The sequence below is a fragment of the Gopherus flavomarginatus genome, chromosome 3 (genome assembly GCF_025201925.1).
Source record: "Gopherus flavomarginatus isolate rGopFla2 chromosome 3, rGopFla2.mat.asm, whole genome shotgun sequence".
Lineage (NCBI taxonomy): Eukaryota > Metazoa > Chordata > Testudines > Testudinidae > Gopherus > Gopherus flavomarginatus.
In genome coordinates, this window is record NC_066619.1 from 224,693,169 (window position 1) to 224,754,116 (window position 60,948).

Here is a 60,948-nt window from a genome sequence, read left to right on the forward strand (position 1 = left end):
TACTGGCAACATTTGAAAAGATTAGCTCTAAGAATCTCTCTACAGGTTTTAACTAGTGAAAGTAATTGTATATTCACTGATCACTTCCTCAAAGAATTAACTGTTTCTTTTTTGGTGAGGTTATGTATACTTAATTTCCAACTCTTTATTTTGTAGCACTGGAGATAAGTGGCGTTCCAGAAGGAAAATGATAACTCCCACGTTCCACTTCACAATCTTAGCTGATTTTCTAGAAGTTATGAACGAACAAGCCAATATTTTAGTTGATAAACTTGAAAAGCATGTTGACAAAGAGCCCTTTGATTGCTTTCTAGACATCGCGCTCTGTGCCCTGGATATAATCTGTGGTAAGTCCTGGTGATGATTCAACAGTTGCTATAGAAGTGCTGTAAATGAGGAGGAGACTACTGCTGTCCATAATGCTACAGTTTCAGAGATAACTGTTGAGATAATTGACAAAAAAGCCCTGCTGGTCTTTCACCACTACTTTTGTATTATCAGCACAGAACACATCTTTTCTGTTTTATTTATGGTTGTGTCTATATGAACAATCAAACATTGTGTTATGGGCTGTAACAGGGATATGGAATCTAACTTGAGGGAGAGATAAAGGAACAGGAATATTAGGACTAGACTCAGAAAGAGAGTACACATTCTAAAAAAAGAGAAACACCATGAGATGAGGATGTAAATGGCTGCAATGCTTTCATGCAACACCTGGCTGTATGTCCTCAATGTACTTCTGGCTTTCCACCCAGCTAATGTATTCTTAATACATTTCTCTTTTCTCTTTATAGAAACTGCGATGGGCAAGAATGTTGGTGCGCAGAACAACAGGGATTCTAAATATGTCTGTGCTGTTTATAAGTAAGTGTAAATCTTTCAAGTCTGTCTTATAGTTTTGTTGGTATAGGATTGAGAATGCCAGTGTCAGCTATATCACCTCAAATCTTTCTAAAGCAAAATCAGGTAGGACAACAAGGCCTGCAGAAGAACAACAATTCACCCACGCACAAGACCCGCTGTGCAAGTTAGGTCTTTCATTGCCCATGTGTGGGGATGGGGGAGGGTATATGGAGGTAGAGTGACAGGATGATGATAGAACCTATGCAAGCTGTACGTGCACAGAAGAGACCTCCATAATGGCTCCACAAGGCCAGCTGCTGTAATGTGTGAACATGTTGCAGTTGCTATTCGGCCTTTTCATAGCTAATATTGGCTGGACTAGTCACCACAGCTCCTTTGAGCCTTCTTTGGGGTAGACGCAGAGGAGGGGGGACACTGAATCTACATAGCACATTGAGCCCAATTTGATTGCACCTTATATAAACATTTACACAGTGCAAAGTGAGTGTGAAATAATGTCAGGTTAGAATGGTAATGTTTTTCACTCATCGTGCGTTAGTGTAAAAGACTACAGGAGGTGTAACACAGCAGTGAAGTGAGAATAAATTAGAGCCACACCGTAGCACTGTAAAGTGACCTTACATTGGGTGTACGTGTAATTTATTCTAATTCCAAGGCCCCTTTTTATTGCCACAGCAGTATAAAAGCGCCTTAGTGACCATAAGAATCAGACCATACGGGTCTGCATCAGATTATATTAGGCCAAGCATTGCATTGGTAAGACAATGATTTGTTTTGTGACTGATCCTATTGCAAACGCAGATTAATGTTGTGGACTTCAGTAGAGTTATTCCAGATTTACATTAGTGTGACCAAGAGAAAAAGTTGGACTTTTTTTTCCTCAGGGCAAACTTGTTGGATTAATACTGATTTGTATGGGAAAATAGATTCCACTGGACAGAATTATTTATATAAATAAAAATGTGAAAAGTATTATAGCTGGTACTGAGCATTATAATTAATTAAAAGTGGATTGAGGGCATCCCTAAAGATTAGACAAAATGGTTTGTGTCAGCTACATCAAGTGGTACTTGCATCATCCTGTCCAGGACCAGGAAATTTAGACTCTATTTGTCTCTTGTGGACATTTGTGAATATGTTTTTAGAAATAAATATTATAATGCTATTTTTGTTACTCTAGGATGAGTGACCTCATTCATCATAGACAGAAGTCTCCTTGGCTTTGGTCTAACTTGATGTACCCTATATTCCAAGAAGGAAGGGAGCATAACAGAAGCCTCAAGATCCTTCACAGTTTTACTGACAACGTAACCAGTTATTCTTTTTCTATTGTGTTCCCATCAATGAAGAGAAATAACGTAGTAAATATAGAGATTCCAGATTGTGAATGTGGTGACAGAGAATCAGCCATTGGGAACAACGCCTTATCTGTAGTACAGATATAATAGGAGAACTGAATGTTTATGATATTCAGTCCCTAAAGAAATCCTCTGAAGAGGCGAGATAATGTGACTTAGAACTTGTTGCTTGAGTGTTGGTTTTAGCCAATGGGTCACCCTCACATAGTAATAGTATAACTTAGTTGTAACTGGTGGTAAAAATAAAAAAATCACATAGAATCATCCTAATTCCTTTAACATGCAGTTTTCTAAACATTTTACAATAATCAGATCACTACACCCTAAGGCCTGTAACAGCTAAAATATTTTAAAATAGCATTCTGCTTTGTTCTGGTGCTTTGTCCAGTACTTAAATATTTCAGTTCAGATCTGAATTTTGAGAAAATGATAGAAATTTGGACTGCATGGAAAACTTAAATATAAAAACCCCAATGAATACACTTCAGCAAGGAAAAAATACATGGAGATGACCCATTTTTTAATAAAAGTCCACTAGTTTCTCTTAATTTTAAATCCATAGAAGTAACATCTGATTTTAATTCATTTGCTCCAGCTACCATGGTGTGCTTAACCTGGGTTACCAGTCAAATCCTGTCTTTCTTTTTATAACAGCTTGATGCTGATATGCATTTTGTGTGATGCACTGTCACAGTACAGTATTATAAAATTGCTTACTACAGACATGGTGTTGAAGACTCAGAAATGAAGGACAATCAAAGCAAAGAGCCAGCCTGGACTTAAAAACTCAGATTCCACATGATTCACAACCCTGACCTGTGCAAAGTCAGTGTACAATAAGAAAACAAATACTAAGAGAAATACTAAGGGGGTGGGTGTAGATGTCGCTTAATATCACCAAACAGTGCGTAGTATGGAGTCAGCGGTAGAGTCAGTCTTTAAATATCTGAGATAAAAGTTATTTTAAAGTACATATATTTTAAAGCAGCGACCAAACACTTAGATTGTGGAATCGAAACTGTGGAAAAAATAATGTATTGATTTATATCTAAGGTTATTGCAGAAAAAGCCCATGAAATAGAGAAGCACACACAACAGAAAGATGACTTTGATGACAACTGCGAACAAAGTGGGCCCAAAAGGAGAAGGGCTTTTCTTGATATGCTTCTCAGTACAACTGATGATGAAGGGAACAAACTGAGCTACATGGATATTCGAGAGGAAGTGGATACTTTCATGTTTGAGGTACTCCAACTAAACTGAATGGTCCCAATCTCTTCCCACAGTGAATCTTTGTATATATCTAATCGCTTTTGTCAGCTGTCTTTGGACCCTTTCCATTACATTTATATCGTTTGTGACACAGGATGAGTGGAAATGATCACACTGCATCTGGTTCCCTGCTGTACTGCCCCAGTTTTCTGCTGGTGTAAATCTGTACTCCTGGAGGCAATGGAATTAATTGTATTGTGGTTGCTATTACTGTATGTCATAATTAGAGTACGTTTGATTAAAATTAAACTAATTGTACTAAAATCAGTTGCTAATGAACATTCTCTTGTTTTTTTTAGCATGTAGTACCTGAATGGCTGAGTTTTACGTTTGTAATATATAATCTTAGCAAAATTAAATTGCTTTGCCCTCTTCTGGTAATTGATGGTAATACTGTATATTTTATCATTGGATAGGAAAGATAGTGAGTAACTAAAAAGTCAGGTATACTTACATTTCATTGTAAAGTGGTGAAGAAGGGTAAATGCCCTTGCAAGAGTTGACTAAGGAAAAAATAGTGACTTTAAGATTGCTATATAGTGTTTAAATTATTGTGACTGTCAAGAGAGGTTTAGTGGGTCAACAAGTTTATGTCTACAAGGAAGCAACAGCAAACCTCTTCCTCATAGAGACTGAACACGGAGGAAGACCCTTCACCCAGTCAACATAGAAAAGCTAAGCAATAGAAAAGGGCTGGCAAATGGACTTCTGCTTATTAATTATTATTAGCTTCAGTTTTTTTTCTTATCTTGGTCTCCATCCATCCTATTACATAACTGGTTATTTCATGTTCAGTCTTGGGTACCAAATTATTACATGATTCATATAGTCTTATCTTTTCTTCTGTATCTGTACAGTTAGGCCACACCACAATAATATCCCTTAGTCTTTGTATATATTTATCTTCATATGCATGAGGACAATGCAGATCTGAACATCTGAGTAAATCTATATCTGTAGGGGCATGATACAACAGCTGCTGCTATGAACTGGGCCATCTACTTACTTGGATGCCATCCTGAAGCCCAGAAGAAAGTTCACAGAGAACTGGATGAAGTGTTTGGTAAGTTTCTACTCTTTCCTTGCATGTGGGTGTGAGTTTGCATGATACAGGATATGGTTTACATATTCATTTCTGTGTAGAGGTTTAAAAAGGCAAATAAACCACAGAACTGCCACTGCATGAGCTGTAACTCTTCTGTGGAGAACTCGATGTCACTAAGAGTTGGTTGGATGCTAAGGGAGCGGTGTCAGATTTCAGTACTCAGATTGTAAGCTTTTTGGGGCAAGAACCATCTCTTCTATATTTGTACAGTGCCTAGCACAATGGGGTCCTAGTCCATGACTGGGGCTCTTCAATGCTATCTCAGTACAAACAATACATAATAATAGTTTAAGGGCATCACAAGAATGAAAATTGAGATAAATGATTCAAACCCATAAGTACAGTGCAAGACAAACCCAAGAAAGAAACCAACAGGACTCCACTGGCCATCACATACAGCCCCCAGCTAAAACCCCTCCAACGCATCATCAAGGATCTACAACCCATCCTGGACAATGGTCCCACACTTTCACAGGCCTTGGGTGGCAGGCCAGTCCTTGCCCACAGACAACTTGCCAACCTGAAACATATTCTCACCAGTAACTGCACACCGCACCATAATAACTCTAGCTCAGGAACCAATCCATGCAACAAACCTCGATGCCAACTCTGCCCACATATCTACACCAGTGACACCATCACAGGACCTAACCAGATCAGCCCCATACCATAACTGGTTCATTCACCTGCACATCCACCAATATAATATACGCCATCATATGCCAGCAATGCCCCTCTGCTATGTACATCGGCCAAACTGGACAGTCTCTACGGAAAAGGATAAATGGACACAAATCAGACATTAGGAATGGCAATATACAAAAACCTGTAGGAGAGCACTTCAACCTCCCTGGCCACACTATAGTAGACCTTAAGGTGGCCATCCTGCAGCAAAAAAACTTCAGGACCAGACTTCAAAGAGAAACTGCTGAGCTTCAGTTCATCTGCAAATTTGACACCATCAGCTCAGGATTGAACAAAGACTGTGAATGGCTTGCCAACTACAGAACCAGTTTCTCCTCTCTTGGTTTTCACACCTCAACTGCTAGAACAGGGCCTCATCCTCCCTGATTGAACTGACCTTGTTATCTCTAGCTTGCTTGCTAGCATATATATACCTGCCCCTGGATATTTCCACCACATGCATCTGTAGAAGTGGGTATTCACCCACGAAAGCTCATGCTCCAAAACATCTGTTAGTCTATAAGGTGCCATAGGATTCTTTGCTGCATTTACAGATCCAGACTAACACGGCTACCCCTCTGATATAAGTACAGTGGGGCAGCTGTAGTGTGGTCATTGTTTAAGATAGCTGTGAGCCTCTTAAAATAGCTTGTGTGTTTAATCTGATTAGGACAGATGTTTCTCACACCCTTGTGGTGATTCTGATCAGGGAACTCTGAGCGGCCTGTCACAATGGATGACCTGAAGAAGCTCCGATATCTTGAGTGTGTTCTTAAAGAAGCCCTTCGTCTCTTCCCTTCCGTTCCATTCTTTGCCCGCACCACAAGTGATGATTGCCATATTAGTAAGTAGTTCTCAGCCTTTTGTGTGTATTCATCATTTTAGGTATGATAAATATCTGCTCCGTCAAGGTGGTGCCCATGTCAAGAATTGGTTTTGAGCTTTGTCTCCATTTAGAGAAAGCCACTTACTTCACTGGCATGTTGATACTGTTTTTGCAGGAGGATTTAAGATACCAAAAGCAACAGAGGTAGTTGTGGTTCCTTATGTACTGCACAGAGAACCGGAGATTTTCCCAGACCCAGAAGAATTTAGGCCTGAGCGATTCTTCCCTGAGAATTCTAAGAGAAGGCACCCATATGCATATGTGCCCTTCTCTGCTGGACCCAGAAACTGTATTGGTACGTGGTAAAGTGTAATAGGTCCCATATATGTTTATTTTCTTACCACTTAGATGAAGATGCCTTTGCTGTAGTACACACAACAGAGCCTATGAATTTGAATGGAGATTTCAGGTCTCTGTGGCTGATAACTGCAGCAGAGCAATTTTTACCGGTATCTCACATTATCATTGTCACTACATTTTCTTTCTTCCCGTGGGGTTCTTCAGAGTCCACATTACGCCCACTTTATTGTTTTCCTCCTTACTGGGATGTGCTCCATATGTAGCACTGTATCATGCTAACTTCAGTTCTGCTCAAGAGGCCTGGACACATCCTCAAGACTCCAGAACCCATCAAAGACACGCTGACAACTCACTAGGGAACAACATGAGCCACTGTCTTTCTCTCCTTTACCTTGGGATATGTTTGCTGGCTATACAATGATCTCTACCAACAGGCTGGAGGGGAAAATTTAAGAACCCTCCTCTGTCTTCTGTGCTTATTGCTGTGGTGTTCACTGAATTCCTAAACTTGTAAGCTGTTCGGGTAGAGATTGTGTCTACAATTGTTTGTCTGAAGCATCTAACAGAGCTATGGGGATTTAAAAAATACACAATACTCCAAAAGTTGTTTATATTATATAGTTGGTGTGACATCAGAAAAGCTGTTCCTCTATTGAGCCTTCATCTAGAAGCACTATTCTACCTCAGATGGGTCAAAATACTGAAAGGAAGGTAAATTTCCATTGGTCTGATCTCATTTCATTTTCAGGATTTCATTCCATTTTGTATTCGTCAGTCGCAATGACAGAAGCATCACAATTGACAATGCTCTCAGCAACAGGTGTTGAGATTCTTCTGTCAGCAGTGTGAAGTTATAGTAGACATTCTCAGGAGTCCAAATATCTAGTGAATCTAAAATTAACCCACTCCCTCAAAGATTACTCTTTTGTTCTTGATCAGATCTTCGTGTGTTGAAAGATGATCTAATTTATTATACCCAGGCTAATTAATTATTGTTTCTAGAGCACCCAAAGAAGTTTGCATGGTTTGCAGACATAAAAATTCCTGCATAGATAGTTGGTAGTCTGAATAGACAATGTACAGAGAAGGGGTTGAGGGAAGGGTGAGATACAGCACAAGACAACTTTTTTAAATCCACACCTCTTTTGAGTTAAATCTTTGGCTACGGGCTTGTCTGCACTTGAAACACTGTCGACCTAGCACTGTCTATCCCGGGGGTTAGGTTGGTATAGCTGCATCTCTCAGGGGAGTGGATTTTTCATGCCCCTGAGAGATGAAGCTATACTGGTGTAAATTTCTAGTGTAATTAGGGCGAATTGTTTGGTCCGTGACCCTTATCAATTTGCTTAGTTCTTTTTTTTATTTCTATTTTTTGCCTCTCCTCTTTTCTTGTAATCCTTTGATCATCTGCTTAATTCCTCCCCCTCCCTTCCACACCAGCACACTCCACTTTTAGGATAAAAAATAGACATAATTCTGTCCTTCCTCTTGTGTGTGCACATCCATTCAACCTTGAATTTGGCCCATATTGGTTTATAATCTGTGACACCAGATGCACACTTATTCCCATGCTGGATTTTGTGGGAAATCTTTGACGTGTAATTACGAGTACTAAACTACTACTGTTTTTGTTCCAATTTAACCTGAAGGCCAGCGCTTTGCACAGATGGAAGAAAAAGCTGTTCTAGCCATCATCCTACGACACTTTTGGGTGGAAACAAGTCAAGAACGAGAAGGGCTTGGCCTTGTGGGAGAACTAATACTTCGCCCAAATAAGGGTATCTGGATCCAACTGAAGAGAAGAGAGTGTGTGTCAGAAGAAGAAATCTCACAAGGATTTTAGATCCTAAAACATGTGCTCAGCAGTATAATGTAGTGTACTCTGATCACAAAATCTTTTTACAGAATTGTAAATATATCAAAATATTTCAGAATCTCTAGGTCTTTTGTACTGTAAAAATTTAACTCAGGATATGATCTTTCCCTCCCATTCAGATGGCAGGATGTCTCAGAAAGTAGCTTTGACAGTTGATACATCTTGTATCCTTACTATCCATTGTCTTGGCACATTCCATCGTCTTCTCTGAGATGATCATTCATGTCGCTCCATGAAATGGTCAATTGGCTGACTTTTCAAGGACAAGTTAATAAGGTTTAGGACATGCCCAGTTTCCACTCTCCAAGAGTAGGGTTATGCAGGTTGCCTTCTAACCATAGTCTATAACAGCACTTTGTGTTGGCAGTTAAGAGTCTCCATTAGAATATTTTTGGTGGATGAGTTCCCTTATGTGAGGGAAATTAGACAATTGTAGTTCTTGCCTGGAACTGTGGCAGGTTAAATGTAGATGGCTTTAAGTGAATTTGGAGCTATGTGCAAACAATGAACGAGATCCTTGGCTGGTATGAATCAGCTTATCTCTGGGGACTTAAATAATAATTGACCTCAATGGAGCTGGGTGAGTTTACACCAGCTGAGGATCTAGACCAGTATATTTTTAGTTATTATGTTTGGGAGTTTCTGGTGAATTCATTCAGTAATTTGTCATGTGATAAATAAACTCCACTCTCACTTATAGCACTGCAGCCCTTCTAGCTTCAGTAGGGTTGCACTACAATGAGAGGAGAATTTGAAATATTTTCCAACATGTATGTGTTCTTCACAGTTATCTTTGAATGTTATTGTATCCTTGAATGTTGGATTAATTTGTCATGTAATTTATAGTATGATATGCTCAGCTAGCAGTTGATTCTCATTGAGATTTATATAAATCTCTGCATTTTAAAGGATTGTAACCATTTATAAAGGAACTAAGTATCAAATTATTAGAAGGGGTTTTTCTTGTTGTTCAGTTACTGTTTCTGGCACTTTGTTCACACAACAATCCTCACCACATGAGCTTCTTTCCTTAGGATACAATAAAAACGTAGGTAGTGTCGAGCGTAACCACCCTCCCTTAACAGAACAGGTACTAGAGGACAAGGTGGGGATTCTGTATCTGCCTAGTCTGTGCAGAAAAATGAGAAGTTTGGTTGCCAGCACAAATAACTAACAATTTAGCACGCAGAGCCAACATCTGTTGTGATACCCAGGTCCTGTGGAAAAACAAGTATGTTGATCATGTAATTAAATACTGTATCATACTTAGAGCTGCATGAATAATGGATTTGTAAGTTTGGCAATTCAAAAAAATGACAAAAACCTTTTTTGTTTGGATGAACCATTAATGAAATTATTCAGAGTATTGAACGATCAACAAATTTTAAATTGGGTCTGTCATAAACAGATAAGTAAGAGTTAATAGAACAAAAATGCTTCATATCTCTTTGCCTGGAAAGGGTTAACAAGAACAGTGAGCCTGCCTGTCACCTGACCAGAGGACCAATCAGAGGACAGGATACTTTCAAATGTTGAGGGAGGGAAGTTTTTGTGTGTGCAGTTAGTGTTTGGTTGTTGTTCACTCTGGGGGCTCAGAGGGACCAGATGTGCAACCAGGTTTCTCTCCAATCTCCCTGGTACAGGTTCTTATAGATTCAGAATAGTGAGTGAGATAAAGCGAGTTAGGCTTATGTTTGTTTTCTTTATTTGCAAATGTGTATTTGGTTGGAAGAAGTTCAAATGTGTATTTGGCTGAAAGGAGTTCAAATTGGTATTTTGCTGGAAAGATTTTAATTTGTACTTGTATACTTAGGCTGGGAGGATGTTCCCAGTGTCTATAGCTGAAAGACCCTGTACCTATTCCATTTTAAATTTACAAAGATAATTTTTACTATGTTTTCTTTCTTTAATTAAAAGCTTTTCTTGTTTAAGAACCTGACTGATTTTTTTATTCTGGTGAGATCCCAGGGGACTGGGTCTGGATTCACCAGGGAATTGGTGGGGAGAAAGGAGGGAAGAGGGAGAGAGAGGCTGATTTCTCTCTGTGCCAGGATTACTTTCTCTCAGGAAGAGTCTGGGAGGGGGAAAGAGAAGGAGGGAGGAAGGTGAATTGTCCTCTCTGTTTTGTGATTCAAGGAGTTTGAATCACACAGTGATCTTCCAGAGTAACCCAGGGAGGGAAAGCCTGGGAGAGGCAACGGTGAGGGAAAGGGTTTTCTTTCCTTGTGTTAAGATCCAGAGGGTCTGGGTCTTGGGGTTCCCTGGGCAAGGTTTTGGGGGGGACCAGAGTGTACCAGGCACTCGAATTCCTGGTTGGTGGCAGCGCTACAGGTCCTAAGCTGGTAATTGAGCTTAGAGGAATTCATGCTGGTACCCCATCTGTGGGACGCTAAGGTTCAGAGTGGGGAATTGTACCATGACAGGGTCAAAACAATGTTTTGAGCTGAAATTTTCCATTCTAGTTTTGGGCATTTTTATAAAAACAAAGCCTGGATTCACGAGAGGGGGTTGGGGAAAGAGCTTCCTAGTAACCTTTAGCCGAGGGGTTTGGGTACTTTTCTAGGATGTAGGAGACTCAGATGCATTTTTCTCCCTTGCTGATATAGACAGTGTATTTGAACTTCACAAATACTCTCCACATTCAAGAAAGTGTCCTAGCTTCTGAGTTATGGCATATTTTGTGCAGGGTTTGGGCTATGGAGTCATTGTCTGGCTTTTCTCTAGCCCATGATTATCCAATGACTAGGAATTGAAACCTCTTGTCTTGACACGGTGGAGCAGCTGGACATCTAAACCCCAGCAGGAGCCTCAGTCTAGGAGGTCTCCCTCCTATTTTATCTGATCTGGTAGGCATGCTTACTAGTTCTTTACCAGATTATACCCCACACAAAACACAGCTGAGGGAGGTGCTGCTGCCCCCACCTCATACCCTAAGAGTTAGAGCACTCACTTGGGATGGGGAAGATATGGATTCATATCCCCACTTTGCCTGCTTCAAAGCAGAGATCTGAAACTCCTCCCTCCCTTCCCCATTTTCTCATCTTGTAGGTGAGTGCCCAAAGCACCAGGCTACAGGGTAGGGTATTCTGGTGAGGTTGTCTTTCATTGTCTCCTGATGAAGCTGTTCCACTTGTATAACATACTTAAATTTTCATTGGCGCTGGGACTGTATCTGGGGTCACCCAGGTGAGTGCTCTAGTCCCTGGGCTATAGAATCATTCTCACTGTCTTTCAGGCCCAACATCCCTTTAAAGGCTGGGGGCGTAGGCATTTCCCACTGGCTTGCTTATATGGCTCCCTGCTCAACTTGCTGAATTTTATGAATCCCCTTCTTAGCCTCTTAACTCTCCCCAGGCATGAAGTCGCAGAGGACCTAAACCTCAGGCATTCTAACACTCAATGTAGATGATCTGGTAGTCCCTTCTGACCTTAAATTCTATATTGGCCAAGATTTTCCAAATCAACTTATGATTTTGGTTGCCTCAGTTTTTGGGGCATGATTTTCAGAGTGCTCAGCAGTCTATGAAAGTCAAGCCCCATTTAAAGTGTCTCCAGCTGAGCACCAATAAGTTGAGGCTATCATGACTTTGCTTCAGTGGGACCTAGGGAATGAAACTTGCTCTCCTTGGCATGGGTCTCAGCCCATCCCTTCCCACTTTATAATAAATACAAAGAAGGCAAGTTTCTTTGGAAAGGTGCTTTTCTTATGATTCTGATCTTTTTGGCCCCAAATTTAGGACTTTCTCTTCCCCCAGCTCTCGTTGCCCCATTCTTTTTGTAGTTGGACCCCTGATTTTTTTGAAGTTACTATTCTGGTCTCTTTACCGTTGTGTGTATGCTTTTACGTTTGGCTTGCACTAACAATTTCCTTCTATGGAGAGCTATAAGAAGTATGCTTTGATGAGGATCCCATTAGGCATTTGTATCTTCTGGGCTCAGCTGTGCAGTGAAAGCAAGTCACTAACTTAATCATTAGCTTCACCTAAGCACCCTAGTCTCTCCTCTGCCTGTTGGTAGTACATGTGGTACATCAAAGTGTATTGTTGAAAGAAACCCCACCAAAATGAATCTGGTAAGGGTAATGCTAATTACCCATGTAGTTTTTCAGGCTAGTGTCACCATGCACATTGTTTATTTACAGAGGAGGAATGCAGAGAAGAGCTTGGATCAGATTTCCAGATGTACTGAGCTCTGGGAGCAAGTGGCTGCCACCAAAAGGTCAAGAGTGGGTGTTAACAAAGTTTAAGGGATTTTGAATGGCCCTGACACACACGAAGTTTAATTTTTTTGGTTAACATAATAATAGGTTTCAACAAGGTGGGAAAACTATGGCCAGGTTTGAGCACTTCAGTTCTCACAATAGGGTCCAAAATTCTGATGACAATTCAGGCATATTTTATAACATGTTGTTTTACATTACGCTCTTTTAGTAGGTTTAATTGTTAATATCCATTGAGACGAAGCTCACTATCATGTGAGGAAGCACGTTCCCTGTGCAAGAGGCTGATTCCATTTTTGACACCATCTCCCCCTGTGACCCTGATGGAGTTCCCTAGACAAAACTTTTCAAACTGGGTGACCTAGAGTTAGGCACCTAGTTCTATAAGGGCTTGATCCTGTGCAGATTGAAGTCAATGGCAAACCTTTCACTGACTTTAATGGTGCAGGATCAGGCCTTAAGTGCTGAGGACCTGCAGCTTTCACTGATTTCTGCTTAATGCCAGTTGCAGGATTTGGTGAGTATAGGGAATCCACAAAACTGAGAACATCCATAGCAGTTTAAAATGCATTTTTTGTCACTAATCTTTTATTGAGCTCACTAACTTGCAATGGTTTCTTTATCCAATGGTAAGGAGTGTGCAATAGTAAAGAGACAAAAACTGATGCATTTTTGAGTACAGATACTCTATAGTGATCCGCATACTTTATAGAGGTGCCTACAATCGTTAGTCTCTTCGAAATCTTGGTTGTCTATCTTACTCAAAAGCAATTGATACCACACCTCACAGAAGGGGGAAAAGAAAAATATATGTTTGGAATGCAAGTAGCCATAATCCCTTGGGTAATGCTGGGCCTACGTACTCCCATAGAAGGAGTATTATGCTGAAGCAGGCAAGGTTATGCAAAAAGGAAAATATTGTATAACTGGGTCACTAGCTTTGATGGTCTGTTGCACCATCTTTCCCTATAGAATGCTGCAGGCTGTCACATGTAGGGATCTGTAAAGTTAGCATGTCACAACACAAATGTCAGGATGACTTGGAATATGTCCCATGTATTCAATACTATGTATTAGCAGATCACATGGCTATAGAATGCAGACAACTAGACTGCAGTGTGTTAATGCCTTACCGTACTAGGATAAAGTAACCAGATAAAGCAATTTGCCGTGTTGATCCTTTATTGCTGTGTGTTTGTGCCTTTTATGGATGACTGAATAACCTTCGGAACAGCACTAAATTATGTACCTGAGTTGTAATATGGTCAAACTATTCTTATTATATAGTGATATCAGAACTATTCATATGTAACTGTAATATGGTCAAACTATTCTTATTATATAGTGATATCAGTGTCTTACAGGAGCCACTAAAAGTTGCTCTTATGTCAGAGTGATACTGTGTTTAATCAATGCTCCATGATCATCAGTCTGGTGGGAAATGTTTATAGGTTGGGAATTTTTGGGTATTTCATGATTAATGTGGTGTTCTTATGTTCAGGAACAAACAGAAAACTTAAGAAAAAAATTAAAGTTCGCTGAAACTAGTTTTTCAGCTTCTCACTTCAATAAGAAAAAAAAATGTGTTTGAGAAACACTGCCAGCTGGTGTTTCCAAAATGAAATGTGCTTCTCTGGACCAGCAGCTGCTGAGAAAAACTGACAGGTCTGCAACAAGATACAATTTATACACTGTCACTCAGATATTGTTCATAACTTTGCAGTGTGGTTATGACTATTACAGAGGTACACATAGCTTACAGTTGTTTAGAAATGTGATCAGAAAAAGCACAAAGATGCTAATTGTATACAATTACATCTTGTACCTGTGGAGCCTGCAAATTCACTGTCTGTGCTAGAGAAATACTTAGTGAACATCATTAGCTCTGTGCTGTCAGCATTATATGTATGACTGTTATAGCCTTCTCAGAATAATCAGACAAACTCTTCTCTTATTGTCATGCTTACTGAAGGTACTGAAATGCATGCAGAGTCAGGTTAAGGATCCTGGCATCCCTTTATCTCTGTCCTTTCAGTGGCAGAGTGGGTGCAGATTAGGACCTTACAACAGCAACACGTGGTGTCATGACCATCCCCAGGTTCCATCATTGTCATTCTCTCTTAGTAGGGCTTGTGACATGGGATCCCTGTTACTACTGCATTCTAGAAATTTGTTTGTTCACTGTTTTCAGCAACTGGGAGCATAATATGCCCTCTTTACGGTCTTTTTGTCCCCTTAAGAAGTAGTACATTGATTTAATAGATTGTAACGCCAGAGGGGACCTGTAGCATAGTGGCCTTTTTCTGCCTCACAAGCACCCCTTTGTGGGTGGAGTTGCCTCGGTGGCTATCAAACCTCTATTTTCCCTTCATGCAGACCCCTATAAGAACTCATTGTCCCCACTGATCTTCCAAACTCAATCCTTTAATTCACTCTTCACCAGCTCTACTCAGGCTGGTAACAGAGTTGATCAAAACTAGAACTCAAAAGTCCAAAACAACACAAAGTTTTCAGCTCATCTTCCCTCCTATTCAGAGGCTTTAGCTAGCTAGGGCCCTGCAGGAGCCACACTTGCTCCTCATAGCTGCCCTTTTCATCTGCCCCAGCTTACAAGACTGTCTACCTTTGGCAGACTTAATTATTCTCTCAGTCACACCCCAGCTGCAGCTCCCTGCTGCCTTTTATATTGGAAGCATCTGATTCATCTCAGGTGGGGCTCAACTTGTAATGAGGGTTGGCTTAGGCTCAGGCTCAGGCTCAGGCTCTCTTGGGCATATGCAAGCCACCTTGTTACAGGGCCATTATGATCATTTAGTTTTAACTTCCTGCATGATGCAGGCTATAAGAGTTTTTTGAATTACTTCCTGTTTGAACGAGAGCATATCTATATCCCCGCTATACAAATTGTTCCAGCAGTCCAACCTTTAACCTTATCTTTTATAAGCTAAATAGATTGAACTTCTTGAATTTTTCAAAATAAGGCAGATTTTTCGATCTGTTAAGCAATCTTGTGGCCCTTTTCCAATTTATCAGCATCTTTCCTGAACAGTGACACCAGAATTTGACACAGTAGCCATTGTACCAGTTCCAAATTCAAAGGTACTAGAACTTTTTCACTCCTACTCCATCTTCCCCTGTTTATGCATTTAAGGATTGCATTTGCCTTTTTGGCTGCAGCACTGCACTGACGGCTTGTGTTCAGCTGATTATCCACCATGACTTCAGTCTTTTTCAGAATTGCTGCTTCCCAGGATAAAGCCCCTCCCCCCTCATTGTGTACATCTGACCTGCATTCTTTGTTCCTAGATTTGATTTCCTATTTGCTGTATTGAAACACACATTGTTTGCTGACACCTAATTTACCATTTGAGTCATGTAGTTTGTCTCACATAGTTATCACTCCCTGTCACTTGGCCAGGCTTTGCCCCATGTCCAAAGTATGCACTGCTGCACCCAATCTTTTGCAAGGCAGTTTATTTTTCTAAAGAGAAGTTAGTGAACAGACAATCAGAAAAAACATCTTAACTCATTCTTTAGGTCCAGGCTGCCCCTCCCAAGCATCTCTGGGCTTGGCACTTCTGCTCCTGGTGGCTTCCCAGGGTTTGTCTACAATTACTGCACTGTAGAGCACTTAATGAAGATGGTACTTATGCCAACAGGAGGCCTGCTGAATCATTAGCGCACTTGTTAGGGCATTCACCTGGGCAGTAGGAGACCTGGCTTCAAATCCCTGCCCCAAATCAGGCAGAGTGGGGATTTGAACTTGTGTCTTCCATATGCCAGCCACGTATTCAAACTATTCATTATTTAGTATTAGTAGGGCCTTGTATACATCATGATTTTCATATTTTTTTTTAGAAAATTAATGACGGTAAATAGTCTGTTACAGCTATCACCCTATTCCATTTTGTTGCTTACAGCTGTCCCCATACTCCATTTTGTTTTTGTTCTCCTCCTGTGGCTGCCCTTCCCTGGCTGTTAAGTTGTTTACCAGGGCCACTGCCCTTCTCAAAGGGAGGGCCCCTTAAGTTGTTTACCAAGAGCCATTGCCCTTTTCAGAGGAATGGCCACTTGTGCTGCATGCTCAGTGGGACCACTGCCCTGTTCAAAGGGTTAGTCCTGTTATCACCTTCTTCAACTTGGGCTTGGTGTAGGGCAGGCAATGTCCAGAGCTGCAAGACCTATTGTGTTTTTAAGATCCTGGGCATGAGTCACAGGCCTCCCCATGTGCTTTTGAGTCACTTATTGCACAGGACTCTGCCCAGGCATGTCTCTGTGCTCACCTGCAGTTTTTTCCCTGTGCCTCCTCCCCTGTGACAGAGGGAGCCTATCAGGATTACTGGCAGGAAACTGCCTAAGTTTGTCTTTAAAAACAGACATTTTTGAAACAAACATCAGAAAGGTTCCTGCATTGCTGCCTGGTCTGATCAGCCAGGGTTTCTGTTTTTTGGGGGGATTCCTCCTCCGCTCTTGTTTTATTTTTGAGTGTACCCCCGGTTTTTAACCCCCCCCCCCAAGAACAAATTGCTGCCTGAGAGATCTCCTGATTATCAAGACCCTACCGAGCCCTCCTTGCTTCTTCTGATGTTGCTGCTGCTTCTGCCTTTGCTGCTGCCTTGGGGACTGGTAAGAATCCCTCGTGAAACTTTCCCTACTTTTATTTTATTACTTTAGCTGCTGACTCTGTTTCCCTAGCACACAGACTCAAGCTAAACCTTGGTCTATGTCTTAAAACCCCTCTTAAACTCCGCAGCGCTTTGCTGCTAAAAATAAGCTTGTGCCGCTGCTAAGCTCTGCTCCCTGCTTTCAGCTGTATCCACCGTTGCAGCCACCATCCCTTGACTTCCTTGGGGGCTGCCTTGGGAGCTGTATCCTGGGCACATAACACTCTTCCCTCTGGAACTTCCCCATAGCCTAAGGTGCACCGTCGGTTTTGCTTTTTAGTTTAATAAGTCATAGTTTGCTAAGATTGTAGAGCTTGTAAGTTTCACCTGCCTTGTTATAGTTTGCTGTTTTGTCGCTCTGTATAGTTACTTGTTATAGTTTGTTTAGAATTGTGATATTTGTTGTTTTGCCTAGTCATTGATTAAGATAGATTTAAAAAAGCCATTGCCTGGTTGTATTCTGTACCTGCTTTATTACTTTGTATAAGCTGCTTGTAATTTATATAAGTTTGATTAAGTTAGAGGATAGATAAGGTTTTTACTGCTTGAATTCGTCTTCCCGCTGTCCCAATCTCTCCCTGAACTTTCCCGTGTCTGTTTTTCCCCCGCTCCAATCTCCCCTCTGTGTACTTCTCCGTGTCTCCCTGTTGTAACCCCTTGCTGCTCCCCCCCAGTGTAACTTCCCAAACCCTTTACCGCTTCTTTCCTTTTTTTGGGGTGTCCCTCTAGCCCTTCTTTACACCTCTCTGCTGTGTCTCCCTGTATGCCCTGTGTTCGTGCACCCGCTCCTCCGCTGCCCCTTCCCTACCGAAGATCGCCATCACACTGCTCCGTTTGTCTTCACCCCGCTGCTCTGCAACTTCCCTGAAGTGCTCTCCGCTGCTGCAGCCTGTTTCTTCCCTCAGCCGTCTTCCCCCATTCTCCACGTGCCTTCCCATCGCTTACACGTTCAGCGCCCTCCCCTCTTGCTGCTCCCAGACTCCCCTTAAGTGCGCTCCAGCTGCTCTTGTCTCCCATACCTCCAGCCTGCAGGCTCCTGAAGACTGCTGCTCTGGGCTTCAGAGTCTCTCGCTGCTTGCAGCTACACTCGCCTCTCGTCAGATACCACTAATCACTCACTCCCCTCCCCCCTCCTGTTTCTTGACCCAGCTTTTAGGTACACTCTTGCTATCACAGCCTCACAAATTAAGTCAGTAATTTTCTACATTGCATAATTTCACTTATCGCCCATATTGTATTACTGCACCGTGACTCACATTTTACTTGTGGTTATAACACCCCATTAGTTGCCTCCATTTTTCTAATATACTTTGTATACCATTTTTATATAGAAGCTACCAGTTTATTTTGCATTTTCTTTTGGGTACATTTTGCATTCCACACTGTATCTAGAGTTGTTCCTATATAAAGTTAAGTTGCTTATTGACTGTACTGTATCCCATTGTGCTGAACCCCACTTACTGTACCCCACTGTTAAAACTCCCTACACTGTTCAATAAGAACCCCCATCATTGTCTATTGTAAACACCTTATACAGCCCATCCCATTGCATTTCATCATTAAATTCCCACCACCTCCATTTCCCTTTAATAAAGAAATTAATTGGCACCCCACCTATGTGGTAATTGCTCCCCAAGATCCCATATACCTGCAGGCAGGGACATAAATGATAAAGTATTGAATTTCACAGATTTTGTATGGAATTAATTTTACAAGTAATGCTGCTGAATTTCTAGGACAGAATTAAATTTAGAAGCAACCTTAGTCAATTTTGACTAGTTATTTGTAAAATTCATTCTATCCTTAAAATTAGCTAGCTAAAAGAATTATTGTATTAAAGACTAAGTAGCCACTTTTCTTAAAGGAGAAGGGAAAAAAATTCAGTTTGGGAGCATTTTCATAATTTCTATGCCTTCCAGGAAATTTAGACAGGACGCTGACTATAAGGGAAGTATCACACCCCTCCACCCCTTTTTGTGTGGTTGAGTGTACACAGAGCACACTTACTGGATCAGGCCAAGTTGAGGAAATCAGTGTGTAAATCCCACTAGGGCTTGGGTGTGAATTAGTTGCTGAGCAACTTGGTGGTGTCAGAACTTAGATTTGCCTATGCCCGCTGACAGAAATGTAGGGGATTTTACCAGCAGAAACGTAGGCACCTAGGGACTTCAGGGCACCTAGAGGGTCAAGCAGCAGCCAGGAAGTGGTTTCATGAATGCCAGTGGTGCCTAGATGTTAGACTCAGGCACCTAGGGGTATGCCTATACTGCAATTAAAAGCCTGAGGCTGGCCTGTGCCATCGGACAGGCTAAGGGTCTGTTTGATTGCCATGTAGATATTCAGGCTTGGGCTGGAGCCTGGACTCTAGGACTCTCTGAGGTGAGAGGGTCCCAGAGCAGGGGCACTGGAAAGGATATGGCTGCATTATTTAATTCAGGAAGATTTCTTTCCTCTCTCTGTCTGAGTTATCTGACTTTACACTGATGTCTCACAGGAGTTTGACTTGGCAAACCCTATGGGCAATCAGGAGCAACAAACACTCAGCAGCTCTCCCAGATGGTACAGTGGCAGACAGCTCTGAAACCTACTCAGGCAGCAGAGGCAGCAGCGCAAGTGAGTTATGTGGCAGCAGGTGTCATGATATAACTCCCCAATCTGAACCTTAGAGTCCAAAAGATGGGGTACCAGCATGAATTCCTCTAAGCTTAATTACCAGCTTAGATCTGATAGGCTGCCACCACCCAAAAATATATAGTGTTTTGGGGCACTCTGGTCCCCTCAAAAACCTTCCTTGGGGACCCCAAGACCCAAATTCCTTGAGTCTTACAACAAAGGGAAATAAACCATTTCCCCTCCTCCTCCTTTCTTCCTCCCAGATCTTCCCTCCCCCCCGGGTACGCTAGGAGATCACCGTGATTCAAACTCCTTGAATCACAACACCAGAGAAATCAGGTTTTTTTTCTCCCCCTTCTCTCCCCCTCCCAGGCTTTCCCTCCATGGGCTATGCTGGCGGGAGAGACAGATTCAAGCTCTGTGAATCTAAAACACAGAGGAAATTCACCTTTCCTCCCCTATTCCTCCTTCCCTTCTCCCACCAATTCCCTGGTGAGTACAGACTCAGTTCCTTTGAGCCTTAACAAGGGGAAAAAATTACTCAGGTCTTTTAAAAAGAAAAGCTTTTAATAAAAGAAAGAAAAAAGTAAGAAGTCTCGGTAAAATCAGGATGGAATATTACAGGGTCTTTCAGCTTATAAACATTAGAGAGAAGTCTTCCCCCCCCAGCACAAATACCAATCAAAATCCATCCAGCAAAATACACATTTGCAAATACAGAAAACAATCAAAAGACTATAGCCACCTTTTCTACTTAATACTCACTATTCTGAATGTATAAGAGACTGTAGCAGGGAGATTGGCAAGAAACCTGGTTGCACGTCTAGTCCCTTTCAGGACCCAGAGAGAACAAAGCAAAACCCCAAAAAACACAAACAAAGGCTTCCCTCCACTGAGATTTGAAAGTATCTTGTTTCCTGATTGGTCCTCTGGTCAGGTGTGTCAGGTTTACTGTTTGTTAACCCTTTACAGGTAAAAGAGACATTAACCCTTAACTATCTGTTTATGACAGCAGTTCACACCTGCTCTTCTCAGTCTGATCCAACAGCTGCCAACTGACTGACCGCTCCTTTCTCACAGAGCTGCCGTCAGTCACCAGAGCCTTCTTCCCCAATCTCTGTGACTTCACTCCCAACTGTTCCAGACAGGCAGTCTGCCTCTTATATAGGGTTGTGCTACTAGGTATGTTTGCACAGGGCCTAGCACACTGGGCCCACTCTCGCCTGGGGTGTGTAGGCACTGCTGTAATACAGTTAAAACTCATACACACAGAGGTGTGCTGGTGTATTTTGAGGTGCTCAGGGAATGCATGGCTGCCCCCTGCCCTGTTTGGCTTCTGTACCTATGCTTGTCTGAGGTGGCAGGTTTGTATAATTTTTGGTGGTGCCCAAAATGGTGATGCCCCCCCCCCCACTCCCGCCCTGTAAGCCGATACATATATTTTATTAAATAGTGTAAACATGGACTGGAAGCCGTAAGCATTTAAGTTTCTCTTTATTGCACAATATCACTATCAGAAAAATCCATTGTTGATTATTAGTGGTCCTACAAATCAAGAATTTGTTGCTGGGATAAAATGAATCTACAACGCGTCGGCGCCACAAGATTACAAGCATCAATTAAAAGTGGAAAGTCAGAAGCAGCACTTGCTTGCTTCAATATACAGTATTATATTTTGTGGGAATGTTCTTAATGTTTTCTTTGAATATTGTGTGAGTGCCTCAGCTTCCCCTGCAAGGTGCCAACTGAAGGTGTTGGGGACAAAGAGATCAGGTGGCCTCCTTGTCCGGAAGAGACACAAAGGCCAGAGGAGGGAGAGTCAGTTTGGAGCTGGCTGGAGAAATGGGGAGAGGTCCAGAACTTGGGTCTGGGCTCCCCATCCCCAAAGATGGACCTGGCTGAAGGGTCCTGTTTTCTGTACCTACAAGCTCTGTTCTAGACTGTGATCCTGTCGTGTAATAAACCTTCTGTTTTACCGGCTGGCTGAGAGTCACATCTGACTGCAGAGTTGGGGTGCAGGGACCTCTGGCTGCCCCAGGACCCCACCTGGGCAGACTCACTGTGGAAAGCGCACGGTGTGGAAGGGCATGCTGAATGCTCTGAGGTCAGACCCAGGAAGGTGTAAGCTTCTTGCCCTGGAGACAGTATGCTCAGAGAAAGGAGGCTCCCCCAGAGAGTCCTGACTGGCTTTGAAGGAGTGGTTCCAGAGCATCCCCTTCTACACCATGTGATTCCTGGAAGTCCGCACAGGCACTAACACTCCCTTCTCTGGCCTTTGTCTCTTTTCCAGGCATTAGGAGGCCACACGATCTCTTTGTTCTCCAACACCTTCAGTTGGCACCTTGCAGGAGAGTGGCCCAGGCCACCAGTTGCCCGGAGACAGGATTTCGGCCATTCTCTGTGCAGATAGCATCACACTGGCCCTCTAGGGCTCTACAACAATCACACCCCCTTATCCCACCATCTAGATTGTTAAGAAATGCATAGGGGAAACTGAGGCACCCACACAGTATTCAGAGAAAACATTATGAACATTCCCACTTTGTAACACCTGTATACAACTAGTTATATACTTTAAAGTGTGTAAAATAATCAACTTTGTGCTAAACACGATACTAGTTAGTAGGGGAAGCAAAAGTGGATGGAAACCTGGGAGGCAGTGACCACGAGATGGTCGAGTTCACGATCCTGACACAAGGAAGAAAGGAGAGCAACAGAATATGGACCATGGACTTCAGCAAAGCAGACTTTCACTCCCTCAGGGAACTGATGGGCAGGAGGCCTTGGATGAATAACATGAGGGGGAAAGGAATCCAGGAGAGCTGGCTGTATTTTAAAGAATCCTTATTGAGGTGGCAGGAAAAAAAATCACGATGTGTAGAAAGAATAGTAAATATGGTAGGCGACCAGCTTGGCTTAATAGTGAAATCCTTGCTGATCTTAAACACAAAAAAGCTTACAAGAAGTGGAAAATTGGACAAATGACCAGGGAAGAATATAAAAATATTGCTCAGGCATGCAGGATTGAAATCAGGAAGGCCAAATCACACTTGGAGTTGCAGCTAGCAAGAGATGTTAAGAGTAACAAGAAGGGTTTCTTCAGGTATGTTAGCAACAAGAAGAAAGTCAAGGAAAGTGTGGGCCCCTTACTGAATGAGGGAGGCAACCTAGTGACAGAGTATGTGGAAAAAGCTAATGTACTCAATGATTTTTTTGCCTCTGTCTTCACAAACAAGGTCAGCTCCCAGACTGCTGCACTGGGCAGCACAGTATGGGGAGAAGGTGACCAGCCCTCTGTGGAGAAAGAAGTGGTTCGGGACTACTTAGAAAAACTGGACGAGCACAAGTCTATGGGGCCAGATGCGCTGCATCAGAGGATGCTAAAGGAGTGGGTGGATGTGATTGCAGAGCCATTGGCCATTATCTTTGAAAACTCATGGCGAATGGGGGAAGTCCCAGATGACTGGAAAAAGGCTACATTAGTGCCCATCTTTGAAAAAGGGAAGGAGGAGAACCTGGGGAACTACAGGCCAGTCAGCCTCACCTCAGTCCCTGGAAAAATCTTGGAGCAGGTCGTCAAGGAATCAATTCTGAAGCACTTAGAGAAGAGAAAAGTGATCAGGAACAGTCAGCATGGATTCACCAAGGGCAAGTCATGCCTGACTAACTTAATTGACTTCTATGAGGAGATAAGTGGCTCTGTGGATGAGGGGAAAGCAGTGGATGTGTTATTCCTTGACTTTAGCAAAGCTTTTGATACGGTCTCCCACAGTATTCTTGACGACAAGTTAAAGAAGTATGGGCTGGATGAATAGACTATAAAGGTAGATAGTAAGCTGGCTAGATCATCAGGCTCAACGGGTAGTGATCAACGGCTCCATGTCTAGTTGGCAGTCGGTTTCAAGCTGAGTGCCCCAAGGGTCGGTCCTGGGGCCGGTTTTGTTCAATATCTTCATTAATGATCTGGAGGATGGCGTGGATTGCACCCTCCGCAAGTTTGCAGACGACACTAAACTGGGAGGAGTGGTAGATATGCTGGAGGGTAGGGATAGGATACAGAGGGACCTAGACAAATTAGAGGGTTGGGCCAAAAGAAACCTGATGAGGTTTAACAAGGACAAGTGCAGAGTCCTGCACTTAGGACGGAAGAATCCCATTCACTGTTACAGACTAGGGACCGAATGGCTAGGAAGCAGTTCTGCAGAAAAGGACCTAGGGGTTACAGTGGATGAGAAGCTGGATATGAGTCAACAGTGTGCCCTTGTTGCCAAGAATGCTAACAGCATTTTGGGCTGTATAAGTAGGGGCATTGCCAGCAGATCGAGGGATGTGATCATTCCTCTCTATTCAACTTTGGTGAGGCCTCATCTGGAGCATTTTGTCCAGTTTTGGGCCTCACATTACAAGAAGGATGTGGAAAAATTGGAAAGTGTCCACTAGAGGGCAACAAAAATGATTAGGGGGCTGGAGCACATGACTTATGAGGAGAGGCTGAGGGAACTGGGATTGTTTAGTCTGCAGAAGAGAAGAATGAGGGTGGATTTGATAGCTGCTTTCAACTACCTGAAAGGGGGTTCCAAAGAGGATGGATCTAGACTGTTCTCAGTGGTAGCAGAGGGCAGAACAAAGAGTAATGGTCTCAAGTTGCAGTGGAGGAGGTTTAGGTTGGATATCAGGAAAATCTTTTTTACTAGGAGGGTGGTGAAGCATTGGAATGGATTACCTAGGGAGGGGGTGGAATCTCCTTCCTTAGAGGTTTTTAAGGCCTGGCTTGACAAAGCCCTCGCTGGCTTGATTTAGTTGGGAATTGGTCCTGTTTTGAGCAGAGGGTTGGACTAGATGACCTCCTGAGGTCCCTTCCAACTCTGATATTCTATGATACTCTAAACTGACCACCAAATTTAAGTTGCGTTTTTTCCCCTCAGGCGAGGACTCTGGGGTGGGGCTGGGGATGAGGGGTTCACAGTGCAGGAAGGTGCTCAGGGTTGGGGAGCTGGCAGCACAGGCTCTGGGGTGGGGCAGGGCTGGGGATAAGGAACTTGGGATGCAGACAGGCTGCCCCAGGGTTAGGGCCAGAGAGGACTTCCCTCCCATCCCCCCACTGGCAGCAGCAAGCTCCAGGGGAGGGACCCCTTCTTCTTCCCCCCCCCCGGTCACTGCACATGCTCCTAGGGCCCCTTTCAGGTCCAGAAAGCCCACTCGCCTCCCCTATGGTGAGTACCCGGGAGGAGTGGGTTGCCATCACATGTGGCCTCCTCTGCTGCTGCCTCTCACCATAGCCTCACTGGCAATGGGGCTGCCCCTTGCCCAGCGTGGTGCAGGAGTGGGGACTGCAGGGTGGTGGCTGGGGGGGGCAGGGTGTCACAAAATTCACCCAAGCCACAGCTGCTCAGGTCTAGGAAGCTCCCCTCCCCAGTTGTGTAGCCAGGTTCTAACATCAGGGGGAGCGAACACATAAAAAAAGGTGCCACCCGACATATCCAAGTACTAATCAGGAAGTAGGGTTTATAATACTATAACAAGAGATCATGCTATTACCATTATCCAGTCAGCTTGCACACTACTATTTTGAATTAGTGATAATTCACAGAGAGAGAAAGAAGAAAGCTGAATTTAGAGAACAATTATTAACTAGATTCCTGGTTATCCACCAGCCACTGATAGCACAAAGCACCATAAACCCAGTAGAATCAGGCCAAGAGACTATTCACCTCAAATTGGCATCTGCTACACTCCCCCCACCCCTACCCCAGTCACCACTAGTCAGGAGATAGCTAGGTGAAAAGGTGGCATTGCTGAAGCATTTAGCAGGCAATTGAAAACTCATATACAGCACAGTGCAGTCCCTGAGAACACTGCTGAATTCTGAGCACTGGCTCTGTAGCTAGTCAGCAGTGAGACTGAGGAGACATAACTGGCACCTTAAAGCACCTTTACCCCTCCCTCCTTCACAAGCTGCACTAAGCTCAGTTTCACAGCCCCGGGCGCAACACTGAGTGGGGGCGGTAAGCAGAGGCATAGCGAGCGCCCTCCATAGCCTCCGACCGGAGGGGGCCCCGCAAGGAAGGGGGCCCCTAAAAGTGGCAAAAAAAATGTAAGGTATAACTAGGTAAGTAACATTTATTGACGCTATTGCACAATCCATGTCGGTTTTACTGACAAAACCATGAAGTCATTATGATACATCATAATGCTATTGGCTACATCAGTTGTCTGTCGGTCAGTTTCAAATTTTAGTTGGACCCATTCAAAGAATGTGTATTTGTGTTCATAATGGTGGTCGGCGGATAAATGTTATTAATTTAGTTGTTTAGTTTTTTATCGTTTCCAACGCAGAAGCGTGCTTTGTGATGTCTAAGAGAATGTATAAGAGCGGAGCTAGTAAACGAAAGGCAGCAAAAGATGCCAAGAACGAACTTGAGAAAATTCCAAAGTTGTCAACGTATTTTGCGCTGCAATCCAATGTACAGGTGCAGGCACATGAAACGGACAGCGCTAGCAGCGACGAATCATATCCAGAAGTGCTTCAAGTGAGGTCGAAGGTGAAGCCAGTTGTTCTACCAAACAAACTGTGACAGATATTCCAGCTGCTGCCGGGAAAGAAGTATCTGAATCTGAACCACTGACTGATGATCCAGGAGATTGGCTGTCTATGATGTCGGACAGGCAAGTGTGTGACATTGTTGCACGTGGCCCACCACAGCAGAATGAAAGTTACGAATTTCCATTTAACGAGGAAAGACAGAGGTTCACAAGTACTCATTTCTATCGAACCATGGCAAATGGCGAGAAAATAAGACGTTCATGGTTAATGTACTCAGTTCAGAAAGATGCCATTATTTGTTTTTGTTGTAAAGTATTTGGCACTGGCGACATATTGCTACGTCGTGGAACATCTGTTTGGAAAGCACTGTCCAAAAGACTTCAGCAGCGTGAAACAGGCAAAGGTCATCAAGACTGTATGGTGAAATGGTTTGACCTTCTGTCAGGCATAGTAAACCGTACATCTATTGACCAACTCAAATTGCAGGCTTTTCTGAAAGAGAGATTTCTGGAGAAATGTTGTCAAACGCATGGTTGATGTCGTTATTTTCTTGTCCGAAAGAAACTTAGCATTTCGAGGAAGTAATGAAAAGCTCAGCGATCCTTCGAATGGCAACTTTTTGGGACTGTTTGAATTGCTTGCAAAGTATGATACTGTCCTCAGCGAACTTTTACAGAGGATTAAGAAGGCAGAGACACATGTTCAGTACCTCAGTCCACAGATCCAAAATGAGCTGATTCAACTTGTTGCCAATAACATTCAAGAGGCCAACATAGCGCAGCTTAAAAAAGCAAAATATTATTCAGTTATTTTGGACTGTACTCCCGACGTGTCACGTGAAGAACAGATGTCTGTGGTGTTATGCTTTGTTGAATGCAACGGTGAAGATGGTGTCAATATTCGTGAAGCGTTTGTTGGTTTTCTTAATGTTCATGATACAACTGGCGAGGGCTTATTGGAAGCGTTTCTTGAAAAGGCAAACAACTTAGGAATAGACATTGCTGACATGAGAGGCCAAGCTTATGATAACAGCGCAAATATGAGAGGAAAGAATAAAAGAGTTCAAGCCCGCATGCTAGAAATAAATGACCGTGCCTTGTATGTACCATGTGGAGCTCACACTTGGAATCTTGTGATCTCAGACGCGGCAAAGTCATCGAAATATGCTGTTGACTTTTTCGGTCTGATTAACAGAATATACGTTATCTTTTCTTCTTCACCTTCACTTGGAATATACTTCAAGAACATATGCCGATATCTTTTAAAGGGTTATCGGACACTCGTTGGGAGTCGAGAATTGATGCTGTGAAGCCATTGCATTATCACCTTGAAGAATTGTGCAATGCTTTGTCATCTTTGCGAGAATATGCGTCGAAAAGAAAGATGGCAATACAGCAACAGAAGCTGATGTGCTTTTAGACCATGTTACTACGTGGCCTTTTGTTCTGACTGTGTACACGTGGTACGATATACTATTTCACGTCAATAAAACCAGCAAATTAATTCAGTCACCAGATGTGTCAATTGACGTACTGCAGGCAGAAATCGGTGCTACAATGAAGTTTTTGGAAGACTATCGAAATATAGGATATAACTCTTTGGTCACAAATGCACGTGAAATAGCAGAGCATATGGGTATTGATAAGGTGTTTCCAGAAACCAGGGTGCGACGTAAGAAGAGAATGTTTGATTACGAATGTGCTGATGATTCGAGTCTTCTTTCTGCTGAAGAAAAATTCAAATCGCAATTCTTTCTTGTTCTCACTGATCAGGCCATATCTTCTGTTTCGTTGCCATTTGACCAACTCGTGGAGTGGTATAAGTTGTTTGGATTTCTGTACAACGCTAACAGCCTGAAGCAGTGTCACAGAGAAAATGAACTGGAGAATCACAGCAAAAATTTTGAAAGAAAAATGGGAGACATTGATGCCAACAAACTCATAATGCAATTGAATCGTTTTATTTATGTCATCGAGAAAGAGAGAGGACTTGTCACGGCAAACAATTTTTTAACGTACATATATAAGAACAGCCTTCAGGAGATATATCCGAATCTTTGCATTTGCATCAGAATTCTTCTGACCACACCAGTTACTGTCGCCGGTGCTGAAAGGAGCTTCAGCAGAATGAAACTGATCAAGAATATCCTGCGTTCAACCATGACAGATGACAGGCTTTCTGCGCTTGCAGTTATCTCAATCGAAAACAAGATTGCCAGATCTCTGGACTATGACGCATTGATTAACCAATTTGCGGAGAACAAGGCTCGAAAGAAGCGCTTTGCGTAAATACGGAATACATGTACACTGTAGGCCTATGTATACATAATATGAACCTTGTATAAAATAAATACTGCATTCCAGTTTCTGCATTATAAGGGGCCCCGGACATATGTTCGGAGGCGGCCACGTTCTTTGTTGCTACAGCCCTGGGGGTCAGTACAGTGTGGGGGGGCAATAACCCAAAGTTGCTCCTTTGCCTTCTGGTCCTGCTGCTCCCTCAGCCCCTCTGCTGAAGAGAGACCAGGAGAAAAAAACATCCCCCCCTCCCCCTTTACTTCCTTCTCCACCTGCACCAGCTGGGCTTCACAGCCCCCTTCCCTGCTGCGCGGCCACCTTGCTCTGCACGGGTGCCTGGGACCAACGGGGCTGCTGCTCCTCAGTCCTCCGCCGCACTGGGGGGCTGCATTGCCGCCCCTTCCCCTCCTGACAGGGTCCACCCCGGCTCAGTGAGCTGGGCAGCTGCAGGCGGGCGCCTCCTCCTCCTCACCCCTGGGGAGCCCGAAAACCAGTCCTGGAGCCAGCGAGCAGGAGCCAGCTGGCGGCCACACACAAAACCCGGCTCCGGGGTCCAAGTCTGGAGCCCAGTGCTGGCTGCCTGGAAAGAGGTCGATTTTGGAAATGTGCTCAGAGGGGAGTGGCTGCTTTCCCCCTCCACTAGGCTACTGGGTGGGAGGAGATATGCTCCGGGGCGGGGAGTAGTGGTGGTGGCAGGAGCCTGTGCCTGCTCCAGGCAGAGCCAGGGGAGAAATCCAGCTCCAGCTATTGGTGGAGCACAGCCCCCAGCCCTGAATATTCCTGGAGCTGGGGCACCTGGAGCCCATATAACCTGACACCTATGCTTGTCTCTGCTGGCTGTGGCTCCTTTGGCTGTGTGGATCCATGAGTCACGACTAGACATTGAACAATGGATACTGGATCCAGAGAAACCAAGCTGGGGTCGGTGACTCATTTGGTACAGGTATCTGGCCAAAGTCATTACTTGTGTAAAGTGTCATTGCATCACATTTCATGATTAGAGAATTTGGCCAGTAACAATGGCAACCTGCACACTCTCTCTCCCTGTGCATCATCACTATAGTCCTCTTGATTCAGCCATTTCTGTAACAAGACCCTGGGCAGCCACAGTTGTGGGACTGAGCTTATTGGTAACAGTAGCACTTAATATATACAGCTCTTTGCGTGTGTATGTCTGGGTTATGTGGGGTATGCAGTGGAGTCTACAGGTGATGCATTTATTTGGTTGCAGTCAGTGTTTGTTGGCCATGCTGGTGGCTCTGTGTGACAGATGGCTGGGGTAGTCTCCTCCATGCCCATGGATCCAATTCAGTGTGGTTGTGTGTTGTTCCTTCTAGAATGTGTATCCCAGCTTTTCATACTTGTCCTGATTCTTCTTGGTTGTTGTGTTTGTCCCTGCTCCCCTCTGTAATATTGCTTGTGTCCTGAAAGTATTTTCAGTAGGGTGACAAGATGTCCCGATTTTGGGGTCTTTTTATTATATAGGCTCCTATTACCCTCCATCCCCTGTCCTGATTTTTCCCACTTGCTGTCTGGTCACCCTAATTCTCAGTGTTGCCCACAAGGCTGGGAGTTGCGCCCTGGGCCCTGCAGTAGCTGAGTGAAAGATGGCTTGACCCCTCTAACTATGAGCAGCGGTAGTTAGGGTCACCGACAACTACCAGGAGACCTCACCTGACCCTCCAAATTCAGATCCTAGGCTGCTTAGTCAAACTCTCCTGCAGATCCCAGGTTACACAATGAGGGCTTGTCTATACTATTGAGCTTTTAGCGACAAGGCTGTATCGACACAGCCTTGTCGCTAAAAGTCAGTGAGTGTGACCTCTCTTTTGCAGTATTTTGTCTTTCCTGGGCTCGGGGCAGCGATGGGGGCTCAGGAGGGGGACCAGCTGCTCTACTGGGGGAACGGAGTCATCACTCTGGTCTTCACGTTGCTGGCAGCCTTCACGTGCTGCCTGCTGCTGGATTACCTGGGGAAGTGGAAGGTGCTAAAGCTGATTCCGGGGGTCAGCCCCTGTTACCCTCTGCTGGGAAATGCTCTGCTCTTCGAGCGCAAAGGGGAAGGTAACGGCCGCCCAGACACGTAGCAGTAGCTGCCTGCAACCCCCTCTCCCTCTTGGAGCTGCTGACTAAAGCACCCTCTCTCCTGAGTGACCCCAATGCCCTAGGCATGAGTCCCAGCAGTAGGGTGTACATTAGTGTAGACATTTGTAACGTGCTCAGAAAGTGGCTGGGGATTTCCGAGGGCTGTATAATAGGAGCTTATTTGCAGCAGTGGAGCTGGACTGGCACCATCACTAATTGTTGCTGTGGAATAATAGAGTAGGAGTGAGCTACTCTTACGTTAAAGACTTTTTTTTTTTCCAAGGTGAAAACAGAAAACTGTTTAATACTCATGTCATGGTACAATTCCCCACTCTGAACCTTAGCGTCCAAAAGATGGGGTACCAGCATGAATTCCTCTAAGCTTAATTACCAGCTTAGAACCTGTAGCGCTGCCACCAACCAGGAATTCTAGTGCCTGGTACACTCTGGTCCCCCCAAGACTTTGCCCGGGGACCCCGCAAGACCCAGACCCTCTGGATCTTAACACAAGGAAAGCAACCCCTTTCCCCCACTGCTACCGCTCCCAGACTTCCCCTCCCTGGGTTACCCTGGAAGATCACTGTGATTCAAACTCCTTGAATCTTGAAACAGAGAGGAAAATTCACCTTCTCCCCTCCTTCTCTCTCCCACTCCCAGATTCTCCCTGAGAGAGAAAGTAATCCTGACACAGAGAGAAATTAGCCTTTCTCTCCCCCTTCCCTCCTTTCTCCCCACCAATTCCCTGGTGAATCCAGACCCAGTCCCCTGGGGTCTCACCAGAATAAAAAAACAATCAGGTTCTTAAACAGGAAACTTTTAATTAAAGAGAGAAAAAACAGTAAAAATTATCTTTGTAAATTTAAGATGGAATAGGTACAGGGTCTTTCAGCTATAGACACTGGGAATACTCTCCCAGCCTAAGTATTCAAGTACAAATTAAAATCCTTTCAGCAAAAATACAAATTTGAACTCCTTCCAGCCAAATGCACAATTAAAACTCCTTCCAGCCAAATGCACATTTGCAAATAAAGAAAACAAACATAAGCCTAACTCGCTTTATCTATCTAGTACTCACTATTTGGAATCTATAAGAACCTGTATCAAGGAGATTGGAGAGAAACCTGGTTGCACGTCTGGTCCCTCTGAGCCCCCAGAGTGAACAACAACCAAAACTAACAGCACAGCACAAAAACTTCCCTCCCTCAAGATTTGAAAGTATCCTGTCCTCTGATTGGTCCTCTGGTCAGGTGACAGCCAGGCTTACTGAACTTGTTAACCCTTTACAGTCAAAGAGATATAAAGTACTTCTGTGCTATTAACTTTTCTTATCTGTTTATGACAACTCAGCATCCTGCTGCATTTCTAGATCCAGACAAAACAGCCAGGCAGTATTACCGAAACTGTACTTCAACCAACCAAAACCTTCCCCAGAAACCTCTGACATGTCTTTATGGTTCAGTGTGTGGTGGTAGTTTATCCCTATTTCTAAGGATTTTATTGTTAGAATATGTAAATAATCTCTTAACTGTGGACAAATTATTTGTTTTGATCTTTGTCAAGTTTTCGCTAATTTATTTATTTGTTGAGTGTTCAAGAAGACATAGAAGTTAGCCTTTTTCAGAGGCCACCTTTTCACACATTTATATTTTAAATATATATATAATGGCCCATATCATCAGTACAAATTAAGACATACAGGAGAGATGGTTTGTCAAATGGGCAGTCAGGTCAGTAACACAATTAAAACGAGTATCAGAGGGGTAGCCATGTTAGTCTGTATCCACAAAAACACATGGAGTCTGGTGGCACCTTAAAGACTAACAGATTAATTGGGCATAAGCTTTTGTGTGTAAAAAAAAAAAAAAAAAACAAAAAACACTTCTTCAGATGCATGGAATCATGCATCTAATTAAAACGAGATAGACCTGAAACGTCTACTTTCTTGGTTTATATGCTTAAAAATAACTGCCAAGATACATGTCTTAGAATCTCTTGCAAAAACAAAGGAGTCATACTAAAATTGTTGGATAATTACCAATTTAGTTGCTTCCCTCATCGGGATAAAAGTTGTTGGAAACTTGGAATGCGTGATGGGATGGAACACTTGGGGCTTGTCTACACTGGCAATTAACAGCGCTGCAACTTTCTCGCTCAGGGGTGTGAAAAAACACCCCCCTGAGCACAGCAAGTTGCAGCGCTGTAAAGCTGTGCCTATTGTTGAGGTGGTTTTTTAAGAGCACTGTGAGAGTTCTCTCCCAGCACTGCGCTGCGACCACACAAGGCACGTTAAAGTGTTGCTACTGCAGCACTTTAGCATTGCCAGTGTAGACTAGCCCTTGATGATTACCTGCTCTGTTCATTCTCTCTGAAGCACTTGGCGTTGGCCATTGTTGGAATTATTTACCCTGATTGTAACAAATACTCTGTGTCAGTTTGAGGGTAACTGCACCTTTACTTCCCTCCCTCCCCACTCTGTCACCCCCTATGGTCTGGTCCACTTCAGGAGTTCCCAGTTAGGTCTCGGATCTCCAACTATCACCTGGCTCTGGGTATGGTCCCTTGTCCCATTCCTTTCTGACTGGAGGTTTTAAGGCTATAAAGCTCCCTGTCTTACACTGATATCCTCAGCAAGCCAATGTGCATAAAGGCCAGTGCCTGTGCTTTGCTTTCTCTCCAAGGGCTATGAACAGTGTAAGGTAGGGAGCTGCCTGGTGGTCTGTGAAAATGTAAAGGACCTTGAATCTGGTTGGGGAAGAACAGTTGCTCACCTTGACTCAGTGTGTGGGGTTCAATACTCATTCCCCTCACTGAGATAAGGTCGAATTTTACATCCTCATGCCTCAATCTCTGAGGAGGTGGAGCAGAGAAAACAATTTGGCTATGGGGGAGGTTTGAGGAATTTCCCTTGCCCACCCGTCACCCCCTGCTGTTAAAAGAATGGTTAAGATTTGCTTTCCAGGGAGCCAGCCCTGCCTTCTTTCTCGCTTTTGTCCAAAGACTTGCTTCCTGGAATATTCCAAAGAGGGATGAAGAAACTTCACCCATCTTCAGGGCAGCCAGCATCTTGAGGTACAAAAAGGCGCCACACACATTCCCTAGGAGACAGCTGGGAGGTGGATGTGGGAGCATCAGATATCAAGTTCACATCCAAAAACTTTGGTGTGATAAGGGTAAGAGAGGGTGATTGAGATCCCCTTACGGGCCTAAAGAGAGAAATTACACAGGAGAGTAGTCAAATTACTCTATGGAGTTTTGAATGATGTGTGCTGGATTGTAAGAATGTTTATTATATAAATACTTAAAATGGGAAATTATGAAAGGTAACAGAAGAAAATTCCACAAGAGTGCTCCTAGGATGTCGGTTGGAAATCCTAGGGACACCCATTTATTTCTAGGGAGACATGACAGATAATGTAACCCCGTGTAGTATATTTGGGGGGATGAATTGTGTTAAGTTATGTGTCACTGTGGGCCAGGAATTGTATATATGATTGTACTCCACTCCACAGGGGAGGTTTACCATTGCTCCTTCAGCAACTAGAACAGAAGGAGGTGATTAAGGTGAAACACTGAGACTAAACAACTCTGAAGAGGTGCCACCCTCTGGAGTGTTTTTATATACTGGTTCCAGTTGGGTTTTCCAGAGACTAGGGTAAAAAGAAAAGTCTTTTGGTATAAAAGGATGAAAGTGAACTGACAAAGGATCTTTTTTTCTGATGGAACAAACAGACTGGACCTTCTTTCCAAGGAGGGCCACCAACCCTTGCAGAAGGGTTGGAAAGACTTTGGCCTACTAGGGCCCCATAAGACTAATGGGTGACCTCTGGTAAGCTTCTGGCGTGTGTATAGGAACTTCATTGTTTTTTATGTTTCTCTATAATGCTTTTACATTAGGAATAAAGGTGCTTGCTTAGAAAGAGCTGTGTGGTAACTTCTAGCTGCTGGGAATACATTCTTCATAGCCCTTGGAGAAAAAGGTGCTGACTGTTAGGCAGCTGGATTTCTTTGAACACCCACAGTATGAGGCAGGGAACTATGCAACCTTAAAGTCCCTGGTCAGAATGGAGTGGGCCACGGGTCCCTACCCAGAGACAGGTGACAGTAGAGGACCTGAGACCTGACTGGTCATGCCTGAAATGGACCACAGAGGGAGGTGGGGATATAGATGCAGTTACCCTGAAACTGATACTTTGCACAGAGGGCTTTTTTTGTACAGCCATTGCACTGTTAGGGAGCATACACCCCGGGTCTATTTCATGGAAATAATGTAATTTACACATCAATCAAATGAAAACTGAAAAAACGTGTTTAATTAAAACAGTCGGCATTACTTTGTAAAGGAGGGTATGTAATTAAACCAGCCTTAAGGGAACTCTGTTGTTCAGGTATCTCTGCTGTCACTATCAGGACACTTGTTTATGTATTTCAGTGTATAAAATGTGCCTACTACCATCAGCCTCTAGTCTCCAAGCATACATACCAAAATTTCAGGCTAATACAATGCTACCCACAGGATCCCATTCTGCCCTGTGCCAGGGACAGGAGTAAAACTGTCTCTAGAGCCGCTCTTGCAATTTTGCAGTTACATTAATGACAATCCAGCCAAAAAATGAGGCTAACATTTCATTCCTTTGACCTTTTAACTGCTATTACAATACATGTTCAGGTCCAATTTTCTTTATTTTGTACTATAACAATCATTTCAAAATGAAAAACTGAAATATTACACTCCAAAAATGTCAAAGCAAAATGTTTTGACATTGTCAGAACTTGTTTAATACATTTTCCCCTCCAGAATAATATTTCAGTGAAATCAACATGATTTTTTGGAGCATTTCAGTTGTGCTGGAACTGCATTTTTGAACAGAAAATGGTTCCGTCCAAGTTTTCAGACTAGCTTATTGACTGAGCCATGTGTGTCACAGTTTTGGCCATACCTTGCAAGTGTCCTCAAACAAAATAGAAAGAGTGAACAATTAACTTCTTCTAAAGAGAGATTTCCCCTCTCTCTTTTCTTCTTTTGGTAGGTTATTCTAAGCAGTTTGAAACACATAGAAAAATCCTATCTATACAAATTTCTGCATCCATGGCTTGGCACAGGACTTCTGACAAGGTATAGTAATATACAAATAGAGTCATGTCCCTTTAAAGTTACGCAATGTTTAATTTTAAGTTATAATGTATATGGACCGCCTCAAGACTATAATGTTACATTTTATTTGCAAATAAGCAAAATAATAACTTAGTTATGGTATAAATATTCAAATAAAAAGTACAGATGCCCAAAGAGCCATGTGTGTCCTGTAGTGTTCTAAAATGGGGTCTCTCTGCCACTATCAGGAGCCCAGAAAAAACAGCAGTGCTTGAAAAGGTAATGTGATGTGAAGAATATGAATGGGACTTTAGAGCAAATGATGTAGCAAGACCATGCACAGAGCTCAAGTTTTCATAATTGATAGAAACAACTTTCAATTCTTCAACAAAAGAATATCAGTCAATTATAGTCCAGCAAAATCAATTAGTAACTCTACACAAATGACACAAGTACTCTTAGTGATCCAGCTCCCAGCTGTGCTCAGACTCACGTTCATGAACTTCAGTGGGAGCCATGTGCCCTCTGTTTGCACCCCTCAAGACAGAGCTGCCAGGCCAAACCTAAGCCATGCTGCACCCCCATGATTGGGTCACACTGCCACTCATTGAAATTTTATTTTTATTAGTTGCCTGTTTTTCTGCTAAATGTAACCTAAAAAAGTGTACGCGTAGACACCATGCTAAGTTAAAGTGACAGTAATTCGGTTGTGCATACCATGCAAAGAACTTCTTGGGACACCCCTGCTGGTTACTGCCTTAGATTCATATTTCAAACTGACACAGCCGAACTAACCCTCCTAGCTCTAACCCTCAAGATCTATGATACTGAAAACCCCTAGAAAGATTCTCAACATTTTTTTTTAATATTTTATCAGAGCTAATTCATGCCCAGAATGAGTGTGGACTATACCCCTTGTTTACTGCTAATTGATCAGAAGAGATGTGCAGTATAAGGTGTAATACATACTACCTCCTGGAAAGCGCTGTTTCATAAATTGGTTTATCCTCTTATGCTCATGAGCCAAATTCCCTTATTTCCATTGAAATCAGTGAGGTCAAAGTCAACACTATATGTGGTATAATTTCTCAATATGGCTACATACATGAACAATATTAATCAACAAAAACTCCCATGGTATTTGAAAGTAAATGTTTGTAAGTGGCATTGTTAACTGACTGTATTTTGGTAAAGCTCACGTGTCATTTCAAAACAAAAAAAAATCAAAGTATTTCATCCTGAGAGTGTCAAAATGGAACATATCAATTAAGTCAGAACTTTTCTCCCCGGTTTTATTTTGAAACAAAATTCTGGTGAAATGCATCCAGTTTTGCAAATTGTTTCAATTTTGACAAATTGCAGATTCCGACAGAATATGGTTCTGTCAAAACTTCTTGATTTAGGACCCTTTAGCACAGGAGTAGGCAAACTTTTTGGCCCGAGGGCCACATCAGAGTTATGCAACTGTATGAAGGGCAGGGTAGGGAAGGCTGTACCTCCCCAAACTGCCTGGCCCCTGCCCCCTATCCGCCCCCTCTCACTTCCCACCCCCTGACTGCCCCCCTCAGAATCCCCAACCCATCCTCCCGCTCCTTGCCCCCTAACCGCCCCCTATCCAACCCCCCTGTCCCCTGAATGCCCTGATCCCTAGCCACACCCCCGCCCCCTGACAGCCCCCCCGAGACTCCCAACCCCTATTGCCCTCTGCTCCTCGTCCCTGATCACCCCCTCCTAGGACCCCCCCATCCCTAACTGCCCCTCGGGATCCCACCCCCTTATCCAACCCCCCTGCTCCCTGCCCTCCTGACCTCTATCCACATCCCCCCCAGGACTCCTGCTCTCAACCCTCTCTGTTCCCCATCCCCTAACCGCCCCACCCCAGAACCTCCACCCCATCCAGCCGCCCCCTCCTCCTTGATTGTCCCCCAGGACCCTCTGCTCCCTTACCAAACCCCCCTACTCCCCGCCCCTTACCAGCAGCAGGAGCTCGCAGCTGCGACACCTGGCCAGAGCCAGCTGTGCTCCTCTTGCTGCCCAGTGGGAGCGGTAGGCCAGAGAGCAGCCTGGCTGCAGGGGAGGGACCGAGAACTAGGCTTCCTGGCTGGGAGCTCAGGGGCTGGGCAGGACAGTCCAGCGGGCCGTAGTTTGCCCATGTCTGCTTTAGCAGAATCCTGGCTGCTTGGAAATGAGTTCTTTGCCATAGGATAAGAGTTCTTTTCCCTGTCCAGAGCTTCTTTGAGAGCCCATTACTCACCAAAATCCCAGTTAATGAATAGTTTATGGTAACTCTCTGTGAAAGAGTTCTCACCACTAGAGCGCCTCCTTCTGCCCAGGCATGGCATACAGGCTCTCTCCCCATCTAGCACCCCCTTGCTGATGGCCACTCTGGTCCTCCAGTGATCCATCTCTTCCTGTGATTTGACATCCCCCCCCCCCATCCGTCTAGGTCACAATTTAAGACCAGCCCGTCCCATGTAACAAAGTCCCACACATAAATCCAGTGCCCTCAGAAGAAGGCATTCAGACCCACCTTTTGGACTCTGTTATCCTCACACCTTTCTCTCAGGGCTCTGTAATCCTTGTCCCCTTCCTGGACTCATGTCCATTATCTTTGGCCCCAGCAGAGGATATAGACACAGGGGGAGCTGATTTAAACACATGCCTGCTGTGATGGCTTCACTATTCTGGCAGCAAACAAGAAATTGAAACTGAAGTGAGGCTCAGCACTGGGAAGGACAACTGCAGAGCACCCAAATATTTAAAGGAACAGGACATCGCAGTGCCGCCTTCTACAGTTGCTGGTAGGGGAAACCAGGCCCACCCAGTACACTAGGGTTCCATCCCAGGGATCATATAACCAGTCACCAAGGTCTGCTCCTTCTAGACTACTTGCTTCTGCTTCCTTAGGCTTCTTGTTACCATGACTGTTCTTAGGCCTTCTCCCAGCCAGCCTTTCTCCCTTTTTTACCACTGGAGCCTGTTCCACTCCCAGTGGTTGCTCCATCTCTCTTGGCTGCTTGCCAGCCTTCTCCCTTGATGCAAAGATCTCAGGGCTAACTTTCCCCCCTTGTTTCTCCCTCACAAGCTATGTATTCCTAGAGAGTGACTACAGACTTTCTCCCAGCAGTCCCCTTCTGCTTTAAACTTCTTACTTTATATTAAGCACTCACCCTTCCCTATCTGGGCTTTTTCATCAGTTAAACCTGGCCCAATCTCTAAGTATAGCCAGATAGAATGGTTGGCCTCTCAGGCCCAGGTTAATCCTTTCTGAGTCTGTGTAGGGTCCATACCCCATCACACTTCCCAAGTGTCATTAGAGGGATTTTGGGTGCAAATGAAGCTCTTCTATGAGAGCACTCTCTTCCCCCACCACACCCTTTCACCAATAGAGAGAATGGAGAGCTCTTTGCTCTCTGGAGTTTTTGTCCATAGGGCTTAGATTAGGAAGAGTGTGGCTTGCTCAATACGTTGCTGGGACATGGAACAGTCTATCAAAGAGAACACAATAATGTGAAAGCGTGTAAGGCTGATGTTTCTGAGAACTCATACCCATTTGCCTCATTGTTTCTTTGAGTTCCCCCATCCATCTGTCTCCATCAGTTCTCTCATATCTTATATGTAGATTGTAAGATCCTTGGGGCAGGGACCATATTTTTGTTCTGCCTTTGTACAGTATCTAGAATGATGATCTATGACTAGGGCTCCTTGGCACTAAGATAATATTGCTAGTAATAATAATAGTCACAGGGCAGTGGTGCTGGAACACTTTTTTAATAGCGGGGGTGCTGAAAGCCAGTTACTTTACCTCTGTCTGTCCCCTTTCCCCCCCAGAGCTGGAACCGGGAGCAGAGTTGTGTCTCTTAGAGCGGAGGATCCAGAAAAGGGTAAGGGAGCCAAGGCTGGGGCCACAGCTGGGGGCGGACACGGGGCCAGCAGCAGAGGAGCCCTGGGCATGGAGCCGGGAGCCTGCATGCGAGGCTGGGAACAAAGCCCCAGGAATGGGGCCGGCAGCCAGACCCCACATGGAGGACCAGAACCCCGCATGTAGGGCTGGGAGCAGAGCTCTGCGTAAAACCTGGGGGTGCTGCAGCACCCCCTGCACCTCTAGTTTTCAGGCCTATGTCAGAGGGTCCATTTCTTTTGATCGTATCAGGTGAGCATACAAACACTTAACAGACACTATATATTCCTCAACAAATATACAGCTTCAATTCATATACATAATAATAATCACTTATCTCTTATGTGTCAATTTTCAAGTGCCTTTACAAAGAAGGATACATTTTATTATCCTCATTTTACAGACTAGGAAACTGAGATATAGAGAGACGATGTGACTTTCCCAAGGTCATTGAGCAGATCAGTGGCCACCCCCGGAACAGACTCCATTGCGCCTGTCTCCTTGCCCAAAGTGCTGAATAACGCTGCTTACCTTCAGGTTTGCAGAGTGACTTAGGTTCAGAGCAGGTAGCAACAAACAGGCAGCTCATTTTCAACCTCTGATGCCCAAATTCAGGACAACAGTGCACATGTTGCACACTTTGCTGCATGCAGAGGAATCCTCCCCAAGCCTTTGGAGCTGCAGAGCAGCTCTTTAGCTAATATGGTAGCATAATTATTAATAAGGCCCTGTGTACTTTGTAGCCAACTAGTCCTACCTTCTGAACAAGGTGTCTGAATTCAGTCAGATGCTGGTGCCATGCCCTGAACAGCTTTCAGTATCTACACTTCAAACCGTAGGTGTAAACTCTAGCTTGAGGAGACATACTAATGCTATTTCAAGTGTAGCCGCAGTGTTTCTGAGTGATGGGAGGGGTTAGCTGCACCAAGAATGTAACCATCCAAGATGTTAGGTACATACCCGGGGTGGCTAGTGTAGCCTGTGGAGCTAGCTTTAGCATTTTATTTTACTCAGTTACACAAAGGAATCTACAGGCCTGTATCCTGTAAGACATTAGTTAAACAGTTAGCATAAGGCTTTGAGGCCTGTGAACTCTGGCACAGATCACCCTCCGTTTTGGGCAACTGGGAAAGGTGTGTTTTAAAGGGGAAGTTTGTACTAGGTAACCACAAGGACATTGAATTGATACTAGGTTTTGATATTTTAGGATAAAATGTTGGCAAATGTTTAACTACGAAGTTGAAATCATTACTATCCTAACCTACAGGATAAATATACCCCAACATTATTAGGGTAAGGAAGTTAAATATGGACAAGGGAGGCTGGGTATTTGAATGAATATTTGTGACTGCCCCTAGGCTCTATAAGAGGCCAGACCACCAAGTAAGAGGGAGATCTGGACCATCAGACAAGTTTGGCATGCCAGGGACAGGGCTGGACCTTTGTCACTTACCACCAAATTCCCAAGGAAGGTTGTAAATATATGAACATATAGGTGAAGAATGGGTGCAAGATATCACCTTAAGTCTTTATGTGGTTTGGAGCTTTTCTGTCTTTACTAATTGTGCTAATAAAAGTTTTGTTCTGCCCTTAGTGTGAGTGTCTCCATTGTGCATACTAGGATTCCCAACCACATATTGAACTTTGCTGCTTATATTGAATAACCTTGATTCTATTGTGCCTGATTCTGGGACCAGAACCCTACAGCCACTCAGCTGTTTAAATCAGAAATAATTGGAAATCAATAATAATTGATAACCACTAAAGAATCAGGCAACACTAGCCACTTGCACTGCCAAGGCTATGTTATTTTTATTGTGGTAGCTCAATCAGAGTTAGTGTGAGGATATCTCCTTGAGCTGGAATTCACACGTCCAGCTCAAAGTGTAGCATACCCTACATGGACAAGATGGACAAGGGAAAGGGATATCACACACACTGTCATGTTAGTTTCCTATTTTTGGGTGAGTGTGTGTGTGGGGGGGATGGTGGTGGTGGTTAATGATATATGTGCTAAATGGGAAGATAAGAGAAGGGAGAAAGGTGAGGGGAAGAGGGAAAGAAGTAACATGAGAGGCAGATGTGGCATGAAATTGAAGTAAAGAGCCCGTGAGAGGAGGAGGAGATGATTGGAGCAAACAGCCAGTCAGCACAGGTCAGAGAAAGTCCCGTCAAAGCTGTGGAAAATATTATCAGTGTTATGGATGCCTGTTTAAATTGCTTTTGCAGGTGCTCTGCTGGATTCATTCTCTGGTTGGTTCCATCTTGCAGTATCTTTCTCAGAGGATGTGGTTGGAGGGAGGGGAGACACCATTAGTCCTGGTGAACCCAAAATTAGGGAGATATCTCTTACATAATTCTACATCTGGAGAGGACTGGGTGAGGGAGGAGCCTGGATGGGCCACATTTTCGCCCCCTCTATCCTACTGTGCATAGAATCAGAGAAATGTAGGGCTCAAAGCAACCTCAAGAGGTCCTCTAGCCCTTCTTCCTACACTGAGGGAGGATTAAGTATATCTAGGGACTGTCCCTGACAAGCATTCATCTACTGTATTCTTAAAAACCTCCAGTGATGGGGATTCAACAACCTCCCTAGGTAACCTATTCCCTACTTAACTATCCTTATAGCTAGAACGCTTTTTGCTAATATCCAATCTAAATCTCCTTTTCTGCAAACTAAGTTGATTACTTCTTGTCTGACACTTGGCGGATATGGAGGAAACTTGATCACTGTCCTTATTATAACAACCTATTACATATTTGAATAGTGTTATGAAGACCTCCCTCAACCTTCTCTTTTCTAGTCCAAACATGGCCAGTTCTTTCAACCTTTCTGCATAGATCATGCTTCTAAATATTTTATCAGTTTTGTTGCTCTTCTCTGGACTCTCTACAATTTGTCCACATTTTTCCTAATGTGTAGTGCCCAAAACTGGACACAGTGCTTCAGCTGAGGCCTCACTAATGCCAAGTAGAGCAGAACAATTATTTCCTATGTCTTACATATGATACTTGTTAATAAATCCCAGAATGACACTTGCTTCTTTTGTGGCAGTATTTGCTTACACTGCTTTTGCAAGCACCTGTCTAACATGTATCTGCCATTTCAGATATTTTCTAATTATTTTGATGATTTTGTTCATTTTTTTTTTTTGCTGTTTTAGAAACTTGGAATGAACTAACACTGTGGCTGGATCACATAGGATGAGAATGATCTCATAGCAATGCTGTATTTCTGATTTCCATGATAGAAAAGGGAGGGTCAGGTTCAAGGAAATGCTCTGTTTGGGGTCACTTACAAATTGGAAGGAAGTTTAGGGGTTTCTGGGAGTTTTGCTAAAAACAAGAATGTTCTGTACTGAGACACAGCCTAGGTCTACTATTAAGATTGCAAAATGAGCAGACAGGCTGCTGAGTAGCTAAATGGAGAAGTCCTACTGGCTCCTTTGGCCAGCCTGCTGTTATGATCAGACACAATCAAGCACATCCATACCTCAAACTCAAGCAAGGAGGTGACTTAAAAAGTATAATTAGACACTCTAGCAAACAGGGCAGTGGAGTAGACCTGGTCCACCCCAGAGTGAACTGGATGTCTTGGGAGCATGGGATCAGGTCTCCCAAAAGAGTTCCATGGGAAGAGGGAAAACTATTTGGACTCACTGCAATGGAAACAGCTACTTGTGTGCTGATTCGTTCTGCAGAGAGGGCTGTTTGGGGCACCCTGTTACCTGCACGGGGTAGGGACTACAGAAGCATATACTTGCCCAGCATCTGTCCTATCACCTTAACAGCTCTATGAGAGATGAATCCTCTTCTCTGAGTAATGGTTGATAGATGATACTGATGCCAAAAACCAGACCCATATTAGGCTATAACTATCCCTAACCCTCACTGTTCTACGCAGTGGAAAAATGAGGGCAGCGACCATTTATGATTATCAGTGAAGATGGGCTTAGCCAGGCTGGGATGCCAAATATTTAACAAAGGGCTTTTTATTTACTCTTCTCCTCACCCACTTCCACCCCAAGTGCCTTCTCAGTCTGCCCTTGCCTTCATGTAACTTTGTTCACAGTATTTGTCTTGCAGCAGTTAGCACCAAGCTGTTAGTAGCACTGTATGATTAGAAGAGTTTTGTAGCAAAATGTACGTCCACTTTGCCCTTTATAGTGAGTGGTGCTGGCTGCAACTACTGACATTAATCTATGTATGAAAAATGTTACAAATCGTTAGAGCTAGTCATCAGTGTCATTAATGAAGATGGGCTGACAGAGAGACTACATTGGCCATTGACAACCTTCTAAAATATTAACTTTAAGAATCTATCTACAAATTGTAACTACTCAAGAGTTTCATTATTTCCTTTTTGATGAGTTGTTTATACTTAATTTCCAATGATTTATTTTGTAGCGCTGGAGATAAGTGGCGTTCCAGAAGGAAAATGATAACTCCCACGTTCCACTTCACAATCTTAGCTGATTTCCTAGAAGTTATGAATGAACAAGCCAATATTTTGGTTGATAAACTTGAAAAGCACGTTGACAAAGAGCCCTTTGATTGCTTTCTAGACATCACGCTCTGTGCCCTGGATATAATCTGTGGTAAGTCCTGGTGATGATTCAGCAGTTGCTATAAACCTGCTGTAAATGATAAGGAGACTTAAAAGTAGCACAGTTACAATGCTGCAATTTAATTAGTTGAGATAACTGACAAAAAGGCCCTTCCTGTCTTGTAACAATACTTCTGTATTATCTACCCTGAAGACATCTTTTCTATTTTAATTATTTTTGCATCTGTTTGAACAATCAAATATTGTATTATGAGAATCCTTTGTCCATGGGGTAAAACAGGGATATGGAATGTAAACTGAGGGAGAATGAAAGGAATAGGGGTAACAGGGCTAGACTCACAAAGAGAGTACACATTCTAAAAAAAGAGAAACGCCATGAGATGAGGATGTAAATGGCTGCAATGCTTTCATGACTTTTCACCCAGTTAACTTTAGTAAATTTCTCTTTTCCTCTTTTTCTAGAAACTGCGATGGGCAAGAATGTGGGTGCACAGAACAATAGGGATTCTGAATATGTCTGGGCTGTTTATAAGTGAGTGTAGACCTTCACAAGGCCTTCTGTGCCACCTAAGTCCTCCCTTGCTTATCTGTGGGGATGAGGGAGGCTGTATATGGAGGTAGAGTGTCAGGACGATGGTAGAAGCTATGTAAGCTGTCCATGCACAGATGAGATGTCTATAACGGCAGCACAAGGCCAGCTGCTCCAACCTGTGAACAGGTTTCAGTTGCAGTTCAGCCTCTCCATGGCTAATGTTGGCTGGAATAGTCACCATGGCTCTTTTGAGCTTTCTCTGGAGGGTGGCACACTGAATCCACATAGCACATTGGGCCCAATTCACTGTTGGTTTGCACCTTGTACAACCATTCCCACTGGTGCAAAGTGGGAGTGAAATGCTATCTGAATAGAATGGTAATGTTTGAAGCTATGTTGCATGGCCTAAACCCCTCATAGAGCAAAGCTAATACTTCTGTTCCATAATTTCTATTTAGTCACAATTGTGTGAATGTGACACTGAAAAATTGTTCTAGCAGAATTTCTTTCCATAGTTTGAGCATAAGCTTTTGTGGGCTACAGCCCACTTCATCGGATGCATGCAATGGAAAATATGGTAGGAAGATATATATATAAAGAAGGATTCTGTGGACTCCTCTCAAAGGTCAAAACAACAGACTGACTTCTACATAGAGTGCTTCTGCTGACGTGCATGGGCTGAAATTGTGGAAAAGCAGCATCACTTGCCCCATAACCTCAGCCGTGCAGAACACAGTGCCATCCACAGCCTCAGATACAACTCTGACATCAAAATAAAAAAGGCTGACAAAGGAGGGGCTGTCGTCATCATGAATAGGTCGGAATATGAACAAGAGGCTGCTAGGCAGCTCTCCAACACCACATTCTACAAGCCATTACCCTCTGATTCCACTGAGGGTTACCAAAAGAAACTACACCATCTGCTCAAGAAACTTCCTGAAAAAGCACAAGAGCAAATCCGCACAGACACACCCCTAGAACCCCGAGTAAGGGTGTTATATCTGCTACCCAAGATCCATAAACCTGGAAATCCTGGATGCCCCATCATCTCAGGCATTGGCACCCTGACAGCAGGATTGTCTGGCTATGTAGACTCTTTCCTCGGGCCTTATGCTACCAGCACTCCTAGCTATCTTCGAGACACCACTGACTTCCTGGGGAAAGTACAATCCATTGGTGATGTTCCAGAAAACACCATCATGGCCACTATGGATGTAGAAGCCCTCTACACCAAGATTCCACACATAGATGGACTACAAGCCACCAGGAACAGTATCCCCAATAATGTCACGTCAAACCTGGTGGCAGAACTTTGTGACTTTTTCCTCACCCATAACTATTTCACATTTCGGGACAACATATACCTTCAATCAGCGGCACTGCTGTGGGTACCCGGATGGCCCTACAGTATGCCAACATTTTTATGGCTGACTTAGAACAACGCTTCCTCAGCTCTCGTCCCCTAATGCCCCTGCTCCACTTGCACTACATTGATGACATCTTCATCATCTGGATCCATGGAAAAGAAGCCCTTGAGGAATTCCACACGATTTCAACAATTTCCACCGCACCATCAACCTTAGCCTGGACCAGTCCACACAAGAGATCCATTTCTTGGACACTACAGTGAAAATAAGAGATGGTCACATAAACACCACCCTATACTGGAAACCTACTGACCGCTATACCTACCTGCATGCCTTCAGTTTTCATCCAGACAACACCACACGATCCATTGTCTACAGCCAAGCTCTACGATACAATTGCATTTGCTCCAACCACTCAGACAGAGACAAACACTTACAAGATCTCTATCAAGCATTCTTACAACTACAATACCCACCTGCTGAAGTGAAGAAACAGATTGACAGAGCCAGAAGAGTACCCAGAAGTCACCTACTAGAGTACAAAGAAAGTAACAGAACGCCACTAGCAATCACCTTCAGCCCCCAACTAAAACCTCTCCCAGTGCATCATCAAGGATCTGCAACTTATCCTGAAGGACGATCCATCACTCTCACAGATCTTGGGAGACAGGCCAGTCCTTGCTTACAGACAGCCCCCCAACGTGAAGCAAATTATCACCGGCAACCACACACCACACAACAAAAACTCTAACCCGGGAACCTAGTCTTGCAACAAAGCCCGTTGCTAACTCTGTCCACATATCTATTCAGGGGACACCATCATAGGACCTAATCACATCAGCCACACTATCAGAGGCTCGTTCACCTGCACGTCTACCAATGTGATGATATATTCCATCATGTGCCAGCAATGTCCCTCTGCCATGTACATTGGCCAAACCGGACAGTCTCTACGTAAAGAATAAATGGACACAAATCAGATGTCAAGAATTATGACATTCAAAAACCAGTCAGAGAACACTTCAATCTCCCTGGTCACTCAATTACAGACCTAAAAGTCACAATATTACAACAAAAAAAAACCTTCAAAAACAGACTCCAATGAGAAACTGCTGAATTGGAATTAATTTGCAAAATGGACACCATTAAATTAGGCTTAAATAAAGACTGGGAGTGGATGGGTCACTACACAATGTAAAACTATTTTCCCATGTTTATTTTCCCTCCCACACACACTGTTACTCACAACTTCTTGTCAACTGTTGGAAATGGGCCATTTTGATTACCACTACAAAAAGTTTTTTTCTCTCCTGCTGGTAATAGCTCACCTTAACTGATCACTGTCATTAGAGTGTGTATGGTAACACCCATTGTTTCATGTTCTCTGTGTGTGTGTATATATATATATATATCTTCCTACTGCATTTTCCCTTGCATGCATCTGATGAAGTAGGCTGTAGCCCACGAAAGCTTATGCTTAAATAAATTTGTTAGTCTCTAAGGTGCCACAAGTACTCCTGTTCTTTTTGCGGATACAGACTAACACGGCTGCTACTCTGAAACCTTGCCATCTGATAAACAAACTATGGAATTGCTTATGCATCTGAATTGTGGAGAGGTTGAAATCAGAGGAAAGGTCATGTAAATTGTTAGATTTAATTAACCCCCCCCTCAACCTTTTGTTCTCAGTATACCCACTGACATCTGAGTTACTGCAGAAACATACCTTGTGAGAGAAAATGGGGGCACATGTTCCTTTTTCATAGTGACAAACTTCTTTGATTAATTCTGATTTTTAGACAGGAATAGATTTCATTTGTGTGGCAGAGGGCAATGCCAGTGCTTCCCCTTGTGGCACAGGGAGGTCCTGCAGGCACACTTCCCTCAGTTCCATCTACAGGAGTTCAGAAGAAACTCACTTGCCTCCAGTGTCTTTAAACATTTCCTCTTCACGTGGGCTCAGATTTATTTACTTTACATAGCTTCCGCAAAAGCTATGGGGCCTGAACAGCTCTCTCTTGTGGCTGAGGTTTTCTATCAAGCTGCTCCCTTTGGGGCACATGAGGCCCACAGCGCCCCTTATTGGTCTGAAGAAATATGGACAGCCCAGCTGTTGCTTTCAACCAGCTTCTCCTTCACCTAGTCCCTTTCTCCAGTTAGTCCCCAGGCTCCAAGGGTTCAGCAGGTCACCTTGTCCTGCTGGTGTCTCCCTCTTCTGAGGAAGGAGGCAGCGGCATAGATATAGTCAATTTCCCTGAGCTGGTTCTGGATGGTTGGGAGAGAGAATCCTTGCCCCACCTTCTTTGCAAGGCTCCTGGTTCTGGCTCCTGGAAGGAATAGAAGCACAGGTTTTCCTCACATACAGACTATTCTCCTTGAACCACTTCCTCTCTCCCTATATCTGCCTTATGTCCCTCTCCTAGACTTTTGGGTATCAAACCTTAAAAGGGCCCCACCATGGAATGGGGTGGAATGATCCTTAGGCCCTATGACCCTTCAGGGGACAAACCGCTCCTGCCACAACCTGATAGAAGCATTTCTGTCCATACAAACAGGAAAAATAAGATAGATGATACTGAGCATTGTAATTAATAATAAAGAGTGGATTGATGGCATCCCTGAGGACTAGACAAAATTATTGTCTCTGCAACATCAGATGGTACTTACATCATTGTGTTCAGGACCAGGAAATTTAGACACTGTTAGGCTCTTGTGGATGTGTTGGGGATGTTTTTCAGAAATAACTATAATTTAATGTTTATTTTTGTTACCCTAGGATGAATGACGTCCTTCATCAGAGACAGAGGTGTCCTTGGCTTTGGCCTGACTTTATGTACTGTATGTTCCAAGAAGGAAGGGAACATAATAGAAGTCTCAAGATTCTTCACAGTTTTACTGACAATGTAACCTATTATTCCTTTTTATATTGTGTCCCAGTCAATGGAGAGAAATACTGTAGTAAATTATAGAGATTTCAGATTGTGCATTTGGTGGCTGGGCATTCAACCATTGAAAACATTACCTTTTCTGAGAGATGTGTCTGGGAGAGGAAAACAGAATATTTATGATATTCAGGCCATAAAGGAATGCCCTGAAGGGAAAGATGCAATAACTTAGAATCTATTGGTTTCAGCTAATGGGTAACCCTTACATGGGAATAGTATAATCATTTATATTAGTATACTTTAGTTGGAGGAGGAGGTGAAGCTATAGAAAATTATCTTAATTCTCTTAACATACAGTGTACTGAACATCTTAGAATAATCTAGCACTTCACCATTAGTCTTGTAACAGCTGTAAAAATCACAGCTGTTGCAAATGTCAAGACTCTTTATTATTCCATGCTTTAAATAAAGAGTTTAAAAACTGCCCTATCTGTATTTTTAAATCTGTTTTAATCAAGCAATACAAACTAATTAATACCTAAAGACCAGATTCTGCAGTGACAGGAAGTTGAGTTAATGGAAGCTGTGCACCCATATCTGAGACCAGAATTTGCCCTTTAAAGAAGAATGTTCAGTCACAGGGCCTGATTTTCCTCTCATTTAGAGCCAGGCCCTGTGCACATTGTCTTCAGTGGTGCAGGAATCAGCCCTTAAATCACTGTAGCTCCATGGCATTCAATGAAGATACACCAGTGAAAAGGCCAGGAGAATTAGGTACCACATCTGAATGGGATTCTTCATCCTTTTGGTGCTGATTTGCATTCTGTGCAATGTCACGTTACTATACAGTATTGTGATGTTGCCTGCTAAGGCAGAGGCACTGTGCTGAGGCTCAGAAATGAAGAACAATCAAAGCAAGGAGTCAACAAAGTGTTCCTGTCTATAGCATTAGGTTCATACTCATAAGTAGCCTGTTTGTGAAAAAGCAGGACGTAAAACCTCAGAATATATATGATTCACTGCATGGATGAGTGCAAACTCAGCATGCAATAGGAAACAAGTACTAGGGAGATGGGGTAGATCCCTTTCTACCACCAACCAATGCATAGTACAGAGCAGGGGTGGGCAAACTTTTTGGGCCGAGGGCCACATCTGGGTGGGGAAATTGTATGCAGGGCTGGGACAGGTGTGCAGTGTGCAGGAAGGGGTTCGGGGCAAGGGATTGGGGCAGAGGAGGGGTGTGGAGTGCATGAGGGGGCTCAGGGAAGAGGGTTGGGGTGCAGAAGGGGTGTGGAGTGCAGGAGGGGGCTCAGGGCAGGATGCAGGAGGGATGTGGACTGCGGGAGGGGGCTCAGGTCAAGGGTTGGGGTGCAGGAGGGGTGCAGGGTGTAGCAGGGGGTTCAGGACAGGAAGCTGGGGTGCAGGAGGGGTGTGAGGTGCAGGCAGGAGACTTGGGGAAGGGAGTTGTGGGACGAGGTGCAGGAAGGATTCGGGCTCCAGTCCAGCCCAGCTTACCTAAAGTGGCTCTGGGGTGGCAGCAGTCTGCGCCAGGGCAGGCTCCCTGCATGCCCGCCCTGGTCCCACACCGCGCAGCTCCAGGAAGCGCTGTGGCTCCTGGTGGGGGGCGGGGGAGGGCTCTGCGTGTGCTTTCCTTGCTGCACCTCCAGGTACCTCCCCCGAAGCTCCCATTGGCCGCAGTTCCCTGTTCCCGGCCAATGGGAGCTGCAGTGGGCAGTGCCTGGAGGCAAGGACAACTCATGGAACCCTTTGTCCCCCACCCGGGGGCCGCAGGGACATAGTGTTGGTTGCTTCTGAGAGCAGTGTGGGGCCCCATGGCACCAAGGGGGGCAATCTCGTGGGCCAGATCCACAGCCCGGAGGGGCCGGATCCAGTCCACGGACCATAGTTTGCCCACCCCTGGTATAGAGCCAAGGATACAGTGAATTTTTAAATATGTGGGATAAAAATTATTTTAAAGTGCATACAAACAGGGGCCACACAGCATTAGATTGTGGAATTTAAGCCATGAACTATATATACGTTTTTATATTAAAGGTTATTGCAGAAAAATCCCATGAAATAAAGATACATGAACAACATAAAATTGACTTTGAAGGCAAATGTGAACAAAGTGGGTCCAAAAAGAGAAGAGCTTTTCTTGATATGCTTCTGAATGCAACTGATGACAAAGGAAAAAGACTGAGCTATGTGGATATTCGAGAGGATGTGGATACTTTCATGTTTGAGGTACCCCAAGGAGCTGTAGACTTTCAGAGCTTGAGAACTGTTACAGAACTGAAGTTTTACTCTTACTGGAACAGAATCTTTACTTTTATGATTCAGTCATAACTGTAATAGTGTCGGAGCAATGTAAGAAGAGCTTGATGCACACATTGCAGTATAGAATCTCATTCTTCAGAACAAAAAATATATCTAGAGCAAGAAATTTTCAATATTGCGAGTTGCAATGTTGTGGTGGAAAGTTGCACATTTCCAAATCAGGATTGAAGTCCACTGGTAGAACTATGTGCCCAGTCCTGCAAACCATGGCACATTTGAGCAGTCCCCACTCACACCAATAGTCCCATGACTACTATGGAACTACTGCCGGGGGCCAGGGTTTGCAGGTCTGGACCCGTAGGTCCTCATTCAAAGCCTATCCAAGTCAAAGGGAGTCTTTCCATTGACTTGAATGGACTTTGGAGCAGGAGCAGGCTGTTAGTGAGGAAGCTGTGTAATATCTACCTAGACTAGATAGATAGATACCTAGAAATATAGCAATTGCTGCACCTGATATGAATGGTCCTAATCTCTTCTCACACTGAAATCTCTCCATGCTACTAATCACATTGTTAGGTGTCTTTAGTCCCTTTTCATTACTGTTATATCCATTGTGACACAGGATAACTGGAAATGATCACATTGGGCCTGATTCACTGCTATATTGCTTGTTTTCTGCGGGTGTAAGTCTTTACTCCCAGAAGCAGTGGGATGAATTGTACCATGATCGCTATTAATCTGGGGCTTGATTGCAGAAAATTTGATTAAAATTAAGATATTGACAAAATCTGTTGCTAGTGAACATTCCCTTTTTTTTGTTAGCCTACAGTACCAGACTGGATCAGTTTTATGTTTATAACATAATTTTAGGGAAATTATATTCCTATGCCCTCTTGTGGTAATTGATGGTAATACTGTTTTTACAATCTTACGATGAAAAAGATAAGTAACTTTGTATACTTTATATTTCATTGTAAAGCAGTGAAGAAAGGTAAATACCCCTCCAACAATTGACTGTGGGGAAAAGTAGTGACTTTAAGATTAGTATATAGTGTTTAAATTATTGTGACTGTCCAGAGAGATTTAGTGGGTCAACCAGCTAATGTCTAAAAGGAAGCAATAGAAAACCTCTTCCTCAGAGTCTGAATGCAGAGGAAGACCCTTCACCCAGTCAACATAGCCTAGCTAAGTAATAGAAGAGGAATGGCAAAGAGACTTCTGCTTGTTAACATTATGATTCCCCCCCCCTCATTTTAGTCTCCATCTATTATATTACACAACTAGCTATTTCCTGTTCAATCGTAGGTATTAGATTTTTACATGGATTCATATATTCTTACCTTTTCTTCTGTATCTGTACAGTTAGGCTACATCACTAAAATGTCCCTAATTCCTTGAATATATTTAATTTCATATTCATGAGAATAATGCAGATATGAACATCTGAGTAAATCTGTACTTTTAGGGGCATGATACAACAGCTGCTGCTATTAACTGGGCCATCTACTTACTTGGATGTCATCCTGAAGCCCAGAAGAAAGTTCACAGAGAATTGGATAAAGTGTTTGGTAAGTTTCTACTCTTTCTTTGGATGTGGGTGTAAGTTTGCACTGACAGTATATGGTTTAATAGTCTCTTCAATCTAGAGATTTATAAAGGAAAATAAAACACCTGGCGCACCACTTTACATGCTGTAACTCTTCTGTGTATAAAGATATATCAGTGGTGGTTGATTTGATGCTAAAGAAATTATGACAGATCACTTAGAGTGCAAAGTCTTTTGGGAAGGGACCATCTCTTTGTTGTATCTTTGTACAGTGCCTATCACAATGGAATCCTGGTCCATGACTTGGGCTCCTAGGTGCTACTGCAATACAAATAATCAGTAGGGCTCTGTGTCTGTCCTGGAAGTCACAGATTCCATGATTTTCCATGACCTCCATGACTTCTGCAGCCGCTGGTGTGGTTGACTCCCAGGGCCGCCCAGGCGGCTGGCTCTGGGGCCAACTCCTCAGGTGGCCCTGGGGATAGCCACTCCCGCCCCAGCAGTGGCCGGAGCAGCTGGTTCCGGGGACTGCCTGCGCAGTGATCCTGTGGGTGGTGGGATCAGAGGTGGGTGGGTGGCCCTGGGGGCAGCCAGAGCAGCTGCTGCTTGGTAGCCCCTGAAACCTGGTGCCACTGGCCCCTGCCCTCCCTGAGCAGTGGTCCCCTAGTCTCTCCCCAGAGCAGTGTCCCACCCTCCCAGCTAAGATTTAGTCAGAGGTATATAGTAAAAATCACAAACAGGTCACGGGCCATGTGTGATGTTCCCCTCTGGTGTTATCTGAACTGGTGATTTGATAGGTCATTCCAGTCCTTGACTCTGGGAGCCAGCCTTACCCTGCTCTGCTGTGAGAACCGCCACTCCTGGGCTGTTCATGCACAGCCTTTGGCATGTAAGCTACTCCTTGGATTGTGCAACCGAATGACATTAGCCAATATCTCCGGTCCCAGACACAACCCTAGGAACCTCCATCTTGCAGTGTCCAGTTATGAGTTCGTCAGTTTAACAAAGAAATTGATATGCACCAGGCTTGTTACTCCAAGGGGAGTCTCTGACACACTTCAGACCAAATGCACTGCTTCAGGTAGAATAAACAAACAGATTTATTAACTATAAAGATAAATTTTAAGTGATTATAAGTCAAAGCATAACAAGTTGGATTTGGTCAAATGAAATAAAAGTAAAACACATTCTAAGCTGATCTTAACACTTTCAGTGCCCCTATAAACTTAGATGTTTCTCACCATAAGCTGGCTGGTTGTCCTTCAGGCAGGCTCTCCCCTTTGATCAGTTCTTCAGTTGCTTGGTGTGGTATCTGTAGATGGAGGTGGAAGAGAGAAGAAGAGCATGGAAAATGTCTCTCCCTTTTATCACATTCTTTCTTCCCTCTTGACTTTGGCCCCACTTCCCCTTCAGAGTCAGGTGAGCATTACCTCATTGCAGTCTGAAACTGGCCAAAGGAAGCGGAGGTGACTCACTTAGGGGTCCAAACAGATCCTTTGGTGTTGCCTAAGCCAGTGTCTTTTGTTCCTGTGAGGCTGGGCTGGGTTTGTCTCATACATGCTCTGATGAGGTATGAAGTTTTTGCCTGGGCTTGTTTTAAGGCATGAAGACACATTTTCAGCATCATAACTATATACATGAAATTACAACCTATAACATTACTATAACAACAATTACTATAACATCACTATAACAACAATGCTCAGTGCATCATGAACCTTCTGAAGACACTCGACATGGCAAACTTTGCATTGGATACCACACAGTAATTTTACAAGGATGAACATGGGTGTTTCCTCGAGGTACAAAGCATTACACCGTGAATTTGTATTTATTGCATGTGACCTGTCTGTGAATTTTACTAAAAATACCCATGATTAATAATAAGTAATAATGGTAGTTGAAGAAAATTACAAGAATAAATATTTAGACAAATGATTCAAACCCATAAGTGTAACTCATGGCCCTAAAAGAGAGAGATCTCTTTAAGAGATCTGTAAAGGGTAGGAATGAGTTGTGTCTGGGTCATTGGTGCTAGGCAGATGCACAATTAACTCTCCACACTCAGAAGTTTCTGGAATTGTGGGTGGTAATTTTGGGTATACTCAATAGGTTCCCTGATACTAGACTCAAACTCCATGAGGGCTAGTAGTCATGGCAGCTCCTTTACAAAAGGCCACATGCCTCGTGTGGGTTGGAAGAAGCTGAGCCACAGGAGCTGAAAGCAGGCTATTTTCATTAATTTTGAAGTATTTTGCAGCAGGTTTTTTTTAATTTGGATACTTAAAGTGAGTGCTTAGTTAATTAGTTAGCTGACTAGCTAACATGGCTGGCATATGAGCCCCCCCCCCTTTGGGGATGCTAGCCATGTGGCCCCACCCCTTCCACTTGAGGCCCCACCCCATCACCGCTCCTATCCACCACAGCCGTGAACTCCCCCACCTCCATAGCTGGAGAGACCCCAGCCACTCCCAACACTGGCTTGGAGAAAGGGCAGAGCATGGGCAGGGCCAGGGCTTGGGTTAAGGGAGTCTTAGCCTTCCCTGGCCTATTATACCTGCACCCATGCTAGCTAACTGAGTGATTGCAGTAGAAGAAGAGGAACAGTCTAGTCTGCATGGATTCCAGCTGGAGATTTCTGCAAGCAAGAGGAAAGACGATATTGCTGCAGTGCTTCTAACTCAGCAGATTGTATCTGAGACTCAGGTGAACTCAACCCTAGCTTTTGGAACTCTGAGTCTCTTCTCACTGTCTTTCTGTGGGGACTGGCCTGTTCAGATTTGATTTGTTTTCTTTATTTTTGTTTATGTATAACTGCGAAGATCATGTATGTGGATTATAAAGGAGCTATGTTATGTTGTAGCAATTAAGTTGTTGTTATGACTATTATTATTATGTTTTTGTTTTTATAAAGCTGCTACTTAAGAATTAAGTTAATTCCTTTTATTCTTTTTGGACTTGAATGTGGGGAGGTTGATCTTGTGCAATCCTTGCTGAAAATACTCAGTGACTGAATTCTGGGTCTCCAGGTGCTTTTCTATGGGAGTTGGGTTCTTTTAGGCACTGGAGAAGGGCAATGATGTAAACTGTACCTCATTCAAAGGTTACATAAGCCGAGTGGTGGAGTTGTAGTTTTGTCAGCGTTTAAGTGAGTTGGGAGCCCCTTAAGATAGCTTGTGTTTTTAGTCTGATTAGGACAGATGTTTCTCACACCCCGGTTGTGATTCTAATCAGGGAACTCTGAGCGGCCTGTCACAATGGATGACTTGAAGAAGCTCCAATATCTTGAGTGTGTTGTTAAAGAAGCCCTTCGGCTCTTCCCTTCTGTTCCATCCTTTGCCCGGACCACAAGTGAAGATTGTCATATTAGTAAGTAGTAGTATTTATTTATCATTATTTTTTATTTTCACAGTGTATAGGAGCCCCTGCCATGTACCAGGACCCATTTAGGCTAGGTACTGTACAAAGAAAGTATAAAAAGATGTTCTTTGTCCCAAAGGACTTACAATCTACATATTAGACAAGGGAGAGCAGATGGATGCAGACAGACCAATGTGGAGTACAAGAAAGCAATAAGACCCTATTGGTTAGCAGGTTAGGCTCTTATGTCAGCACAACAGCAGTCTAGACATTGTCAAGTTTTTGAAGGGCTCACTGCAAAAGAGAGTTTTTAAGGAGGAGGATGAGTTAGTTTTGTGAATGTTTACGGGCAATAGGTCTCAGCCTTTTCTGTATCCATCATTTTTAGCTATGAGAAGTATCTGCTGTCAAGGTGTTGCACAAGTAAAGAACTGTTTTTGTGCTTTGTATCCATTTACAGGAAGCCACTTACTTCACTGGCATGTTGATTCTTTTTTTGCAGAAGGATTTAAGATACCAAAAGGTACACAGGTAGTCATTGTTACTTACGCACTGCACAGAGATCCAGAGGTTTTCCCAGACCCTGAGGAATTCAGGCCTGAGCGATTCTTTCCTGAGAATTCTAGTGGAAGGCATCCATATGCATATGTGCCCTTCTCTGCTGGATCCAGAAACTGCATTGGTACGTAGTTGATAAATGCCGAAGAGTAATAGGCCTCTGTCGGGAGGTGACACGGACCCTTAACGAAGGAAGAGATTAGTGCACCTAAGACTGGTTAGTTGACCTCCCCTCCCCATTAGACTTAAAAGAGGGTACTTGGGCCCTAAAGGGAAGGAGACCTGGTGAGCCAGAGACATGAAGTATCAGAGCTTGAGAGGAGTCAGAGACAGGAAGCAACAGGAAAGAGCTGTCAAGCATTGCTTGGGAGGGCTACATAAGACCCAGTGGATACAGCTGAGTTCTGAGGACAGCTGGAACAGAACTGCTGGTGAGAACTGACTGAAGTTGAGACCCTGATAAGCAGAAGGCTTGGGCATTGGTCCCTAGGCAAAAGGAAAGATCCAGCTTGGGCAGGGGAAGACGAGCTTGGAAGCAAGAGGATGGACTCTGGAGGGATGTTCCCTGAGCAGGGGTGGGGCCCCCAGACAGGGAGACCAGGGGAATAGAACACTGCAGGGAGCTCTCTTGTGGAACACCTGACTTGAGGGAGCCATGGGAAGAATCATGAGACTGGTCACTCTCTGGTGCATTGCCTGGAGAGTGGGCCCTGGATCAGGGGCCAAAGAGTCTGGGAACACAGTGCTGCTGTTGACTCCCAGGTAAGTAACCTGGAGGTGTTGTCCATGAAGAGGGGAATGGAAAAATAGTTGCACCTTTGTATGTTTACTGTGGGTTTGTCAAGAATAGTTTTTCTACAAGGCTTTTGGAGGAATGAATGCACTAGTATATTTGAACAAATTATTCTGAGAGGCAGGCTTTGTATTGGACACTCAGAGACTGTTTCCTGGGTGAACAAAAAGGGGAAACAGAGGCAGTGGTACCTGTCATACTGTAGCCTGCTGCTGGGGGGTGCTGTGTTGCATGCCTGAGGCAGGGTTTCCCCTTGATAGCCTTCATACTTGGTTATTGAACTTACCACTAAGTCTGGTTAGATGAAGTTATCTTTGCTGCAGTACCCGCAGCAGAGCTTATGCATCCAAATGGCAATGTCAATTCTGTGTGCTTAATAACTGAGGCAGAGCAGTTCTTACTGGTACCTCATTCTTCAGCCTGATGTCATATTTACATTTTCTTTCTTCCCATGGGGGTCTTCAGAGTCCACTTTGTTTCCTCCTTACTGGGACTTGATCCTCGTGTAACTCAGTGTCATGCTGACATCAGTTCTGACTCAAAAGGGCTGGACATGGTTCCCGTCAGACTTCAGAGTCACTGAGAGACACCCCAACAGCTCACTAGGGAACCGCATGAGCTACTCTTTCTCTCTCTCTCCCCATGGGATATGTTTGCTGGCGATACTATGATCCCAACCACTGGTGGACTGCAGGCTGGAGGGGAAAATTTAAGACCCCTCTACGGTCTTCTGCAGTAACTGCTGGGGCGGTCACTGAGCTCCTAAAACTTGTAAGCTTTTTAGGGAAGGGACTGTGTCTGCACTTGCTTTTCTGAAGCACCTAACTCAGTTGTGTATATTCAAAAATAAACAACTTTTGGAGAATTGTATGTGTTATATAGTTGGTGTGACATCAAAGAAGCTGTCCCTTTATGGATCCTTAATCCAGAGGCACTATTCTACCACATTAACTATGATTGGTGCAGAGTATTGAGAAGAAGGCAAATGTCTGTTGTTCTGATCTCATTTCATTTTCAGGATTTCATTCCATTTTGAATAGGTTGGTCTCAGTGCCAGAAGCACCATTGTTGGCAAGGCTCTCAGCAACAGCTGTTGCAACTCTTCGGTCAGCAATGCAAAATTATAGTAGACATTCTCGGGAGTCCAAATACAAATGAAGTTAATTTAAAAACAAACAAACCCAAAACAAACAAACAAAGATTAAGAATAAAAATTACTCTTTATTCTTAATCAGATATTTGCGCATTGAAAGAGGAACTAACTTATCATCATCAGGCTAATTATTGTTTCTAGTGCACCCAAATTGTTTTAGGTGTTTTCCAGGTATAAAGATTCCTCCCTAGGCAGCTTGCAGTCTGAATAGACAATATACAGAGAAGGGGTTGAGGGAAGAGAGAGAGACACTGTCAGAGTTCAGGGCAACTGCACATGTTTTTTCCCCCTTATGACCTATTCTAGGCTGCCAGCTCCTCAGCTATCACATCTCTGGGGTGGAGATTCATGACTCTCTCCCTCCTGACCAGGGTTTTTCCAGGTTGCAGAGTTCCCTGCCTACTGTGAATTTCCCAGCAACTTGGACTGCCTAAGCAGAGCTGCTTTGATTTTCTCCTCAGAGACTATAAACAGCAAAATGACCCACCGTTATAAGTTATTACACAGCTTTTTCTAAGCAAGTATACTTTTTCTTAAGATAAAAGCATTACAGAGAAAACATAATAAAAACAAAAAAAGAACCTACACATGTGCTAAAAAACTTATCAAAGATTATCCCCATCTCCTCCAGGGCTCTGGTTGGTGTCAGTCCTTCCAATCCTTCCCTAAGAACTGGGCCCTTCCCGTGGACAGCAGGTCCTGTCTGATTGCTGGATCAGAAAGAAGGCCCTGAGTCAGTTTAAATTCAGACTATTCATCCAAAAGTCCTTTCTTTGTCTGTTGGCCTCTGGAGAATCCAGTCTGAACTAGTATATGCGGGCCTCTCCAGGTGGTGGTAACTCACTGGAGGCTTTAGTATCTGAGTGAATTTGCCTTATCATCTTGTTCTTAGTTCCTAGAGGGGCTGTGGTTACCTCTCCTGTGGAATTACATACAATTCCTAGCCCAGAATGATACATGCACTTAATACAGTAACATCTCCTAAAGATATTGCAGGAAACTGCCATAGCTCTCACAGACAGCACAACACAACTTTTAAAATCCTCTGCCTCTTTCCATATAATCTTTGTCTAACTGTCCAGTCTGTGACCCTTGTCAATTTGCTTAGTTCCTCTTCCTTTTTATTTCTATTTTCTCCCTCCTCCACTTTTCTCTTAAACCTTTGCTTTGTTTAATTTATCCCCTCCCTATTTCACCAGCACACTCTACTTTTAGGATAAAAACAAAATCAACAAAGCTCTGTCATTTTTCTGTCTATGTGTGCTCTTCCTCTTCCTGCTGTCCATGTGCTGTGATCCTGGAGCTGAGCCCTTCTCCTCCTCATCCTCATTTAGGCCTATATGTGACATAACAGGGTCACATTTTGTATTAGCTTTTCCTCCATGATACAAGGAGTTTTTCCTCCATGATTAAACTTTAAGCTCGTCTTGCTTGGAGGCCCTGCATATTTTAAAGCTGATTCTTTCCTGCTGTAGATATGGAAGGAAACAGATCTATCACAAATCCCATTCTTGGTAACATTTTTACTATCCTGAATTTGGCTCATATTGTCTATAATCTTTGACTACAGATGAACAGTTATTCCTATGCTGCATTTTGTGGGAAATCTTTTAAGTGTAATTATGAGGACTGTTAGTACTAAATTACTATTGTTTATGTTCCAATTTAACCTGAAGGCCAGCGCTTTGCACAGATGGAAGAGAAAGCTGTTCTAGCCATCATCCTACGGCACTTTTGGGTGGAGACAAGTCAAAAGAGAGAAGAACTTGGTTTGCTCTCAGAACTAATTCTTTGCCCAAATAAGGGCATCTGGATCCAGCTGAAGAGGAGAAGAGAGAGTGTATCATAAGAAGAAAGTTCACAAGGATTTGAGATCCTAAAATATGTGCTCAGTAATATCCTGTAGTTCACTGATCTTTGATCACACAAAAAGATTTAAAAGAACTGTAAATATATCAAAATATTTCAGAACCTCTAGGTCTTTTGTACTATAAATATTTATCTCAGGATATGATCTTTTCCTCCTGTTCAGTTGGCTCACGATGTCTCAGAAAGTAGCGTTGACATCTGAACATCTTATATCCTTACTAACCATTCTCTTGGCACTTTATATCACTTTCTCTGAGACCACCATTCATGTTGCT

The 60,948-nt window shown here is 43.6% G+C and overlaps 3 protein-coding genes across 3 annotated transcripts in view; all 3 read left to right on the forward strand.

Moving 5' to 3' along the window:
- The window catches only part of LOC127048205 (cytochrome P450 4V2-like), an 86,114-nt gene extending 76,822 nt beyond the window's left edge, over nucleotides 1–9,292 (forward strand). Inside the window, exon 12 of the transcript XR_007773571.1 lies at nucleotides 8,625–9,292. The gene's annotated coding sequence lies outside the window, so the exon portion shown is untranslated. The remainder of the gene's footprint in view (nucleotides 1–8,624) is intronic.
- The window catches only part of LOC127048204 (cytochrome P450 4V2-like), an 18,048-nt gene extending 8,756 nt beyond the window's left edge, over nucleotides 1–9,292 (forward strand). The window contains exons 4-11 of the mRNA XM_050947761.1: nucleotides 157–347; nucleotides 798–867; nucleotides 2,048–2,174; nucleotides 3,279–3,470; nucleotides 4,458–4,560; nucleotides 5,996–6,130; nucleotides 6,288–6,467; nucleotides 8,122–9,292. Of these exons, the coding sequence (XP_050803718.1) occupies nucleotides 157–347; nucleotides 798–867; nucleotides 2,048–2,174; nucleotides 3,279–3,470; nucleotides 4,458–4,560; nucleotides 5,996–6,130; nucleotides 6,288–6,467; nucleotides 8,122–8,315 (1,192 nt within the window). The 3' untranslated portion in view covers nucleotides 8,316–9,292. The remainder of the gene's footprint in view (nucleotides 1–156; nucleotides 348–797; nucleotides 868–2,047; nucleotides 2,175–3,278; nucleotides 3,471–4,457; nucleotides 4,561–5,995; nucleotides 6,131–6,287; nucleotides 6,468–8,121) is intronic.
- Nucleotides 9,293–29,574: 20,282 nt separating this feature from the next.
- Nucleotides 29,575–60,653, forward strand: LOC127047390 (cytochrome P450 4V2-like). Its single transcript, XM_050945505.1, has 12 exons — nucleotides 29,575–29,628; nucleotides 30,521–30,749; nucleotides 31,054–31,088; nucleotides 35,798–35,883; nucleotides 44,171–44,361; nucleotides 44,793–44,862; nucleotides 49,006–49,132; nucleotides 51,170–51,361; nucleotides 52,860–52,962; nucleotides 56,175–56,309; nucleotides 56,803–56,982; nucleotides 60,481–60,653. The coding sequence occupies exons 1-12, from the start codon at nucleotides 29,575–29,577 to the stop codon at nucleotides 60,651–60,653; spliced, it is 1,575 nt and encodes a 524-aa protein (XP_050801462.1).
- Nucleotides 60,654–60,948: the final 295 nt, after the last annotated feature.

What these genes read in the sequence shown, in the direction of transcription:
- LOC127047390 (XM_050945505.1), top strand. Translation starts at nt 29,575, where the DNA reads ATGGATACTGGATCCAGAGAAACCAAGCTGGGGTCGGTGACTCATTTG. An exon ending in TGCCCTGGATATAATCTGTG is followed by an intron (nt 44,362 to 44,792) that starts GTAAGTCCTGGT and finishes CTCTTTTTCTAG; the next exon opens with AAACTGCGATGGGCAAGAAT. An exon ending in TGGATCCAGAAACTGCATTG is followed by an intron (nt 56,983 to 60,480) that starts GTACGTAGTTGA and finishes TTTAACCTGAAG; the next exon opens with GCCAGCGCTTTGCACAGATG.